The following is a 61,202-nucleotide window of genomic DNA, read 5'->3' as shown; positions in this document are numbered from 1 at the left end:
AACCCTAAACCCTAAACCCTAAACCCTAAACCCTAAACCCTAAACCCTAAACCCTAAACCCTAAACCCTAAACCCTAAACCCTAAACCCTAAACCCTAAACCCTAAACCCTAAACCCTAAACCCTAAACCCTAAACCCTAAACCCTAAACCCTAAACCCTAAACCCTAAACCCTAAACCCTAAACCCTAAACCCTAAACCCTAAACCCTAAACCCTAAACCCTAAACCCTAAACCCTAAACCCTAAACCCTAAACCCTAAACCCTAAACCCTAAACCCTAAACCCTAAACCCTAAACCCTAAACCCTAAACCCTAAACCCTAAACCCTAAACCCTAAACCCTAAACCCTAAACCCTAAACCCTAAACCCTAAACCCTAAACCCTAAACCCTAAACCCTAAACCCTAAACCCTAAACCCTAAACCCTAAACCCTAAACCCTAAACCCTAAACCCTAAACCCTAAACCCTAAACCCTAAACCCTAAACCCTAAACCCTAAACCCTAAACCCTAAACCCTAAACCCTAAACCCTAAACCCTAAACCCTAAACCCTAAACCCTAAACCCTAAACCCTAAACCCTAAACCCTAAACCCTAAACCCTAAACCCTAAACCCTAAACCCTAAACCCTAAACCCTAAACCCTAAACCCTAAACCCTAAACCCTAAACCCTAAACCCTAAACCCTAAACCCTAAACCCTAAACCCTAAACCCTAAACCCTAAACCCTAAACCCTAAACCCTAAACCCTAAACCCTAAACCCTAAACCCTAAACCCTAAACCCTAAACCCTAAACCCTAAACCCTAAACCCTAAACCCTAAACCCTAAACCCTAAACCCTAAACCCTAAACCCTAAACCCTAAACCCTAAACCCTAAACCCTAAACCCTAAACCCTAAACCCTAAACCCTAAACCCTAAACCCTAAACCCTAAACCCTAAACCCTAAACCCTAAACCCTAAACCCTAAACCCTAAACCCTAAACCCTAAACCCTAAACCCTAAACCCTAAACCCTAAACCCTAAACCCTAAACCCTAAACCCTAAACCCTAAACCCTAAACCCTAAACCCTAAACCCTAAACCCTAAACCCTAAACCCTAAACCCTAAACCCTAAACCCTAAACCCTAAACCCTAAACCCTAAACCCTAAACCCTAAACCCTAAACCCTAAACCCTAAACCCTAAACCCTAAACCCTAAACCCTAAACCCTAAACCCTAAACCCTAAACCCTAAACCCTAAACCCTAAACCCTAAACCCTAAACCCTAAACCCTAAACCCTAAACCCTAAACCCTAAACCCTAAACCCTAAACCCTAAACCCTAAACCCTAAACCCTAAACCCTAAACCCTAAACCCTAAACCCTAAACCCTAAACCCTAAACCCTAAACCCTAAACCCTAAACCCTAAACCCTAAACCCTAAACCCTAAACCCTAAACCCTAAACCCTAAACCCTAAACCCTAAACCCTAAACCCTAAACCCTAAACCCTAAACCCTAAACCCTAAACCCTAAACCCTAAACCCTAAACCCTAAACCCTAAACCCTAAACCCTAAACCCTAAACCCTAAACCCTAAACCCTAAACCCTAAACCCTAAACCCTAAACCCTAAACCCTAAACCCTAAACCCTAAACCCTAAACCCTAAACCCTAAACCCTAAACCCTAAACCCTAAACCCTAAACCCTAAACCCTAAACCCTAAACCCTAAACCCTAAACCCTAAACCCTAAACCCTAAACCCTAAACCCTAAACCCTAAACCCTAAACCCTAAACCCTAAACCCTAAACCCTAAACCCTAAACCCTAAACCCTAAACCCTAAACCCTAAACCCTAAACCCTAAACCCTAAACCCTAAACCCTAAACCCTTAACCCTTAACCCTAAACCCTAAACCCTAAACCCTAAATCCCTAAACCCTAAACCATAAAAAGCTAATATTTATAATAAAAAAATATGCAGAATATCAGATAAATTCAATTCATTCGAATTAAGAAAATCAGATGTAGTGTGCTTGATGAATACTTGAACCATGACGTATAAATATCTTCTCTTGTATATAAATGTCTTTAGAAGTGTACATAATATACTCACTAATTTCAAACAACTGATACTTAAGCACGACCAAGAAATATGGAGAAGAAATTCTTTAGGCTGTTGTTGTTGCTTATCTTCTTATTTGCTTTTGGTAATCGATCAGTTCCTCTTTTTTTTACTGTTTGTATGCATTGTACTTCTACTTTTGCAACTTTGCAAGTAAAGGTAGAAAGTTCTATTGACAACTAATTCAGCTTATTCAAGTCATATATTATGTTCACATTATTTTTACTTAAATTTATATCAGAAGAAATAAGTTTAGACTAGTGTTAGTAAGTTAATATAGTTAAGTAAAGATAAGTTAATTTTATGAGACGATTAGATGATGAATTTTGGTTAATTATTAATAGGCATGAGATGATATGATAATTAGAAATTTTGGTTGTAAAATAAGTGAGTTTTACTTCTAAGAGTAGAATTTTGTACCGTATGAAATTAGTTATTGAAATTGAAATTCTCACAAGAATTTACTTCCTTCAATTTACTGTCGGCTAAAAAACACTTACAATTATCCCTGAACTAAAACAAAAAAAAAATTCCGATATCAACCAAATGAGCATAAAAATCCTTATATATATGGCTATAGCCTATAGTACATCCGATCCGTAGAGATTTGAAATTAAAGCCATACGTGTTTTTTAATAATCTTGTGCATAATTGACAAAGATGAACATGGTGGCCGAGGTTGATGGTACCCCATGCGAAAAACTAAGCCAGTTCTTCAAAGGTCCCTGCGGTACTCATGAGGCTTGTAGGCAATCTTGTACTTATGTTCAAATAGAATTGGCCTGTTGGAGTTTGTGACTTTTTCAAATGTAAATGTCAAAGGCCTTGTTAAGCACTAAACAATTTGCTATGTACTTATGTTCGTGTGCTCCTCGTTGCTCTATATTACAAGCATAACTAAAATCATAGCAATACTATCCCTACTAAATATGGAGTAACTGGTTTATTGTTATTACGGAGTATTATTTTTAATTATTAGTGTACTATATTTACGGGTGAATTTTTTTTTTTTTTTTTTTGAATTATAAAAAGAGTTAAGGAAAAGAAATACTATTGAACCAACATTATTTCTCATAGGTCAGTAAGCACCTCTCACCAAGTATTTCTTATTGAATTTTTTTTTTTTTTTTTTTTTTTTTTTTTTACAAAGGGGGATGAACAAAATTGTATACAATGCTTGATTTATGGTTTGAGACTTTGAGCAATAATGCATTCGTGTGTTTAAAACTTATACTACCTCCAGATCGTATTATATGCGACTTTAGGGTATTATTTGTGAGATATAAAAAATTCCAAAGTTGCATTTAATACGATCCAAAGGTAGTAGGTCATTTTGTAAATACTATGAAGTACTCAAGTACAATGACACAATTCAAATAATTAATAGGTCATATAAACTGCTCTTTTAATTTATTCATTGGCTTTCTAGTTGCAACGTTAAGTACTGGAGTATATAAATTGCATTCACAAAGGTTATGACTAAAGTAAGGCTTATAATAAATTCATGCACTAGAATAAAATAAGAATACTAATTAACCCCCAAGGCCTACAACTTTGGTAGCTAAATTTGTAGAAAGCAAAACTCAAACCAGCTATAAATACAATTATGCTTGATAGGAGGGAAAAAAAGTACTTGTATAAACTAATAAGATAGACCATCGTTTGTGTTGAAGCCAAAACCCGACCCAATAAATAAACATGGCTAAGCACAAAATATGTCATAAGTAGTGGAGATTATTTGAATCCAAACTAATTTATTTATCTGATTATGCAAGAGTACCACTATCCAGTTCTTTGGCAAACACGCTGAGGATGTTGGCATATTGCAATTTCATTTCTGTTCTAAATTTTGAATGCGCCAAAATAAACCTAAGACCAAAAAGACATGAGCGTATAATGCAACAACTACCCAATATAAAACCATCCCAAGCAAGGTATAAGGTCAGATATGTAAATAGTCTTACCTGCCCCAAGCAATAAAATCCTTTTTTTATTAAATAAAAATAAATAATTAAATTAATACTTGTTTTAAGGAAATACATTATATTGTTTTATTTTTATTTTTTTAAACAAAAAGCACAAGTCGTCATAGAATCATTACCGGTTTACCACAAACTTGGCTACTGTATTGTTAAAAGAAGGGCAGAAATTTGATAATGTAGCAAGAAAAACACCCAACCCCAACTTGGACAAGAAAACTAAAAGTATACCTCCTAAGCCTGCTCTGGAGATGCAACTTTTCCAATTCCTATAGCCCATATTGGCTCAGAAGCAACTACATTTGTCCAGTCAGTTACTTGATCTGTGGTAATAAAATCATATTGGATCAAAAGTCAGAAATATCATGAAGTAATCTTGATATCTACAATCCAACCATTCTCAAGAAGTAAAACAATACAAACATGAAGGTTCATGCATAACTAAGAACAAATTCCACATAGTGAGATAGGGCTTAACATGAGCACATATAGAGGTCATTAACCAAACAGCTATATTCTGCTAGACAAAGCTATACATGAATATTCATCTTTTACCAACATCCATACACTAACTTTTCACATAAGTGAGGTAATTGCGGATACTGGGGATATTAGGTAGATAGTGGGGATCCATGGCGAACATGCTAAACTTTTTGCAATAGAGTTATGCTTTATGCTAATACATAGATATTTGTTACAGACAGATTTGATTAGTTTGCGCATCTAAAGCATTAATATAACATAATAATAATCCCATCTAGTCTTAAGCTGGACTAGTCACATTCAAGATCAATATAACGTCTATATAGTGCACGACACTTTCAATGATATAATCATATATGAACATCAGAACATGTACCAGCAATTGCTTTTGTTTGTGCAGCAACAACTTCCATAGTGGTGCCAGCTTCACATTGTTCAAGGGTTTCTCCAGTGCCTAAATGAGATATTTTCAATAACTTCTCCAGTGCTCATATTAACACTTCCAATAGGCTCATATTAACACTTCCAATAGCAGTGTTTTTAGAGGGTGTCTGTCAAATTGATGTTCCAGCAGCCAATTACAAAGTTACTGAAGCTAATGAATAAACGATCTTATGTAGTATTTTTTGTGGGTTCTGTTGACCCAAATAATGTAAATTTTATGGGTATTTTGGGTTGAAGGTGGCTGACTAGAAGTGAGGTTAACAAAGGAAGGATTTGTCAGTGTGGAAATTGGAACAAATACTACTAGAAAATTGGTCTTTGGTATCGGAAATTTATTGATACTAAAGGTATAATTTCTAATACCAAAGGTCATTAGTATCGGAAATAACACCAATTTGTCCAACAATGATATAATAGCTCCTCCGCCTAACAAACTATGAAGGTGTTAGTCATCCTCAATACTCCTTAAAACAAAAATAAGAACAAAAATTCAATCAAAGATACATTTGCTATTGAATTCTCTATAAGATCTTACCTCAGATCAAGTGCTCACAACAAAAATCCACTTGGTAATAATCTCTGATGTTTTCCTCCTTGTTTCGAGCATTTCCCTTAGTGAGTGAGTGGATAATCTTCCCATCAAAAAAAGTATACTCACATTGTTCTCTCTGTTGCTGCATAAACCAATTAAATTCATTAATAGACATAAGAAAGTTTACACTATAAAAGATAAAAGTGTATTCACTAGTACTAAACTAAACCATGCTCCACTAGCTATTAAAGTTTGAGCGTACATAACAAGTAAATAGATAACTTAGTAAGCTATCAAGATTGAAATTGAGCTAACATAACAAACAATGTATTATTTGAAGATTAAAAGTTTATATAAAGACAAGACAAAAGAACAGAAAACCTCATGAATTTGTTCTAACATGAACTATAGGGTGATATATAAAATCATATGAATATCCATCATGAAAGTAAATTGTACCTAGAGTGTACCATGTTTCACACCAACGAAGCCAAAGAACAGAACAATTTCTTTGCCATTAAGACAGCAGAGCCGCGGTGGTTGTGGATGAGGGGCTGCGGCGGTGGTTGTAGATGTGGTTGCTTTCATCTTTGAGGAGAGCTTGAGAGAGAGGAGAGAAGAAAGGAGAATGAACAGAGGAGGAGAGATTTGACTATCCGAGGCTTGAGGAGTAAAGAGGGATGGAGAGCAATATTATTAAAAAAAAAAACCTAAAATAAAATAAATTTTGAACTTTCCTGAAATTTTAATGTACCGCCAAATTGCCAACCCTGAAATTTTGTTGTACCGCCAAAGCTGAAATGTGCTAAAATGCTAAGTTGCTAACTGGCTTTAGTATCGGAAAGATTTGTTACAAAAAGTGTCTACTTGTAACAGAATTATTTTTAATAGTAAAAGAACTATTAGTATCGGAATGTATCTGATACTAATATTTCATTTGTATCGGATAAAAAAAATTCCGACACTATAACAAAGTCTAATACTATTGACGTTTTTAGTATCAAAAATATTTTCTGATACTAAAACCCCGTTTTCTAGTAGTGGCAAAACTCTTCTGGTTTATGAACAGAGGACAAAAGGAGAGAGGAATTGTCAATGGTGAACGACTTTTTTTCACCAACCTAGTATTTCTCTCTGCTAGAACCCTTAACCTTCAAATTTTTCACCCAAATTCATACAGTTTTTCGCCCTTCTTCCATATGGCTCGAGCTTGCAACCCCGAAACCACTCGAATTTACCGTCATTATCTTGCTAGAATCATAAGTACCCAGCGAATTACCACCGTCGACGGCATGCGGGTGTTCCGGTACAGGGTAGACCTTTCTTCGCTTCCCTAATTTCGTCGTCAAGCCTTCTCCTCTTCCCGGTGACACCTTCAATTACCGTATATCCGGTATTGTTAGACCGTATACCGTCGTTTATGAGACAAACTCATCTGAAATTTTGGGAGTCGCGGTTCATTGGCGAGCATAGTCTGACCTCGATTTTGAACCAAAACATCACCGTTTTGTCGGACTTAGACGAGGATACTGGCAAATTTCAACCAAAGTTTTAGGGAAAGCTTCGAGGTTTGGATTCCGGCGAAGAGTAGAAAAGGTGGAAGGAGAAATTGCAGAGGTGGGGAGGACAATTAAGAGAGGAATTAGCAATAGTCGTGGAAGAGGAAAGAGAAAATAAATGACGAAGAAAGGGAGGGAAAATGCAGTTAATTAAAAAGAATGAAATCTGATTGGTTGAGAGCACCTCACACGGATCACAGGACAAAATGAGTTGGACATGGAATCAAAAAGAAGGAAAGCTGATTGGTTGAGAGCACCTCACACAAATCACAGACATTTCTTAAAATTTGGAACGTTGGATGAGCATTCATCAACGATGGAAACTATACAACCGTTTTGTGAAAAAATACGGAGTATACTAGTAGGGAAAAAGGGACTAGGGACTTGGGAGTGTGGTGCTAAAGTTTAAAAAATATACTACGTAGACTTTTTTTTTTTGAAGAAGAAGAATAAAAAATTATATTGTACTTGTTAGATTAAGGATCTGTTATGAACTAACTAAACTTAATTTATTGTAACTGAGCTAAATATTTGATGAGAGAAAGAAATTAGAAATTGAACTTAAGTTATTAGAACTGAAGTGAAAATAAGATGAAGTGAACAGGCCCTAATGGTGAATTTAAAAATTGTTGTCAAAATGTTCTATGTTCACCTCATTCCCACTTAGGACCTAATCTGATTTATTGAACGTAGCTGGCTGATTGGAGTTCAACTGAACAGAATAAAGTTGAAATGAATTGTTTATGATAAAAGGAAATTAAGAGTTGAATTGTACAAAATTGAAATTAAGCTGAAGAAAACATGTCCTTACTTCAGGGGAAAAAAAATAGATAAGGGTTATTAAGTTCATAAGTTGTGATAAAAGGTAAATCAGAATTACCCAAGTTCAATTTGTAACTAAAATAAGTTCTAATAAGGACTAATAAGTTGAGATAAGCTCAAATAAGTAAAAATCAAGTAAACAGACTGCACCCTTAGTGAATATATATTGACTAGCGAGTACAGAGTAGGGGTTAGGTGAAGATTAAACCAAGCTATTGGCTTGATTAATTTTGTATGTGCTTGCATGTTTACCTTAGTTTGATGATTGATTGTTAAATAATTAATTTTGTATGTGCTTGCATGTGTTAACTAAACTGAATAGAGTTGAAATGAATATTTTATGAGAGAAGAAAATTAGGAATTGAACTAAACCGAACTGATTGAAGTTGAATTGAACTGAATTGCATTAAACTGAAGAAAACAGGCCCATAGATGACCACTTATTAGTTAATACTCATGTATTCATTATCTTTGCTTGCATTGAAAAAGAGGTTCAATTGACAAGCTTTTCTTGTATGATTAGATGTAATTTCTATCTTGGTTAGAAAATTGAGGTTTAATTGACAAGCTTTTCTTGTATGATTAGATGTAATTTATATCTTGCTTACATTAATTTGTTTCAATAGTACGGTTGCCTTAGTTGTGATAGTTAGGTGAAAATCTCAATTATTATGTTTGTATGCTTTCTCGAAACGATTGATATACAAGCCCAATTTAGTATCTCGTTTCCTATCATCGAGAATTTGTTGCGGCCTACCTTATTAGTTGAGTTTGGCTTAAGAATGACATAATGTCGTGGATTCGAAATAAGGCAATGTTTAGTGCTCTATCACTAATTTGTGTTAGTGTTTGCCTATTTTATTGATCTGTTGGTTTGGTTAGTGTCGAATCTCGATTTCCCCTAGCATTTATTTTAAATTTCCTATAGTATCTTCCTTAGCTTAATTTAACCGTCAAGTAGTCAACTAATCACAACTGCAACTTGTGAGTTGTGACCGAACTAGCTTATACCCCTTTTACATTATTCATGGTGTACTAATAACCATTATTCCCTGCGGATACGATCCTTTATTCCCTGTGGAGAACCCTTTATATATAAGCTTACTATGTACATAAAACAATGCAAGAGTGCAACATTAATGTTTTTATGGCTTGTTAAATATATGTTGCTTTATCTACCTTCTCTTCTCTCAAACGTTCTTCTTTGTCTCTTATATAATTTTTTTTTACTTGTTATACACAACTATTGTTATAACCTTAGGGTTACACTGTTAATTGCCCGAAAGTTGAGTCCAATTGCCAAGATTGGCAAGAGTACAACTTTTTTTTTCCCGTTTTCGAACAACAATAGCATAATAATCAATCCCAGAAATGGTCATATAGTGCTATTGCCTGCTGGGATGTCAAATATTACATTCCTTAAACCACTAATTGTTTGACATAAGTAGAAAAAAAAAAGGTGTTACTTTGGCTCTATTTTTGGTGATAATGATTATCCACCACTGTTGTCAAATGCACTACTATAAGCACTATAAGTGGTGTCTTTCTTTGCTAAGGCATCATAAGGATGCTTGAGGACACCTTTGGTGGCTCCAAAATCCTTGACGGATGAGGACGTGGATGTCGATCCGGTATCTAACCCATCATTTTGTAGTATAATTTCTATCTCCTTCACCACATCACTCATTGTTGGACGATCCGATGCAGTTTCTTCAACACATTGCACTGCTAGTTGAATAAACTTACTAAACCCAATCAAATTTGGATTTTTTTTTATGACAGGATCGATCATGATCTTCAAGCCACAAAACTCTTCATCATTCTTGTCCATCTTTGTTCTGACCTCCCGGACAATGTACTTCCCCTTCTCGATTGGTTGCTTGGCAGTCACTAACTCAAGCATAACTACTCCAAAGCTATATACATCACTCTTCTCAGTCAATTGTTGTGTCAAGTAGTATTCGGGATCAAGATAGCCCTGCAACACACCCAAAACAAATTAATGATTAAAAAAGGGAACAAAAACCACAAATTTCTTCAGGGGATTTTATAATTGTGTTATACTATTGCCGATTGTGGAAGTAATGGTGAGATTTAAACATATGCTAATTGAAAAGGTTAAAAAAAAAAAGCAATCAAGTTTTCCATGGCTTCAAATCTAAATAGAGAGGATATGAGAACATTTCACAAGAAAACAAGTTCTAAATACAATAATCCTACCAGCGTTCCTTTGACTTGGGTAGAAATATGACCCTTTCTGCTATCAGAAACTAGCTTACATAAGCCAAAATCTGCAACCTTGGCTGTTAAATTTTCATCTAAAATTATATTGGTAGACTTGACATCCCTGTGAATTATGGGAGGATTTGCAAGCTCATGAAGATATGCTAATCCTCTAGCAGAGCCTAGAGCAATGCGCAGTCTTCTCTTCCAATCAAGATGAATGCCAGATCTGCCTGCACAATAGGTTAAGTATTATAAGGTTGATATCTCTACAATGTTCACAATCATCAACATTTTAATAATGGATAAAAAATTACCAGACAAACTATCTCTGAGCGATCCATTGGGCATATATTCGTACACCAGCATCTGTTCCCCTTGTTCAAAACAGAAACCCAACAAGCCAACTAAATTCTTATGGTGAACTCTTGAAAGCAATTCAATTTCAGTCTTGAATTCATGCCCACCCTGCATAGATCCTTGCTGAGCTCGCTTGATTGCCACATTTTGACCATCAGGTAGCACTCCTTTGTACACCTGAACATCATTGCGAGAAAATAATGGATAAGAAGCCGCATATAAAATGTTTTCAACTGGGAACAGTAGGAAGCATGAGCTGGTAGGTGATGATGACTCAAACCTTGCCATAACCCCCGGAGCCTATTTCATTACGCTGTGAAAAAGTATTGGTGCACTTCTTTAGTTCATCATATGGAAACCATCTAGCTCCCTTTAACTGTGGAACACTACCACTGTCTTTTCCACTTGAACCCTAAGACACTGCATCAAAATAGCACAACAGAAAATGAGAGTATAAGAATTATTAAAACTACAACCAAACCAGAATTCAAGAGGTTCTATGTGAAAATTGCACGGTCTCAATAGCTTACCAAAAGGTCTACTCAAACCAATTGCTCTCTCAGCAAGTGTTTTCTGCTGTACAGCATAAATGCCTACTCCCAAAACCATTACTACAAGAAAGGTACAAGTTGTAGCAATTCCTGCTATTAAGCCCAAACTAACAGTTCTTCTGTTTGTGGCTGGCAAACATATTCAACATCCATATAATAATCAGTCTATGATTGAAAAAAAAAAACAAAAAAATTGGACATAAGACATAACTGATTGAAGATGTTGATGTTGATGTTGATGGAATAGTATGGTCCAAACTCTGGGGTGGCTAGAAAGTTTGATTACTAAGATCAAAGCCAATCCTCATAATTTCTGATCGATTGAAGTATTTTTTGCCAGATGGAAATATTTCGATATGAACTTGAAGGTAGTCATCTATGTTGAAAAAAGGGTTCTGAAGAGAAACTGAGCCATGAATTAGGCCCAGTTTCACCCATAAGCTCATTTCCAATTTGTGAAAGGAGTTTGCATTAGTCACTTCCCTGAATGAAGGTCCTCGAAAGTACATAGTCCCTTCATATGGATATGCACAATCACAACTCTGGGGACTTAGCTTCTGGTCTGCTGAACATTGCTTACTACCACAATTAGCTACACTGGTTGAATAGGGTTTTTTTGTTTGCTGCTGAATCTGACAGTAGTCAGTACTTGAAAGTGGAGTGATGCAGACTGGGTTTCCGATCAATCTGTTATTAGATAAAGCGAATTGTGAATGTTGGCAATCATGGCATATTGCTCCTCCAGCCAGAAAAGGAGTAGTCAAAACAAAAAAAAAAAAGATTGAAAATGCACAAGAACTTGTTCTCACATCAAGGCATTTGTGTATCTAGAGCTAAGTGTCACTGAGGAAATCTTGTTGTTCTCAAAATCAACAAGCTGGAGCTGTTGGCCAATGCTATCACTCATATCCAATGTTCCATTTGAATGAATTGTTTCTCATTTTCCTGCCATATTTTTTACAAAGAATTCTTTTAGAAAAAAAGGAAATAAAAACAAAATGTATGTTGTCCTAATGACTATTTGCTCTAATGCTCCAACCAAATTACTTACACAAGCTGCATCTGTGGAGCACTGAACAGCTTTTGAGGAACAGGCCCTTAAAGTGAACCATACTCAATGATTATGAAAATTATGTAAATGCCACATCCAAAAAGTTACGGATTCGATAAGTGAACATTTTTGTGGCTCGGAATCTAGCTTAGAAACATACAGCGTAGTGAGAGACAGTAAAGTTGAGAACCATTCTGGTGCTTCTGAGTCGTCAAAGGAGTTGTTGCTCAGGTCCCTATGATGATGAAAAGAACCATCATGAAAAAGGCTATATAAATTTAGAAAATACACTGTATGTATAAATTTAGAATAATATTTCAGCAATAAATTCCAAATATTCCTCCTTACACATAGCTAAGAGAATCCATCCCTATTAAATCTGGCAATGAACCAGTCAGTTTATTGTGCCCTAAATTCCTGAAAGTATGCAAAAGAAAGAAATGGAAGCAAAGGCTCAATTATCAATTATGACTTTTTATAGTTCAAAAAAGCTTATTTTATCTAATTCACAAATCTACCGACAATTCAACAACATTGGTGAGATTGTTGATATTAGATGGCACCTCCCCTGTCAAGGAATTCCGATCAAGCCGTCTGCAGAAAACAAAAATACAAGTTCAAAAATATAACAATCAATAATGAAATAAATATCTCCCTCGATTTTTTTCGGTTTAGCACCTACAATAAGTAAGTCGAACAAAAGAGGAGGGGTATATATATGTGTATAAGATGTTGAGACCAGCTCATGAGATTATCATCAACTCACGGAACTTCAAGAGTCTGAACAAGTCCCAATGTGGATGGAATCGGCCCAGTTAGTTGATTTCCGTCAAAAAGTCTGTTCAAAAACGGAACCATATACAATATAACTTAAGATGTTGTAATGATAATGTACTCATTTCTCACAAACAGAGAAAAAGAAGAAATTTAAGGACCTATGGAGTACTCAAGAGACTTACACATGGATTAAAATCATCTCTGAACGGAATAGCTTAGATGGAACTGAACCAGAAAGCTGATTTTTATTGAAGTGACTGCAAAATTGGATACAGTGAGTTCTACCATTCTTGCATGAATAATTATATGACCTATCTATGAATTGGATGTCAGGACATCATTTGCTCCATATTTGGAACTGCTAACCACCTATTGTAGGAGAGTGAATGAAAGGACATCAACAAAATACTCACAAATGTTTTGCCTTCAGCAAGAGATCCAAGCCTGGTGTGTTAGGTGTTGAGACAGGAATAGATCCTGTCAAGTGGTTGTCTGCCAGATCCAGCCAGTAAAGTTTGGAAAGATTACCGAGAGAGCGGGGTATTTCACCAGTAAAGTTGTTGGAGTTCAGAGCCCTGTATAAGATAATATGGTTACAGGAACTTGAAACTTCCAAGACAGTAGAAATGAGTTGAAACTATCAAAATATGGATGATGACATTGAACAAATCATTAAGGTTGCCTAGCTCTGGAGGAATTTTACCACTAAAACCACAGCCCGCCAAAATCCTGCATTGAACATTAAAATATTAATCCTAATCCCAGGTTGAAACTTCTGCAAGAAGTATGTATACTTTTATATAGTGATCAAATGCTTACACTAAAGCAATCTTGATAAATTTGGAGTTTGAGAAATCTTACAGAATATTTAGTTTGAGCAGATCTCCTAGTCTTGGAGTTAAAGAACCAGTGAGACCCCGATTGAAAGAGAGATCCCTGCCACAAATATATTTGGAAAGGTAACTTAAGTCTTCTGAGCCGGTATACCAGAAAACTCCAACATAACTAATGAGCTATGTGATGCCTTTAAGTTATTGTTTAGAGCCTATGAAAATACTATGATTTGTGCTATTTTTTTGTAAGGCCTTCTGCCTTCTTGGGAATTCAGAACCATGATCCATAAATGTCGGTCCAATTCAATATGAAGCATACATTTCAAACCTTGCAAAGCAGTAACCTTAGAAAAATTTAATCTTAGCAAGGGATGACTGAACTACTTAAGAGTATTTATTATCTTCGCATATTCATGAAGCCTATCATTTGGTTTGTAATTATTTTCAAGTTTTTAAGTTGAGAATCTGATATCCAATACAACAAGATTATTTTTTTTTTTTTTTTTGACACACAATACAACAAGATTATGAAATCAGGCAAGTGATGCGTTTTTGCCTCCAAGATTACTTTGTAAGACACTTTCTCTTTTAAAGGCTTATAAGTTTGTTTCCAACAAAATTCCCAACTTAAATTAACCAGCTCAGAGTATTAGTCCCTTGGGACACTTAGCAAACTCCAAGATTGACTTTCATTTTTAGGCAGGGGACTTACATAATTGTCGGGTCTAGTCAAGCTTTTAAACTAGTAAATAAACCCTAAACCCTAACCCTAAACTAAACCCTAAAACCCTACACCCTAGAAATTTTTATTTTTGGGCGAAATAAGGTCAAAAAATTACGAAATTGAAAGCTATTATCAACGCTTTTTGAAGAATTTTGGAGGTTATGGGGCCCGAATTTGAAAAGTCTTGAGGCTCTAGGGGATACATCTCAGGGTCATGTAATGACGTATGAAGTTTGTAGTATTTAATATTCTCTGTTTTGGAAAAATGTCCTTTGCCTTTGCTTTGGCTATGTTTAGTTCAAATTTAGTTTATTTATTTATTTTTTAAAACTTAATTTTTCTAATTTAAGCCGTTGAATAATCCCATGTAAAGTCACGTTTTATCAATATTCTAAGCAACAAAAGATCATCATCCCCTTAAAATTGTGACCTTAATTCGAAATCTCAACTTTGTGACCCATATAAAGCCCTTAAAAGATTGATATTTTACGATAGTATACTTAAACGATATAAAGCCCCATCTTCTTAGAATACCCAAAAAAAAGGGGGTCATTTTTCCCCTTAAAATTGAGGTCTTGAATCGAATCTAGAATTTGCGACCCCATGACTCTAAACTCGTAAAATATTTTATGGTGTTCTTTCGCAAAAGTTTTTTTGTATTTTCATGATATATAGTCATGTCATCTTATAATTCTGAAACATAAAAGTTCATTTTCCCCTTAAAGTCGAGGTCCTTAATTGAAATCTCAACTTTGCAACATATAGCCTGGTCTTTTTGAAATTTGAAAAAATGAAAGTTGATTATTCCATAAAATGAAGGTTTTAATTCAAAATGATAACTTCACAAATCTATATCTTATACAAGTACTTTGTAAAATAATAAAAAGTGAATATTAATAAAATATAGCCATATCACAAAACAATAGAATGAAAATTGTAGTAGTGGATGAACATAATGACTCCTTTTTAAGTACTTGAAGAGTTGAAGCATCATTGATTTGAAAATGGCTTACTTATGTAAACAAAAGTCATGAATAGACTTGTTAAATTAAGGAAGTATATTGGTGAATGACATTTAATAAATACTTTTCTTATTTTTGAAAGCTGATTATGTGAGTGATACCAATATATTCTGTTATAGTATGGAATTTAAGCTCAAATTATATAGAGCCATTGGCTTATCTTTCTTTAGGATAATGCCCTTGTAACAATTATTTATTGTAAACAGTTGAGCTAACTAAAATTCAGAAAATGGCTGGGCAGATTTCATTCCCTTCTCTAGAACTTTTGCCTAGATTAATCCAACTAACCTTGGTCATATTGATTAGATTTAGTGAAGGGCTCCTACCCCAAGGAAATCTCTTGCTAGACTATCAGGAATTGGCCTAACTTAAGGGGAAGGGTATTATAGATAGTGCAATTTACTGATGCTAATAGTGTTCGTTGTAAGGAGAGAAAGATACTAAGTCAATAGAGGAAAATAGAATCAGATCATTCCATAAGGAAGGGAAAAAAGGAGAGAATTTGGAGACAATCCACACTACTCACAGTCACACTAACCCTACCGACTTCCCCAAAGTAAGCTACCAACTTACAATAGAATTATTTCTTCGTAATGTTTCTAAATGAGTCTAACTAAGCAACCACCTACCTCAAGAATTAATAGAGAAGTTTAAGCATACACTAATAGTAGTTAAATCATACTACAGTACAGGCCTACAGGGTATACTACACAAAGGCAGGCAAGCTTTCTTGGAAATACATTTAGAGCTCATACGGCAATTTGGGGGAGTTCAAAAGTTGGACACCAACTTTTTACTCTCCTCTATCGGCTTTTTATGTTAAGTTGACCAATATATAAACATTTAAAGCAGCCCAAATCCACATAACAATAAAAAACAAAAACTAAAATATAGGACACCGTACTAGAGTAGAGAATAATAACCATGCCTGTGATTACTTGATGAATCCGAATTAAGAGATTAATCAAGCATTACTAGAGTCATTTATGTCATTAAAAAACAAAAGTCCAGGTCTGCTCAAACAGCATAATAGGAAACTGGAAAATCTAGCAGAAAGGCAAATATTGACAATAGGATAATATTTACAAAAATTGCAGGTATTTCAAACAGCTAAAATCCTTTTGATGAGCAGCATTTTAGCCAAAGGTCCAATTATTTTGCAATATATCCATCAAAATTAACAAGCTATAATCGGAAACCTACCTGCAAAACATCAATTTTTGTAAGTTTGCGACTTTAATGTCAGATGATAGAATGTAGTTTGATGTGCGACTTTTACCTCAAGGTACGGGATGATTCAGGGACTTGCTTGGAAATAAGCTTGGCAGTATCTTTCCACCAAGTGACTTCTACCTCTTTTTCCTGAAGCTTTTTCGTCATGCGGTCTAGATGAGCTTCGAGTTCTTTTATCCGTTCTTCTTGTCTTGTTTCAAGTACCTCATGTAATCGTCTCTCAAGTTCAAGAGGAGGGACACCACAAAACTCTGTGTTGTCAACATACTGGGGGTCAATAACTTCTCCAGTGCTCATGTTAACACTTCCAATAGCAGTGTTTTCAGAGGGTATCTGTCAAATTGATGTTCTAGCAGTCAATTACAAAGTTACTGAAGCTAATGAATAAACGATGTTATGTAGTATTTTTTTCAGGTGTTCAGAAGTACAGGCAGCAGAAGACATGACATAAAACTAGAAAATGTTTCAAGGTACAGAGTATGATTTATCTCTCAAGTATAGAACTTCACAAGGCACATAAATGCAAATTTATACACAATAATTGACAAGAAAGACTAGTGCAAACAATTGAATCATCTCAAAAGTGTTTTGGTTTAAGTTTGCAGGCCATGGAATCTTTGACAACAGGGCCACAACTAGCACTATTATCATACAATCTTACGATGCTCTTGATAAATGAGATGTAAATCCAGGTATTCAGTGCTAAAACAACCGTAGACAAATTAATTCCATGACGGCGCAACCTAGGCACCTAGCACACTAGCCTATAGAATACTCGATCTATACATATGTAGGCTGCCAGTAATCAAGATATATACGCATCAGAAGAAATTACAGAACATAGAATGTATTCAAGAGCATAAAAAAAAAGTAAATATTCCGAAACCCCAAGGCACACAAAGAGTCAAAGTTGTATACCTCAGTAACTTCCTCTTGTAATTCTGATGACTCTCCTGTCTCCACATACCCTCCTGAATCTACATCAAGCTGCATTCGATCTAATTCAGCAGCTAATTCTGCCTCAAGGTGATTTATACCTTCCACAAACTCCTCTTTCTGATGGATGTCACAGTGTGGAGCACATGCATAAGTGTTTCCAGATCCTTGTTGGCTAAGTGCATGATCCTCAACGGAGTAATTACTAAGGATGTCCATGGTAGTGCTCACAGCATATGCATTATCAAAATCAGATGGTTTTGGGGTCGTGCCTTTGCTTTGGTTCCCCTCTTTGAAACTTTCTAAAAAGACTTCCATTTGCTTACGCAATTCCATTGTTTTATCGAGCTCAGTTTTGCTAGCAGCAATAAGGGATAGCAAACCAAGTCCTGCGGCCAAATTGAAGCTCATCTCCTGACTTTGAAGTCCTAACAGAAAATTGAAATTTACTTTCAGAACATCACACTATCACTCTATATAACATGCAGCTATTGTTCAATACATACTAATTTATCTAATTATGATAATATGATGTATAACTTTTTTCTAAACAAAACCACCCAAGTCTATAACCCCTTTACTAGCTTGGAAACAGATTGAACATACATTTTAGGAGTAAATATATCAGTTATCTTGACAGTTTAAGTAGTATGAGAATTTAAAGACCGTGGCAGCAGTATAAATTGTGCTTTTATGGGTCTCCATTTCCTCTGTTTTGTGTGATTAAGGCACCCCTTGGACTCAATTAGACAACTTATAATTCAATAAGTCAAAGATCATTGCAACTGTAAGCCTGCATGGTCGCATGTAGGTTCAACTATATACGAGTATGTGCTTTTGCTTCTTCCCTTTTGCGAGTTATGCCTAGGCTTTTGTTCGCCTAAAAGGGCTAAAACCTTACAAAATTTTGCCTAAACTACCACATCAAATATAAATTGCAAGTGTTGTTGCGACTTTAAAATGTAATTTGATTGAACTAAACTAGATTAGAATACAGTTGGTCCGTACATCTTCATAATACAACTATAATTATAGTTTTTGCATAGTAGAAATTTCACCTAATAACATTCACTGGAGAAACTTTTATGTATTATAGTACACATTAAGAACTACTCTGTAACAACAAAGATTATACGGAGTACATATTTTTAATTAAGTTCGATTTTTTTCTTTGTAAAACGGCATATGCATTATGAAGGCTAACTACTCCGTATAAGCAATTGAATACATTTCCTAAAATAATACGTTCTTCAATAAACAGCGTACGAAGTACTAATAATTAGCAGATAATAAAACGTTACTTAGCAAAAAGCCAAGAATAAACGTGATTAACTGAGCTATAATTTTGTACAGGTAAAAAATTAATTCGCCACTCTTTCAATTTAACATGATAAACGTGATTAACAGAGCTATAATTCTACTAATCGAGTAATCGTAAACATTTGAGATCATAATAATTCCATTAGTTAATCATAATACTCGTATCACAATTGAATTATTAGCTCCTAACTAATTTAAATTTAAAAGTCACCTGAAACATTGATTCTCCGGCGATCATCGGACTTCCGCCGTGAAATCTCCGGCGAAAATTCGTCACTGATCTGAACTTTCTCTCTCCTTCCACCGTTACGACATTTTCTGGCGATGGCAAGCAGCCGATAAACCACCACACGTGCGGGAGAGTAACACACTGTTCTACAACCTTCTTCGTCTTCTCCGGCGGCCGTAATTACACCTTCTTCTCGCCGGGATTTCGCCGCCTTCGTACGATTTTCTTCTCCGGCGCTGTTTGTGGTGTTTACCAGCCGCATTTTTGGAGAAAGTTTGCTAGATCAAATTTATTGTGACAGTAGCAGCTACTCCGCTATTTATATGGAAGAGATACAGGGAGATTTTGTAACAAAAGAATTTTGAATAAAAATACTACTCTATACGAAGTTTAAATGAAAAAATAAATAAAAAAAATACACGTGGTGTTACAATATTCGGGTTATTAAGAGGTAAGTGAGGTAGTCCGGTGAGTTTTTGTGATTTAGCCTTTTATCACAATTTGAGTTATTACTCGAGTGGTTAGAGTTTTCCTTCCGGTTCCAAGACATTTTGGGATCGATTCTCATCCTTGTCTTTGTGGCTCTCTAAACACCAAAAAAAAAAAAAAACAATTTTGAGTTATTAATATCATTAATGAAAGAAAAATACGTAAACAAATATTTATATGGTATAAATGTTTGCATATCTATTAATTATTACTAAAACAAAACATCATCAATCCTTATACTACGTGATTCTAACAATAAAAATTTTCACTCCAATTTCTACGTGTGATGTCATCATTCATTTTATTTTTTTTAACCTACACTATACATTTTTCTACAAAAAAAAATTACTACTCTTTTATACACAAATGATAAAACTTTATTTTATGCATAATAATTAATACAAATTAATTAAAGCGGCGTGCAACGCACAGGTCTAATCTAGTTATTCTTATACTAGGGTGGTCTACGCGCACGATGCGCGTAAAGGGTTAGCTCTTGCAGAGAAGTTGTATTGACGTGTATTTATACCTTTGGTTTTGCTGATAGACCTGGTAGTTTTAATACGTACTACGGAGTATTTGATTTATGTGCCTATGTGGTGGCTATGTAGAAATATAAGAAAGCCACAAAAATCTTTTATGACAACTATTTTTTAAAACCCTCAAAATTTTGATAGTGTTTTTTCCAAATTATTATTAAATAGTGTTTAATTTATTTGCATCTGATTCCTTCAAAATTTAAGCGGCAATTGTCAGTTTAGAACTCTTAATTGATTTACATGTTTCAATAATACCTAGTGTGTTTTTCTTCAAATGAATTCTTTGTGAACTTTGGTCATACGAAGTTTTAAAATGTGAAATGTTTGTTGTAGCTAAAAACTTAATAATGTAAGTTCTTCACTTAGTGATACTTTTCCTCTTAAATTCTCTCCATAATTAATTAATACCATTTTTTTCCTATCACCGATTTCCCTTGATTTTCGGATTTTTAAGTTCTTTATACCTCTTCATAACATTTGCTCAAATATCACTTTTTAATATGAATTCCATTCAAATTCCATAATGTTGATCATGTGCCATCAAACAATGTAGATTTCAAAGCTAATAAACCTTAATAATAGTTGCAATTAAATGACGACAAAGATTGTAAATAAGAAGAGTAACCACGAAGGAGTAAAAATAGACAGTCTTTTCGTACATACAGTTTTTTTTTCTTTTTAAATAATAATAATAATAACATATGAAGTATAAAGCATTAGAATTTTTTTTATTTTAAAAAAAAAAATTACAAGTTTTTGTTAAAAAAAAATAAAAAAAATAAAAAAACTTTAAATAAATTGTTGATAGGTTTAATGAAAAAAAAAACATTAAATATACTAATGAGTAAACATATTAATGAGGGTAAAAAAAGTAAATACACATTTTTGTATTCTTACCATCTTAGCCAATAGTAACTCATGTCATTTATACACACAAAAATTACTATATGTTTAAGTAAACACATAAATAATTATATAATTATATAGCATAGAGAAAAGTTAATAACCAATTGGTTGTTGGTGTAGTGGTGATTGGGACTACACTTGGTAGGGAGGACTCGTGTTCGATCCCCCGCAACAACAATCGGGAGGGGACTGGAACCTAACCACCCAGAACTGATCCCCGAATCCGGATTAGCCCAAAGGGTGAACTGGGTAGAACACCAAAAAAAATAGAGAAAAGTTAATAAAAACGAATAGATTCAACAAAATTAAAACAATGTTAAGTCTTTTTTTTACCAACATTATATCATTAATTATATATATTTAAAAGTAGTAATTCGGTGCAACACCCAGGCTACAAGTTAATTATGAATAAAAATCAAGTGGGGTTTTATTTGAATTATGAATAAAAAAGATATGATGGAATTCAAAATTTAATTTGTTGTATTAGAATGTTTATTGGATCTGTAAATCAAGTGGGTTTGGTTATTTGGGCTGAAGTTTATTATTGTAAGATAATCAGATTGTTTGCAACTAGCTCATATAATCCCCCTATGTCTTAGGCTTTTAGCCAATGCAATTATTGTATTCCAAAAATTATTGTATATTAATTTTTCGGACAATGATCATACCAATACAATTATCCAAGTCTCAAACCACTCCATTCTTGGCATACAAACTAACCCCCCCACCCCCCCCCCCCAAAAAAAAAAAAAAAAAAAAATATTTTTTACCATCATATTTTAATTACTTTCTCTCTACTTTTTTGCTACTTTTTATTCATGTTTATTAATTCCCGTAAAAATTGCCCAAAAGTGACTATCAAATAGGGACGAAGGGAGTACTACGTAGGAAATTTGATACTCGTATTATGAAAATGTACACAATAAAAAAAAACAACAAAAAAAAAAGTATCAAGTCAAAATCATCGTGTGAATATTGAAAAAGTCAAATTGTAACACTAAAAAAACACAAAGGTAGTATAAAAATTATTAAATATAGAAGTGTTACATTAAAAAAAAAAAAAATAAATAAAAATATGAGTTTTGATGATTCAATATCCTGACTTGTGTTAATCTAAACTTTTGATAGCATAAATTTGGTTATGGTTTCTGTCCAAAAAAAAAAAAACAAAAACTTATGGTTAAGTTTTGGCGGGAGCTGAGAAAGAGAGTTGAGGAGGTGATATAGATTTGGCTCGTACCAACTTAATTTTGCAAAACTTGCCAGTGTTGCCACAGCTCAGCAAAATCTACTAGTATATGAAATATGATTTCTAACAGACTTATACCATTTTGTAATGGGGCCATTTTTCCATACATTCCCTCCTGACAAAGCAAGAAAATATGGCTGCATGCATTCTAACCAATTTGTACTTATAAATATGAATGAAGCTAACATATTATAAGGTTCATTGCTTCTTCGTGATTCTAATAAATTATGAGGGATGTTCTACTGTATTTAATCTATTTATTTTGTTTTGCCAGAGAAAACAGGTATGCTGGAGTAGTTGCTTTATCATATTCTAGGGTATGAAACCTATATATTAGAGCTCAAACTTTAAATTATTTTATGAGCAATGATAAATCTATGCTTGAGATTTAAAAATAAGTTACGGTCGTAATAGATGTCGAAACTCTATTGATATACGTAATAAATGATTCAATATCTTATATATTTGTTAACGTCGAAACTCTATTGTAGATGTCATATGACTTTTAATTCATGAAATATTTTTGTTATTTAAAAAAAAAAAAAAAAACTTCAACATGTATAAAAAAAACAGTATGCAAGAATGAAATAACATGTACTTACTTAAAAATAACATATATATAATTTGAAATAATAAGAAGTTCATATCAAAATAAATGATCGATGTTGAATATAAAAAACAAAAAAAAAAAAAAGCATGCAAGTATAAAATAGCATGGCTTATTTCAAAATAACATATACAACCCTGTCCCATAATGTAATTCCCGTTTTCCTATTTTGGAGATCCAAAATGTTGTTCTTGTTTCTATTTTTGGATAGTATGTAAAGACTATTAAACCATTAATGTACTTCATCCACTTTATCCTCCTACTAATAAGAAGTTAACATCAAAATAACATCAATTTTGTATAAATAACTTGAAAAAATACAAACAAGAACTATAACGGATGGAGTATATAAATTAAAATAATACTTCGTAAGAAGTTAACATCAAAATAACATAAAATTTTATAAATCTGGAGTACCTTGTGCATAGTACTCCGATCTAGGAGTAACATAGAAATTTCACGGGGCAACGCCTGGACTAGCTATTCACTAGTTTTTTTTTAAAAAAAATGTGTCTTTAAAAACTTGGCAATTACATTTTGTTATTGTAATTCACACAATTTACATTTATTACATTAGTTTTTTTTTTTTTAAAAAAATGTGTCTTCAAGCACCTTGGTTTACGTAATTAGGTTAGGGTAAAGTTTTGGGTGAGACGGACTCACGGTGAGTCCGCCGCCAACACTCACAACACCATTCATTCACCAACTCTCGCTAAAATCCAAATCCAACCATCATCACCTCGTTACCCACTTCCACCTTCTTCCTCCACCACCGCTGCTTTCCCCCACAACAAGAAACTGCCGGCAATGATCTGGTAATGAGATTCTCTCTCCTCCGCCATAACCATCACCTTGTTCAACTTCCAAAGCTCTCATTCATGGCTACTCTAACCACATGCTACCACCACAGAGCGGGCTTGGGCCCATTGGAAGAAGTTGGGTCGGCCTAGATTGATAGTTGCTCCCATGGTTGATTGCTCTGACCTTCCGTTTAGGGTGCTTTGCCGCAAGTATGGAGCTCGGGCTGCTTATACTCTTATGTTTCATTATAGAATCTTCTATGAGACTGAGAAGTATCCTCGTTACCCACTTCCAATTTGATTTAATGTGGGAAATCCCAATTTGGAGGGGTTTCCAATGATGTAATGAGGAGAGAAAAATATTGCACCCATGGAAGAAGAGGGTCAGTGGTGAAGGAGAAAATAATGTCAGGTATTAGATGTTTATTGTTTGGTATTAAATGTTTATTGTCGGGTATTAGATTAGTATTGTAGTATTAGATTAAAATTAATATTGTTTATATTTGTCAGGAATTAGAAAATTTTAGTCAAGAATAAGATTATTTTAGTTAAGAATAAGATAATTTTAGTAAGGAATAAGATAATTTTTATCAGGAATAAGACCAATTTAGTCAGGAATTAGAATATTATTGTCAGGTATAAGAATATTAGTGTCATGTATTAGAATATTATTGTCATGTATTAGAATATTATTGTCAAATATTAAAATATTAGTGTCATGTATAAGAATATTATTGTCAGGTATTAAAATATTACTGTCATGTATTAGAATATTATTGTCAGATATTAAAATATTAGTGTCATGTATAAGAATATTATTGTCAGGTATTAGAATATTACTGTCATGTATTAGAATATTATTGTCGGATATTAAAATATTAGTGTTATGTATAAGAATATTATAGTCAAGTATTAGAATATTACTGTCATGTATGGTATTTGGTGTTGCGGGCCTCGTGATCGGGTTTAGTTAGCCCGCGCCTTTTTGTTGGACCTTTGTTATTGAGCCCGGTCTCACGTGAGTCCAGTCTCACACAAAACCTTTTGGTTAGAGGGTATATGTACGACATATCACATATTACACCAATTGGTTGTTGGTGTAGTGGTTATTTGGACTACACTTGGTAGGGAGGACTCGTGTTCAATCCCCCGCAACAACAATCGGGAGGGGATTGGAACCTAACCACCCAAAACTGATCCCCGAATCCGGATTAGCCCAAAGGGTGAACCGGGTGGAACACCAAAAAAAACATATCACATATTACACTACATTTGGTGCAAATTGTTTTACTATTGTTTAAAGGCATTTTTCACCATATCTATGAAATACATAAATTGATTAACTATTTTTATAATTATACTAGTTTTTTTTTTTTTTTTTTTTTTTGAAAAATTATAATTATACTAGTTTTAGAAGTACCTCATCTCCCGTCAAAAAAAAAGAAGTACCTCATCAAGCACCTTGGTTTACGTAATTAAGTTAGAGGGTATATGTACGACATATCACATATTACACTAAAAGTACTACACATGAAAATTTTATATTACCTTCGTAATAAACTTGGTATGTTTGGCTTTTTCATGATTCATGGCCACATTTCACAATCAACCCAATGACCCATATTATTAAGTCCTTTGCTCTACTTTTAATTATTTGTAGAAACTACAAAGCCTCATTCATTATTTTTTTCCACTAACTTTAAACCAAAGTGACATCTCCTAGGATAAGAAGAAGACTATTTGCCTATTTGGATATAGTATGATTAGTGTCAAATCTTAATCATACAGAGTAGCTTAATCTAGAAAATCATGAATTAGGTTGAACACCTAAACGTGCAATATACTATTATTTTCATTCTAAGTGAATAAAAAAGGTATAATGCCAACAAAAGCATAACATCAACTTAAAATTCTCCCAAAAGCAATGCAAAAATAAAATAAAATAAAATAAAATAAAAATTAATTGGACCTTTAGTCCTTTACAACATAATTGAACCTTTTGATTTGATATCTAAGTGCATAAAGCAAAATTTTATTGGTCAAAGCTAATAACCTAATCAAATCTATATTTATACTCTATACTTAGTATTTAAAAACACAAACCATCATTCCCATCATGTCATAGGCGGATCTAGCGGGGATTCACGGGGTTCAACTGAAAAATGGTAATATTATTTAAAAATGGTAATATTATTTAAAAAAAAAACAGAAAAACATTATACAAATAATATTTGAATCATAGATATATAAAATTAAGCGCACAGCTCAGTTAGAATTATCTTTTTTTTTTGTTTCTTGGACTAATGAAATTGTGACATGTGGCATTTAAGAAAAAAAATTAAAAAAGATACATTTTAATAAGGTTACCAGTCATTTGACCTGGTAAAAGAAAATATCCCCTAAAGTTGGGATTATTAGAAAATAATCGATAGTTGGGATTAATGAAAGTAAATGGCTCAAAGTTGGGATTAATAATAACAATTTTTCCTTTATAATATGTTGCATTACGTTGTATAAGAAGATTAGAATTAGATTTAAAAATAATTTACATTTAAGGGAAGTTAAAAAAAAAAAAAAAAAATTGAAACCATGATCAAACATTAAACAAATTAGACGAAACTATAGATTAGTTTGGAAACTTGGTTAATTGAATTTTGGATAGACACTTATGCATTGAGGTCAAAAGTGTAGATTTAAAAATAAAAATAAAATTAGTTATTGATAATTGATAACATCATGCATAGAATTGGAGGGAAAATTTTTAATGTGAGAATGACACGTAGGATAATTTAAGTGTTAATGATGTCAACAATGTTTTGTTTTAGTACTCGTATTAGTTAATAGATTTCTTAATTGTTAATATCTTGATTTTTTTTGTTGTATTGTTAAATGTTAAATGGGCTGTAGAGTAGTGTAATACTGATTATTTTTTTATTATTATTATTGTAGTGCGTGACCATGAAAAGTATAAAAAAAAAATAAAAAAATGAAAAGTTTGAAGCATTTTTGGAACAAATCTCAAAAATCATCAAACTTTTCCTCTCCATACTCTCAACCTATTGGTAAAGACATTGAGGATGAACAAGACATCGAGTCATTTTTTTTGCATTTTTATTGGAATTTGGACTTATTTTGTCGTGTGTATTGGTATTTATTTGAACACTCTATTTTATATTTGAATACCAATACCCTATTTATATCCGTGCATTCAGACAACATGTGTTTAATGAAGTTCGAACCCCCTAGGTACAATTCCTGGATCCGCCACTCCTTTTCATTAATTAATTTCCTTTCTCATATTAAAAAAAAAAAGCACTAGCTTTAATTGAATATATATATGTATGAAAGTTATTTGATTCACTTTCTTCTAACTTACACTAGTAGAAAATATGTGATGGGAAGCCCCAAAACTTGTAATATTAAATGGCAAGCGGTTTTGGCGCGAACCGCTTGCCATTAGATATAATGGCAAGCGGTTCAACCCCAAACCCTTCCCAAAAACTTGTAATATTAAATGGCAAGCGGTTTTGGCGCGAACCGCTTGCCATTAGATATAATGGCAAGCGGTTCAACCCCAAACCGCTTGCCATTTAAAAAAAAACCCTAAACCGCGCGACCCCTTCTTTTATTTCTCTTCTCCTCTTTCTTTACCCCAGCTCTCTCTCTCTCCTCTTTCATTTCGCTGCTCTCTCTCTCTCTCCTCTTTCTACTCTCGTTTTCCCTCTCTCTCCTCTTCCCTCTAATTCGCCCCTTTCTTCTTTCATTTTCTCTTTTTCTTTGTTCTTTCTCATCTCATCAAATTCGAACATAACTGGGTAATTTCGAGCAAATTTCGAGGATAATTTCAACCAAATTTCGAGCAAATTCGTGGCAGCTTGTGGGTGTATATGTTTTTTAGGTCAAATTCGACCATGAAAACTCTAGATCTAGAGTTTTTATGGTCGAATTTGACCTTTAAAACCATAATTTGAAGCCAAAATCGGAGGATTAGATGGTCGTGGTGGGTTAGATCGATGGTTTTTTTTTATTTTTATTTCGATTTTAGTTTTATTTTTGATTTTAATTTGATTTTTGGTGGGGGGTCGTGGTGGGTGGGGGTCATGGTTTGGGCTAGGGTCGTGGTTTGGGTTTGGGTAGGAATCTGGTTTGGTGGGTGGAGGTCGTTGTTTGGGTGGGAATCTAGTTTGGTCGTGGTTTCGGTGAGGGGTTTTGTGTTGGGTGAGGATCTGGTTTTGGGTGGGGGGTCGTGGTGGGTGGGTGGCTAGGGGTTGTAGTTTCGGTGAGGGGTTTTTTTGGTGGGTGGGGTCGTGGTTTGGGTAGGGGGGTCGTGGTGGTTGAGTGGCTGGTGCTCGTGGTGTGGGGGGGTCGTGGTGGTTGAGTGGGCGGTGCTCATGGTGTGGGGTGGTGGATGGTGGTTGTTGGTTGGTGGTGTAGGGTGGTGGCTGGTGGTGTGTGGTGGTGGTGGCTGGTGGTGTTTGGTGGTTGATAACCAAAATTGTAATTATTATTAATTTTTTTGTTAATTGATTTTTTTTTGTGATTGAAAGTCAGAAATTGTAATTTTTTTTTGAAGAAAAATCAGCAATTGTAATATTATAACAATTAATTAATAAAAATATTAATGTTTTTACATATGGTTTGATTATATATCAATTTAATAGAAAAAAACCAAATTTTTTTTTTTAATTTTTTTATTTTTAATACCCCTAATGGGCAGCGGTTTGGCGCCAAAACCGCTGCCCCTTCACTACAATTGGCAAGCGGTTCTGAACCGCTTGCCATTTTAAAGACCAATTGGCAAGCCCCCTAAAGGCATGCGGTTCAGAACCGCTTCCCATTAGGGGGTTTGAACCGCTTGCCATCACTTATTTTCTACTAGTGTTAATATCCTATACAACAACATTCAATTGTCACCCTTTCTTCTTTTATATAAAGATTATAAACTATTCATTTTTCAATTTAAATATATTATAAAATAAAAATTTATACCCCTATATACATACCGTGCATTGCACGGGCCTTCGCCCAGAAGGCTAGTTACTTTTAAAATTAGGGCTACTAATGTATCAAACTGTTAACCTTCTTAGGTATGAAATCAAATTTACAACCACTATTACATTTAATTTGTTTATTATAACAAAAATGAAATATTACAAAATTTGACACATTATTATTACCAAAATACTTTTTAACACTCATAAATCTAAAAAATAAAAAACTAGTGTTCGGCCTGGGCGTTGCTCCGGGTGTTATTTTGAGAGTATTTTTATCATCATTATTATTAAAGAGCTTGAAAGAAATTTTTTTATTGTCGAAAATTATAATATTACAATAACAATAATAAATAGTTTTGAATAATTTTTGCTTTTATTTCTAATATGTATTTATATATTTAAATGCATGGATAGAACAACATTAGCTTATAGCTTGGATGGTAACAATTAAGTTGGTTTTTATTTAATGAGGTCGTGTGTTCAAACCTAATTGTATGCATTTTTAATTCTCATAGATAGTATAGATCATGATTCGAAAATGCGGTTCCGGTTACGATCACGGGAACGGTTACGATGTCGCAGGAACGCTTATGATGCGTTGATTGCGGACCATGTCACGGTTGTCTCGATGCAAATTTGATTTCAAGATAGTAGAGGATTAGAGCCATTAGTGAGGTGATATGGGGGCATAATAAAAGATTTGAGCCATTTGTGGGGAGATATGGGGGAATCTTTCACTATATTTTTGAATAGAAAGTAACTTTTGTGTGAAATAATAGATGTAACTTTCAATGCGGGGTGATTTAGGGTTGAAACTTAAAATGTTTGTTTCGGACAAAATCGCGGGGTTTTTTTAATACCCATTGTTTATGCAGATAATATCGGTTTGATCAATTGAATTTCCTTTACAAAACGGCCCAACCAAGACGTCGCGGCTTTGTTTTTATACCATGGATGTAAAATCGTTACAAATAACTCAGAGAAACGGTAGTAATAGAAAACTCCAGGACAAAGCTCAGATCTCCCCAGTTTTCGACATTTTATCTATAATCCAAAATTCTAAAATTCTTTCTCTCTCATAGCCCACCACGTTGTGTTCCTCTCTTTGAAAGCGAAGTCATCTGCAGTTGTTGCAAGTGTGAAGGAGAAGAAAATAATAATTTTTTTTTAAAGAATACCCTAGTAAATTGGAGCTTTCTTAGTTCTGCAGCAATTTTTTAAATGATCTGTTAAGTTGTGCGTATATATAACGATCTGGGTAACATCAGATGAAATGGGTTGACATTATTTCTTGAAATTAGTTGTTGGATTTTTTATTTCAATTGCGAAAAATGGCGCTTTTTAGGAAGTTCTTCTACAAGAAACCACCTGATGGGTTGTTGGAGATTGCTGAAAGGGTTTATGGTACGTCTTTATTATTGGTTTAAATTTGCAATTTTATGATTTTTTTTTTTCCCAGCAATTTTTAGAATGATTTGATACGGGGTTTGATATTTTGTGTTGAATTTGATGTGATTGTACTCTAGTATGCTTTTATGGATTTGATGATTTAAACTTAGAATTGAGGCCTAGAAATTGATAGGGTTTGTTGGAAATTGCATCAACTTTTTGATTGGTGATTATGGTTTTTACGAGTGTGATTAAGATTAAGGGTTGCAATTATTAGATAAATGCGAATGGAGGAAGAGGACATTTTTAGACAACCAAGGGAGATAAAAGACTTGGTTCGTGCAACCGACTTCATACTTTGGCCTTTTCGATTACCGCTTTGGTGTTGTTGTATGGTCTGACTAATCACCTTTTGGACCTGCATTTGTTTCTTTTGAGCTTTGGTTTAGTTGATTTAAGTGAGGGTGATTTGGAATAACTCAGATATGGATCTTCTTCTGACTCGTATATTACACAAGTATGATGCTAGGGAGGAGTTTGTGTTGTGGTATCATTGGATTATAATTGGTTGGATTGTTGCTCATGAATGCGGAATCGATTTAGCTAATGGCTGGAATTGTGGGAAACTATCTCTAGTCTTTGGTTTATCGTAGCAAGGCTATAAATTATTGGGAATTAGGTGGGTATATATCAGGTTTCAGTAGCTTACTTGCTGGGTAATATCTTAGCTAATTTTATCTTCAATGCTTTTTCTGTCATTATTACTGGGGTATTTGTAAGTATTGTCTGGTTTAGTCATATATAATTCTCAACTGATGCTGCTCAGTTTTGGCTGAGTCTTTTCCTTGCTAGTTATTTTCAAATGGCTGGTGATTATATATTTGTCTGTTGCGTAGTCTGGTTTTCTTAGATTAATTAATCAATGTTGCGTAGTCTGGTTTTCTTAGAATAATAAATCAATGTGGATTGGTTTTGGATAATACTTAATCTCTATGTCAATCTCTATGTCTGTGCTTTAATGTATGTTTTGTGATATTTTGTATCTTCCATATGGGGTCATGTGGATAAAGAAGTTTCATTGCATTAAATAGAGTAAGGGTACGAGCTATTGATTCTAGATTTCTAGGTGCTAGAGCCTAAACATCAGATACTAACTAACCTTCATGAGTAGCTGTCTACTTGTATAATGTGGAATAGAGTGTAATTAAATCATGATTGTTACATTCTTGATAAGAGGCTATGAGCTTTGAGGACCTTGTATTTAGCCCCTTTTGGCTCACTTGTAAGTTGTGAAGTTAAGACAACTTATGCTACTCGTCCTCTTCACCTTATTCAGGAACTTATTACTTATTCTTATTAGAATTAGACTAAATTGACCAAGGCTAGAAAAGTTTAGACCTCACCGGTGTGGTCTAAATTTAGTCAAGTCAAGATATTGGGTCTGTATCTTCTTCTTATATTAGTGTGCAAAAATGGTCTAGATCTGTTTCTTTCTTCTTATATTAGTGTGCAATTGCTGATATGGTCAAATTTTAGTCAAATCAAGTTATCAGGTCTGTTGAAACTTTAGGAAAGCATTTCAGGGGAAGAGAACATAGTCTTAAACTAGTGTAGTTAGTTGTCATCTTGGAAATTGTGGAATGGTTAAAACTGATGTTCAATATTGGTTATAAGTAACTTTACTCTTCATGATGTCAATGTTTTGGAAACTAGTCAGAAACAAAGAAGATTTTGTTTTGTTACTAAAAGAAGTATAATTAGAGATGCAGATTGTGCCCAATTACTGAGCATGGACATCTATTAGGCTTTCTTGTTATTCACTGAACAAACTAATCTGTAGTCGAGGACCTTAATGTACGGATATATTTTACCGATTTTCTCCCCTCTTGTATGCTTTGTTTGTCTTTTTGTATCACTGTACCCCTCATGGTTTTTCTCTTATCTGTGGTTTCATTCTATCTTTTCCTCTTTTGGTAGTATGGTACAATTTTTATCAATAGTCACATTTATTTTACTATTAGGCTTGATATTTAAAAATAATATTCTCATTGGTATCCTGGAAAATCGGGTAAAATTGTTTTATGGAAGAAATATAAACTGTCAAAAGAAATTATACGGAGTAAATAGCTGTGAAGGGAGTAGCATTTGCTATTTGTTTATTTGAAAAGTTGTTCATGATTAATTTGGGTGGGGAAATAAGGTTTGTGGAGTGGTTTTAAATTACTTTTTATTATTGTAAGGAAAGAAGAAGATGGAAACTTATGTAAGACTTATGAATAGTTTTTGCTACATGTGGGTTTTTTCTTTGATCTTGAGATCTGATTTGTCAATCTGTGCCACACAGTTTTAGGCATCATGTCTTTCTTTTTCATTATTGGACTTGAACATGTTACTAGACTTGGTTGTATTGATCAAGTTTCCTTGTGAATTTGTTTTGAATTCGTGAATTTTTGTGTTTGCTTAAGTAATTGTTTTGATCCTTGCCTGTTCTCTCTAAATAATTTTATCTGTAATTGTTAGAATTCTGTTATTCACCTGTTTGATAAAATGCTTTTGTGATATTTGTGACACATGTTTGATTCTTCTAGTTGAGATAGCTGTTAAAGCTTACTGTCCTGATAATGAGATTTTTTTGTTGCTTAGTCTTGGTGTTTGATTCTTCTAGTTGAGATAGCTGTTAAAGCTTACTGTCCTGATAATGAGATTTTTTTGTTGCTTAGTCTTTGATTGCTGCTTTACAACGGATGTGGTGGAGGATGATAATTATCAAGGCTACATTGATGGAATAGTTAGTCAACTCCATGGTCATCTACCTGATGCTTCGTTCATGGTTTTCAACTTTCGTGAGGGAGAAAAGCAGAGCCAGATTGCGAATATGCTGTCGGAGTATGACATGACTGTAATAGATTATCCTCGGCAGCATGAAGGTTGTCCTTTGCTCACATTGGAGATGATTCATCACTGTCTGAGATCTGGTGATAGCTGGCTCTTGCTTGGTCAACGCAATGTTCTTTTAATGCATTGCGAACGAGGTGGTTGGCCTATTTTGGCATTCATGCTAGCCGCACTCTTAATCTACAGAAAGCTATATAATGGGGAACAGAAGACACTGGATATGATCTACAGACAAGCACCTCGCGAGCTTTTGCAGTTGATGTGCCCGTTAAATCCAATTCCCTCTCAGTTGAGGTATCTTCAGTATGTATCAAGGAGACACTTGGACTCAGAGTGGCCTCCCCAGGACAGGTGCTTGACTGTGGACTGCATAATGCTTAGGCTCATCCCTAATATTGATGGGGTGGGTGGTTGCCGACCTATTCTTAGAATCTATGGACGAGACTCTACACCTGCTGCTGACCGAACTCCTATAATGCTATTTTCAACTCCAAAAAAAAGTAAAATTGTTCGGCAATACAAGCAGGTAAAAAATGGCTAACAATTTATCTGTTTGTCCTTGTGATATGTTGTCCCTTGTTGTCAATCTTTCACTGGCCTGTGCTTCGACTGGGTTGTAAGGTGTACTTTATTTTCTTATCTTCTTCTGGTTGGTGATGTTTTCTGTATATGCGGCATGAGATATTTCTATCTTTGATATTATGTCTCATGAGATTGCTAGTCCTTCTTTCTATGTTGTCAAATACTAATAATTTTATTTTAATTTTAATTTTTAAAATGTTATGCTTGACGCCCTTCACTGAATGGCTTCTTCTTCTGAGTATATTCCAGGCAGAAAGTGAATTGGTGAAGATTGACGTTAATTGTCATGTTCAAGGGGATGTAGTGCTTGAGTGCATAAGCTTGGATGATGATTTGGAACGTGAGCAGATGATTTTCAGGGTTATGTTTAGCACAGCATTTATCAGATCCAATATTTTGATGCTTAATCGTGATGAAATTGATACCTTGTGGGATGACAAGGATAAATTTCCGAAGGACTTCAGAGCTGAGGTACCCACGTTCCCACCCCTTTTGTTTTTGCTTACTCCACGTGTGTGTGTGTGGTTTTTTTTTTCTTTTTTTGTTGTTGTTGTTGTTGTTGTGAGATTCAATGATTAATATGAGTATATAAGATAAAACTTGAATTTTGTTTTGGTTTTTTTCTTTTCCTGAAGGTTCTTTTCTCAGAGATGGACTCTGCAACTTCTGGCACTTCTATTGATATGCCTGTTACTGAGGAGAAAGAAGGCCTTCCTATTGAAGCATTTGCAAAGGTGCAAGAGATTTTCAGCAACGTGGATTGGATAGATTCAAAGTCTGATGTCGCACTAAATGTTCTTCAGAAAATTACTTCATCAAAAGAACTCAAAGAGAAATTGGATATAGCTTCTCATGAGAGTAAAGAAAGTCTAGTGGGTAATTTGAAATCACTTGTCCAGGAAGACAGCATCATGGGATCCTCAAAAGGGACTCTTGAGAGGCAATCCCATTTCTCTTCTGAAACAACAGTAGACACCCATATAGGCTATATAGTTGGACAGAAGTCTGATGCTCAGAAAGAAGGTGTTTCAAATATTGTCCTAGAAAATTTGGAAAATGCTAGTCTGCCCGAGAAATCTAGCATTATTGCTGTATCACATCCTCAACAAATTGATGAAAAGCTCTCAAAACAGTCCTCTGGTCCTTCTCCAGATGATATTGTGGTTCCAAAGAAGGGTCTACCAGAGGACTTGCTTCCTGTTCTTCAAAAAACTACTCAAACAAAGATAATATCCCCTCGTATACTTCAATCTTCCCGTTCAAGTTCTGCCATATATAGCAATTCCATGCAAGGTTCTCCAAAACCTATGCAAAGATTTCATAGTTCACCGTCTTCACTTGGGATTACAGCGCTGTTGCATGATAATGATGCATACAAGAGTGATGCGGTTGCTCATCAGGGGGTAATATCTCCACAATCAACGGCTACTTTGGTCGCTTTTGTACCCGAAGTATCTAAACCTGGACAAAACGTTCTCTCATCATCTGCATTATCTCAACCACCAGCCCCTCCGCCATCTTCTCCTCCTTTACTTCCTATTCATTCAGTATCACAACATAAAGATCCTCCACCAGCATTACAACCCCTTCCACCTGTAGAATTAGAAAATGATATTGTTTGTCGTACAAATCCATCGTCAATCCCTCTGCCCCCACCCTTGCCTCCTATTAGATCTTCAACTGTCCAGAACACATCATTTCCTCCTCCTACTCCTCCTCCTACTCCTCCTCCTCCTCCTCTTCCTTTTGTGAATGCAGGAGGCGCATTATCAGCACCACCTCCTCTCCCCCCTCTGCCAACATCTTTTGGACAATCTCTTTCTTCAAATACTAGGGTTCCCTTGTCAACATCACCACCTCCACCTCCTCCTCCACCTGTATTGCAGTCCCCATGTTCTAGTGCTAGGGGCACATCGTCAATCCCTCCTCCTCCTCCTCTGCCTCCTCCACGTCTTCCTGAGAATGTTTCGTCAGCTATAGATTCAGATTCATCTATTAGCAGCACACGTGGACCAGTCAAAGCTCCTCCACCTCCACCTCCATCTCCATGTCTCCCTGAGAATGTTTCTTCAGCTATAGGTTCAGATTCGTCTAATACCAACGCACGTGGACCAGTCAAAGCTCCTCCCCCACCTCCGCCTCCTCCACGTTTCCCTGAGAATGTTTCTTCAGCTATCGGTTCAGATTCGTCTAATACCAACAGACGTGGACCAGTCAAAGCTCCTCCTCCTCTTCCTCCAAAATTGCCTGTTTCTGTTGCTAGTCCTAAAATGTCTTCTCTAGTGCCTCCACCACCTCCACCTCCTAAAGGTGCCTCTTCTAATGTTGGGTCCACAACTTCAATTAAAACTCCACCAGTGCCACCTCCACCGGGTCCTCTTGGAAAAGGATTGGCAAGAGCTAATAGTTCTGCTCAAGATTCTCAAGTGGCTGGTAGCAAAGGACCAGTTCCTCCACCCCCTGGACCCACTGGTTTAAAGGGTAGGGTCCCTCCTCGTGTTACCTCGAGGAATCAGGGTCAACCAAAAAAGAATGTAAAGCCATTTCATTGGTTGAAATTAACAAGGGTAATGCAAGGAAGCTTATGGGCTGACGCTCAAAAACCTGATGAGGCTTCCAAGTAAGTGTTTGATCCTTGCTTGATAATTTTTTTCAACTGCACAGTTTAGTCCAAAGCTTACTGCTGAACCCTTGTAATAATTTCAATATTTGACAGAGCTCCAGAGTTTGATATGTCAGAACTTGAGACCCTCTTTGCAGCATCTGTTCCAAATGCAGACAAGGGTGTCACTGGAGGGCAATCGGGTCGTCGTACTTCAGGGTCTAAACCTGAAAAAATTCAGCTGGTAATTTGTGTTTGACTTTCAATGTTGGCTAGTAATAAAAAAATCATTTTTTTGCTTGCTATTCATTAGTTTTCTTAGAATCACCTATTCTCAAATCCAACATCAGGCAGTATTTGGTGGGAAATTTAACGAATAAATAATTAGTATAGTAATTAATCTTTGGCTTGTGCTCTTCATTATAACGTAGCATGTATTAGCTACTGAAAGGTTAATGAAAACAGACTAGAAGCATGCAATTGGTAAGTTGTCAATTAGATACTTAATAGCCTCCATCATAGTATTTGACTTCTTTGGGGCAAGGCTTGGACATCTGAGCCTCTTGAGACCCTACCTCAGTGTGAGTCATACTTGATGAATTTGTTGAAGAAGAAAGTGGACAAGTGGTGCACTATATTGAATCAAAACAATCCCAGTCAGCAAATTTGTTCGGGCTAACCTTGTCTCCTCTTATCTAGTGGCTTAATTTCTTGGCTGTGCTTTATTTATTATCTACTCTGAGTCTTGACATTATTTTATGTGCCTCTGCTGCCCTAGCAAACTAATGTATTTCGTTTTTTTTTTTTATTTTTTATTTTTATTATATATATATATCTTTGTTCATGGCTTTTCTACAGATTGAGCTTAGAAGGGCTTATAATTGTGAAATTATGCTTACAAAAGTGAAAATTCCTCTGCCTGATTTAATGGTAAGGTCATAACTGTCGGTGTGCAAATAAAGCCTAGTGTTTGATGATAATTTCTATTGTAGAGAATTAACAGATAACTGAGCTTGCTGATTATTGTCACTCAGTAGTAATTAGGGAATTAAATCTTGGCTGTGGTTATGATCACATTAATAGTTGTGGAACCACTTTGGCAGGCAATACGGATGGTTTGAAACTGTCACGGCATATTATGATGGTTGTGTTTAGCTGAAAAACCTATAGTATGTGGTGGCACATGGCACTGCAGCCAAGATTTATTTTCCTAGTAGAACATTAAAAACAGAATGGGTTTGAGAGGGTTTTTCATTATTTTTTCTTTTTTGGTATCAACTTTATTGCAGAATTCAGTGCTTGCTTTGGATGATTCAGCTTTGGATGTTGATCAAGTGGAAAACCTTATAAAATTTTGTCCAACAAAGGAAGAAATGGAGCAACTGAAGGTAAGTTATTAGACAGAGGCAATTTTGATTTGGAATGATCCATTAATTTTTTATCTTTTGGATATATGTTTAAATTTTATTGTCTGTATTATGTTTAAATTTTATTGTCTGTATTATGTTTAAATTATATTTTGTCTTTTTTAAGTCTTATGTAAACAATTCTCTGGTTCAGGGATACAAGGGTGATAAAAATAATTTAGGGAAATGTGAACAGGTTAGTCAATTCTTTTTCTTCTTCTATATTTAATCTTTTAACTTTGCACATCAATGTTTTTAAACATTATGGGAGACCAAGATCAGTGAAGCTCAAGATGGCATAGTACCAATTAAATTAATCCGATGCTTAATATATGGTTATGTTGGGGATTGATTTAATTTGGTTGCTGCTATATAATGTTAAAATAGGTCGTTTTGATTTATGTATATTCTTTTTAATTCTGAAACAGTTCTTCTTAGAGTTGATGAAGGTGCCTCGAGTGGAGTCGAAACTAAGAGTTTTTTCATTTAAGATACAATTTATCTCTCAGGTTTGTTGATTAATTTTCATTTTGATCTAGTTCTGCAAACTTTATCTAGATTGTTAATCTGTGTATTTACAATACTTTCAGGTGTCTGATCTTAGAAAGAATTTACAGATAGTGAGTTCTGCTTCTGAAGAGGCAAGTATTCTCCATTAGCTCTTTGCTTTTTCCATCGCCTTGTTGGTGGTTGGATTTTTTTCTTTAATTTCTTTCCCGAAGTGTCTAATACATATGTGATTATGCAATGACATGCCTTACCATTTTCAGATCAGAACATCAGTAAAGTTGAAAAGAGTCATGCAAACAATTTTGTCTTTGGGCAATGCATTGAATCAAGGGACTGCTCGAGGTGGGCTGAGGTTTTTTTGATTCATTTGAATCTCTTTCTTATATTTTTGCCTTTGAATATCCGTGATCATGCCTGCAGGTTCTGCTGTTGGGTTTCGACTGGATAGCCTCCTTAAACTCACTGATACGCGTTCTCGGAATAGCAAGATGACACTTATGCATTACCTGTGCAAGGTAAATCAACTTTCCTAAGTAATTTTGCATAATCTTCATATGGCATTAGACATAGTGTGGACAATTGACTCTTATGACTTGTGCCTGTAAGCGCAATATCCTTTTTTTTTTTTTTTTTATTCTACTGGCTCTACTCAATTTGTTTATCTTGTACATCTTTGCTATGAATTGTAGTCTTTAGATGGCAGTAGAAGTAATATGGAAGATATAGCTTGTGTGCATGTTAACACACTAATCTTTCCCCCTTTATTTTGAACAAGGATTTTCGTAAAGTGCTTTAGTATGTATATGAAAATGTGGTTGTTGGAATTTATATCAGCATGAGTTAGGTATTTATTTCTTTATTACATGAGAAAAAGAATAGTTCGTGAAGCAAAAGAGCTTTAGGCTAGTTAGCTTTCGCTTATGTGTATGCTCCCTCTGTCCCAAAATATTCTTGAAACTTATCATGAATTCATGATATGTAGTTTTAGGAGGTTATCTGTTGTTTGGTATCAATTTCTCCCTTTGTCTTTGAAGAAACACAACTTTATTCTCATAGACATTACTTTTGGTCAAAGTAGAAAAATGGAGAGAGGGAGAGAGAGAGAGAGAGAGAGAGAACACTTACTTTTTGTAGTGGGTAAAAGGAATTGTTAGCACATGACACTGGCTGTTTTCAGCCTCTCTTTTGATATTACTCCGTACCTTACTGGTAGTGAAAGGTTCATTAAAACTATGTGAAATCACTTCCTTGATGAGTTGTTTATTTTTCTTGGGATTCAGTGAGTCTGCATGAGATTTGATACCTAGTTACTTCCCATGACATGAGCCAAACAGATATTTTCGTGGGGGCGTTCCCTACTCAGCGACGCGCTGCACTTCCTAGACCCGGGTGTAGTGATAAGTATGCAAGGGTTGCTAGGTCGTCGCCCAGAAGCGACGCGCCACATTGCCCGAGTGTGGTGTCAAATGAGCAAGGGCGTGCCATTGGGGCGTTCCCTACTGAGCGACGCGCTGCACTTCCCAGACCCGGGTGCAGTGATAAGTATGTAAGGGTTGCTAGGTCGTCGCCCAGAAGCGACGCGCCATATTGCCCAATTGTGGTGTCAAATAATCAAGGACTTGGAGTTGGGATCAGGAGGGAGCGTGGGAGAAAAGAATTTAGTTTGCGGATTGGTTCTTGGAATGTGGGGTCTCTTACGGGAAAATCAGCAGAATTGGTAGAAGTAATGAAAAGACGACGCGTGAACATCATGTGCCTCCAAGAGACAAGATGGACAGGAGAAGGAGCTCGAGGCTTGGTTTTGGGGTATAAGGTATGGTATGTTGGGCAAGAAACGAGCCACAGAACAAGGAATGGTGGAGCTAGGAACGGAGTTGGTGTGGTTCTCGATGAGAGGTTGGCAAAAGAGGTGACCGAGGTCTATCGGAAGAACGATAGGTTGATAAGGCTGAAGTTGCTATGTGGCAAGGAGATTGTGAATGTTATCAGTGCTTATGCTCCCCAAGTGGGTTTAGATGCAGAAGAGAAACGACAATTTTGGGAGGACCTAGACGAGGTGGTGCAGGGTGTCCACCACTCAGAGAAGTTATATATTGGAGGGGATCTAAATGGGCACGTTGGGGCGAGCCGAGATGGCTATGAGAGTGTCCATGGAGGCTTTGGGTATGGGCAGAGGGACGCCGGTGGTGAAGCTATTATGGATTTTGCCCAATCATATGATTTAATTTTGGCTAATACTTGGTTTAAGAAGAGGGATTCACACTTGATAACTTTTCGGAATGGAGCAAATGCAACTCAAATAGACTTCCTGCTCACAAGGAGCATAGATAGACAAAGTTGCATAAACTGTAAGGTTATCCCAGGGGAGAGTGTGGTCACCCAACACCGGCTATTGGTAATGACTATTCGTCTGAAAGAGAAGGCGAAGAAAAAAGTTAGACAAGAAGAACCAAGGATAAGATGGTGGACCCTAAGGGATGCAAAAGCTAAGGTTTTTACAGAAAAGGTAATTGAAGAAGCGGATTGGGATGGAGAGGTGGATCCGGACATGACCTGGTTACGAATGAAGAACTGTTTCCTAAGAGTGGCCAAAGAGGTCTTAGGGGAAGTAAGGGGAAGAACTTCGGTACAGAGAGATACTTCGTGGTGGAATGAAGAGGTGAAAGCAGTAATTAAGCAAAAAAGGGAATGCTATCAAGCCTTAGGAAAATGTAGGAGTGATGAAACCTTTGCAGCGTATAAGGAGGCTAAGAGTAAGGCAAAGGCAGCTGTTCGCCAAGCAAAAGAAAAGGCATATCAGGAGGTTTATGAAAAGCTTGATTCCAAGGAGGGAGAAAGGATCATTTATAAGATGGCAAAGAGAAGACAAGAGGCAAGGAAGGATATTGGCATGGTGAAGTGTGTCAAAGATAAGAACCAAATGGTCCTAGTGCAAGAGGAGGGCATCAAGGACAGGTGGAAGGGGTACTTCGATGAATTATTTAATGGAAGTAATGGAGTTGTGATAGGAGATACCTCTATGAGTGATGAAGAAATCAACATGGAGTATGTGCGAAGGATTAGGAGAGTAGAGGTGGAGATTGCACTGAGGAAGATGAAACCTAAGAAGGCGGTTGGCCCTGATGGGGTACCGATAGAGGTGTGGAGGTGTTTGGGTAAGATTGGTATTGATTGGTTAACAAACCTTTTCAACAAGATATGGACGGCTACAAGGATCCCACAAGATTGGAGGAAGAGCACCTTGGTCCCGGTTTATAAAAACAAAGGAGACGCTCAAGATTGTTCTAACTATCGAGGAATTAAGCTTATGAGCCATACTATGAAGTTGTGGGAAAGGGTGATTGAACAAAGGTTGAGGGCATGCACAAGCATTTCAGATAACCAATTTGGTTTTATGCCTGGGAGATCTACTATGGAGGCAATCCATTTGATAAGACAAATGATGGAGTTTTATAGGGTAAAGAAGAAAGATCTTCATATGGTCTTTATTGATTTAGAGAAGGCATATGACAAGGTGCCAAGAGAGATACTTTGGTGGGCAATGTTGAAGAAAGGTATCCCACGAAGGTATGTAGACCTAGTTAAGGATATGTATCGGGATGTGTCAACAAATGTGAGGACATGCGGAGGGTTGACAAAAGATTTCCCTATTACAATCGGATTGCATCAAGGGTCTGCATTAAGCCCTTTTCTTTTTGCAACGGTTCTAGACGAATTAACTAGACCAATTCAAGATGAGGTTCCATGGTGTATGCTGTTCGCAGATGATATCGTTTTGGTGGATGAGACTAAGGATGGGGTTAATGTCAAGTTGGAGCAATGGAGGCAAAGGTTGGAATCTAGAGGGTTTAAGCTAAGTCGGAGTAAGACTGAATATTTGGTATGTCGTTTTGGCACTCAGAGGGGGACAAGCAATGAAGTGGTGAGTTTGGATGGAAAGGATTTGACCATGAGTGAATGTTTTAAGTACCTAGGGTCGATCATCCAGAAGAATGGTGACATTGATCAAGACGTGACCCACAGGATTAAGTCAGGGTGGCTTAAATGGAGAGCGGCCACGGGAGTGCTATGCGACCGCAGCATTCCCTTAAAGTTGAAGGGAAAATTCTACAGGACTGCCATAAGACCAGTGTTGCTCTATGGTACAGAATGTTGGGCTTCTAAGAAAGAGCATATTAAAAAGATGGAGGTTACGGAAATGCGCATGTTAAGGTGGATGTGTGGAAACACTTTAAGAGATAGAATCAGAAATGAGGTTATTCGCAAGAAAGTAGGTGTGGCGGGCATTGTAGATAAATTAAGGGAAAATCGTCTGCGTTGGTTTGGACATGTAAGACGGAGACCCGAGGGTGCACCGGTGCGAAGAGTGGAAGAGTGGGACCATGGAGGGATTAAACGAGGAAGAGGGAGACCAAAGATGACTTGGTTGGAAGGAGTGAGGAAGGATATGAAGTGCATGGATTTACGTGAGGATGAAGTTTTGGATCGTAAGGGATGGAGGAGAAAGATTTATGTTGATGACTACACGGAATAATCAAATTTGGTTCATGTTAGCCGACCCCACTTTTGGGATTAAGGCTTTGATTGATTGATTGATTGATTGATTGATTACTTCAGATGCTCTATCATTATTACTTCTTATTTTTCCATTTAGTATACTCTTGTGTTTTCGATTTTCCATCTTCTTTCGAATTCCCTTCTGAAACAATCATGGGAGATGTTCTTTTTTCACGGATGAGGGGAAGAGTCCGTTTGCGAGCTATGAAGGATGGATGGTTATGCTATTGGTAGAATGTTTTAAATGGAATCATATTTACACTCTTTATGGAATATGTCACGGGCTTCTTTTTTCTTTATGGATTTAGGATTGAAAGGATATGTGGAATAGAAAATTAGAGAGGAAGCCCCATGTCTCCTCCTTACTTTTGCACTCAACAGGCAGCACTAGGGGTGAGTGTAACAGCTAACAAGGTACCTTGTCAAAATCCAAGGAACAGAAACCGATATCGGATTTTGTTGAACAAGTTCCTGAAAAAATGAGAGCTGGCGGGTTCCGGTTCAGGTATCCTGTGTTTTATTAGTACTAGGGATTCTTACATGCGCATTGCGCCTAGTGGCTAGCCCTTTGAGAAGAATTATTACTATTGGTCTTTTTGTCTTGTAAATATTTGCATGATATTTTATTATATCTATTTCTATATCCCTATTAAACAAGTCATCATACAATTATATACTCCCAAAAAAAAATATGGAGAGACTAAATGATGCTTTAAATATTGAAATAAACACAAATAATTAATCTATTTAGGGAATTCAAGAGACAATTTTAATCATACAATTATAAACTCTAAAACAAAATATATGGATAGACTAAAAGATACTTAAAATATTGAAGTAAACATAAATAATTAATCTACTTAGGGTATTCAAAAGACAATTTTAAGGTTTTTGAATTCAACAAGGACAAATATGTAAAAGAAACATTTTTAGGGATATAAATGTCCATGCACTATTCATAAAAGATTTCTTAAACTTTTTATAAGGTAGGGATACTTAATAAATTGGTGCAAAAATACAAATTTATTTTGGATACTCACGAGTCACAAAGTCACTAGCTTAAAATTCTTACAAATCACAAACACAACTAGTTGTTTAGGGTTTATTTAATACTGGGCTCATATGAATCAGGCTTTATTGATCGGTTCCGATTTTGGTTTAGGGTACTTGGAACTGGAACTTGTGTTTACAGGATACCTTACAAGTTCTTGTTCCAAAAACTTGAGAACTAGTTGCAACAAGCTCCCAATTTTAGTACTCGGAATCGGAACATGTGTTTCAGGATTTTGCGTACTCGGAATCGGAACATGTGTTTCAGGATTTTGCTCACCCCTAGACTCATCACTATACATGATGCCTAAGAGAGTAAGAAGTTCAATAACAAATTCCCTCTTTACAAGTACTAAAAAGTAGTTATTATCATGTTGACTAATTTGCAATTACTTCAAACAATTATGATTCCCTTAATTGGTAAGTGTAGATGAGGGACTGATTTCGTTTAACTTGTAAGGCTTTTTATTCTTTTCATGAATTATGTTTATTTGTATATGTGGAGTTATGAGGGGAGTAATTATCTATTATTATTATTATTATTATTTTTTTTTTTTTTTTTTTTTTTTTTTTTTTTTTTTTTTACTTTTTACGAAAATATGATTTATGAGGTGGTTACATATCTTAGGATTAGGTTTTTTTTGTTTTTTTTTTTTTTTTTTTTTAACAAAAATGTTTATCACGACCTCATGGGTGTCTTGTGACTTTGGGAGGAATATTGTGGTTTTTTTGAGACCTCTTTGCCAAGTTTTTTAGATTTTATTGGTAGAGAATAATGATAAAATCTTTTGGAGTAAGTGTCAGATAGGGTTGTTTACTATGCATTTCTTTGGTGGTGTTTTATGGAATGGGTTTTTGCCTAGTTTGTAAAAAATAAAAAGTTGCATTAGATTGTAGGAGGTATTTTGGAATTATATCCTCCTATTTTTTTAGATGATTGATAGGGCTCGGTACACTTTTTAAGAAAGAGGAGAGAAAATGTATAGAGATTCTTTAATTAAGCTTTGTTTAAGAGTAATCAATTGATTAATTAAACCTGCCAGCTCACCACTAATCACCACACCAACCAGTCACCACAACAATCAAGACTTCATCGTCAACTTCTTCTCCGTTGTCTTATCCGAATTCTCCGCCGCCGTCCATTTCTTCCTCATTTTCAACCCATCCTCTCTCCCTGCCCAAAGTCCAGACCACATGCTCTTCCGCTGACTTTGATTTCTTCATCTTCAACCCCTCTTATCTTTCTTTCTCTCTCTCTCTTCCTTCTCTCTTTGATTCTCTTTCTTTCTTCTCTCTCCAAAATACCAAAAAAGTGGTGGTGGGTTATATATGTACATTTCCGATTGGCGGTGAGTGATTTCAGTGGAGGTGGCAGTTTGGTGGAGGGCAGTAATTTCGGCAAGGAGAGAGAATAGATCGAGCTCAGGGGTGAGGGTGGTTTTCAGCTAGTTAGGTTGTCTGTTCGGTGAGGAGGATGGTGAATTTACTGCCTGTGTGTTTCAGCTGGAAGGTGGTTCATTAGATTGGGATGGTGTTTTGTTAGACTGAGGTGGTTGATAGTTGATGCGGTGGACTAGGTGGTGGTAAAAACTATATAAAGGACTGGGGTGGTGGCTCGATAGGATGATTGATGGTGGTTGTGGGAAAGTATGTGTAATTATCAAAATTACTTTAATATGTGTGAAAAAACTTTCCATTTATGGTAAAGGTCAAGTATTGGTTACATTTTCATTTTAAGAAGGTTAAGTAAAGAACGAAAGAACTATAATCATAATTTATACTCCCTCGTCCCAAGTTATTTGCCCTGTTTGACTTTTAGTGGTCTTCAAGACTTGTTCTTAAACCTGATTTATCTCCATTTTCATATGTGTAAAAATTTGGCTGCTTCTTTGTTATGCATTATGAAGTGGAAAATTGTTTATTGTGTTAAATTCAGACATCCAGTGAAATTTGTTAGGACAACTTTTCAAGAGTGGCCTCTAAATTAGGCTTTGTAATACAATATTGTATTAAATTTGGCGCACTGTGGAATTCTTCTTGTTAATCTGCAGATTCTTGCTGATCAACTACCTGAGGTATTGGATTTTCCAAAAGATTTGGCCAATTTGGAGGGGTCAACAAAGGTATATAATCTTTATTTCGTTGTTATTCTCGTTATCATACATTTTTATTGCTTAATCTAGTTTGTAAGAAGGGATAATAATATGCCAAATGGTTGAAATTATGTTATAACTATGTGCAAATCCTATTTTCTCAAGGTAAGTGGTACCATCATCCTGTTATTATGTGAATATTATTAGGTTGGATAGGTTCCTATATGAAGTAATGAACTGTGTTTTTTTGTTTACAATTAAATAATTGCCATTTTCTCAAGGTAAGTCTCTCTTGTAAATCAGATACAAGCAGGGGAGGTAGAATCATTAGAGAAGCTACATTTCTCTTTGCTGAACATGTCAAGTGTTTTTCTGGATTGGAATTCAAGTTCAGTTTTAAGTTTTAATGGAACTCACAGAGGGAACTATGCCTCCTATTCAATCGTAACTACAGACTTGTTCATATTCTCACCAGCGACTTTGCGACATTAAAATCATCAGTTTCTCGAATTTTTCTCAAGGCTGACCTTATGGTTGTTCCATCTATCACTCCTAACAAAAAACGCTGTGATATTTTCCTGATATGCCCAATATTGTGCCCCAGCTATATATTGATGGTATGATAACTGTAGCATTTAGTGCACTAAAGTGTACCCGACTACCTGTGCAAAATGCACAGGATATATAGTACATAGAAAGATATTAGAAAATATAATAAAAAATTATATTTCAATTACAAAAAGTTGATTTTGATGTAGTATTATATTTTTTTTGTTCCGACGATTATTAACTTAGTTATGAATGATTTTGAAAAATATATATATTATAAAAAAAACAATGATGGAAGTTTTTTTCAGGAATATTTAAGTATATTTTTCATCGCATGGAATAAATTTCGTGAATCAGCACGGGTACGTTTTAGTAAAGTAAAATGGATAGTATGTGTGCTAGAAAAAATAATAAAAAGTAGTAGAAATGAAAGTCACATAATTATTTCTTCTACTCATGTTTTGCACTGGAATTGTACTAGCACTGAGACTGCCGCTGCTGTAATTGTTAGCTGCATTGCTGTTAGCATGCCACATCATTGCTGCTTGACTGGGAGTTTGAACAACTATTCTCATTTATAAGGAAACTACTTGATTCATTTGAAAGTAACTTGTTGCTGTAGAATCCACTGAAGAAGTCCCCTGGACACCTTATTATATGGAGGATAACTTCCCTTGAGCGAATTGAAATTTAGGATTCTATTGCAAGACAATCAAACTAAGATGCTGACAAAATATTTTGTTAAGAATCTAATGGCCTTCAGGCCATGAAGTTAAACCTGCACCCTGTCCATAGAATTCCCTTCGGTAGCATAAGTTGAGAGGATCTGACGTGTAAGAGAAATATATATATAACTTTGGAGCATTTCCACTGTATACATGACTATGTGTGTTCTTTTAAAGCTTATTCTGAAATCAGAGCATGACCTCTGCTTTATTTGAAGTTTTGAATTATATTTATGTCATCCTTCAGCGTGGTGCTTGATTACTAACCAACTAGGTGGTTAGTAGATCTGATCTTGCGCTGTTGCAGTAAAAGAATTGTATTGTATGCATGCATATATTGTCAGATACCTTTATTTCAACCCAATATTTTTTCATGATTTTTCATCCTGTATTATAGGAGGAGCTGTATATTCTCACATCCTATATAATAGAGGCTATATATGCTCTCGTCCTTCATAATAGAAGCTATAATTTACTTCTCCTTTATCAACTAATGTGTATGCATGAGATTTATCGACATTTACTTTGCAGATACAACTTAAAATCTTGGCAGAGGAAATGCAAGCTATTAGCAAAGGGTTAGAAAAGGTTGTTCAAGAGCTGACTGCCTCAGGAAATGATGGCAATATTTCAGAATGCTTTTGCACGGTTAGTGTTTAGTTCTTACTTTGTATTCCTTTGTGCTCATTTCTGTTATTAAAGATCATATGGCTCCCTAGGTGATCTTTGGTTCATCAGCTTAGATCAAAGCACCATGAAATATTGAATTTCCACTCTGATCTTTCATATGGACATTTCTTAAATTGTCATTTATTTTGATGTTCGATTATTGTTTAACCTGTGTTGAGACTTTTACTGTGCCAATATTTTGTTTGTTATTGAATCATAAATGTGCCATTTTTAAGGCTAAAACTATTTCATGAATTGAAAGTCATACTACAACATATGTATCTTCTTGGATCAAGTAAATTATCCCTTCTGTAAAATTATGATCGTTGTATATCAGATCTGTTTGTTCTTCATGCCCTCTTTCACGTCACTGCTTCATACAGCCTTAATAATAAATGTGCGTAAGTCGCAGTAAATAAGTGTTTATTATGGCTGAATGACCTTTGCGCTCCTTGGTTTGCCTTAGAAATGAAGAATTTGTGATGCATGTGGCCATTGCTTCTTGAAACTGCCTCATTTGTGAATACTGCTAATAATCTGCTAGGGCAGTCTCAACAAGAAAATTGAATTGCTGAAATAAGGAAAGAATAAATAGGCAATTTGTTATTTGTGTGTTGATAATCAAGCCGAATTACACCAAATACAGGCTAACCACTCATTTGAGAGGAATGACACTCCCACTCGACAAACCTGTTATCAAATTTCAGAATACTTTCTCCGTCAACTGCTTGCTTATTTATAACATTAGTGACTTGCACAAAACTCAGATACGTTCATGCGTAACTAATTTCTTTACTGAACATTTACAAATACCCCCGTAACTAACTCAGAATTTATTCCTCTCTCATTCTCTCACTATCTTATAGAATATGTTTGTATGTTCAGGGGTCTGTATAGACTGTATTGATTTCCTGCATTATCTTTGCAGATTTGTATCCTCCTGTGCAGATTAGTCTATTGTGATTTTTTTTGGTGTTTAAAGAGCCACAGGAGCGGGTGATGAGAATCGATACCTATAATTTAGTGATTGATCTCTTTTGAAGATAGTTTGTTTGTTTCCGATACATCGTGCTTAAGCTACAGTTCACCAAAAACTATATACCCTGTTTCACTGTTTTAGTGTGGGAACATGAACATCAAATGCTGTAAAGATCACATTAAAAACATAGTTACGTCGCACTCATCATGCTCTTAATTTGCCACTATACCCTAATGACAAATTTAAATTTAATTTGCTGTCCTGATATCCTGGATTATGTTCTAGTCTGTTCTAGAAAGTTTATCTTTGTCACTTTATTTGCATTCTATAGATATTCAATAGTCCTTTGTTTTTAGTGAAAATGTGAATAAATCCTCTAGTGCCAGCCAAAGTTGACCTGCTTGGTTTTATTAGTGTGCAAATGAGCTAAAATGTTATATGTTCTCAAAATCTCAAGACATCTCAAGATTCTCAACTGCTGATTTGCTGAACATAGTGATTTACGAAGTTTTTTATTATTTAATTATCTTTCTCAAGTTCTTTTTAACTTCTTGTTGAACAGATCTTGAAGGGGTTTCTTTCTTACGCGGAGGGTGAAGTGAGGTCCTTAGCGTCGCTTTATTCTATCGTGGTATGTTTATGTTGTTCCTTGAGGCTTCATTCTTTTGAACTTATTGGAGCTTATATGGATTTATTGATCGATCGATCTCATTTTTAGTTTTGAATTGAACTTGAGTAGCTCTTATGTGAACGTATACAACAACAATAACAACAGCAACAACAACATCAAAGCCTTAGTCAAAAAATGAGTTGGGGTCGGCGAACATGAATCACCATAAGGAAATGTCCGAGAAGGAAAAGAGTATAGCAAATAATCGATTGATTAAAAGCTGGAAAAAGTGTGTAAAGTAACGAGAAAGAGTTTGCAAATAAAATTTACGAGAGTTTTAAAAGAGTAGTAAGGGGATAAAAAGGAGAGGAAAAACATCGTCTTATGTGAACTTGTTTCCGTGGTAAAAGGACTAGCAATTTGTTTTTTCATGTTAATAGAACGAGATTTATGTGAATAGATGTTTCGAACTAAGGTTTTTGGCTATTAAGGGAATAGATCTCTGCTTTCTTGCTAGAATGCTATGAAGTATATTGTAGCTACCTCCATTAGCTGATACAAACATGTAATGAAATTGCTGCTCTTTTTTTAAGGGTCAATTGGTGTTCTTTTAACTAGTGGTGACTTATTAAGGGAACAATCACTCCATTTGGCTACACTTTTTCATACCGAAGGCTTTAGCTAAAATTCTCTGGTTTAATTACAGGTTTAATTTATGACGTTGTAATTAAACCCTTATGATATATGTTTTCAGGGTAGAAATGCTGATGCTTTGGCTATGTATTTTGGTGAAGATCCAGCAAAGGTTCCATTTGAACAAGGTACATATCCATACTTGCCAATAATGTGTCTTTGAAGATGTGATTTTTTTTTTTTTTTGTTTTTTTTGGCCACTTTATCTGCAATACTAAGAGCCACTCAAGTATTTTGTTATTGATGTTTTGGCTGCAGTTGTGTCAACCTTACAGAACTTTGTTAGGATGTTCCATCGAGCACATGATGAGAACTGCAAACAGCTTGAGTTTGAGAAGAAAAAGGCAGAGAAGGAAGCTGAGAATGAAAAGTCGAAGATAAATGCTCGTGAGAAGGACCCTGACCACCATGTGCAGCAGTCCCCTCGGAAATTTGGCACCGTGAAATGAGCAATCTACTCATAGCCTAACCCAAGGGCCATCAATTACAAATCTCTTGGTGATTCTGCCAGAGGAGAGCAGTAGAAGCTAGTATGCTCAATGTTGTGACTTGTGAGGAAATACACAAAACTCAAACAGGGAGCTAGTGAGGTATTTGATTGGCTTTTTGACACATAGATTATTGTTAATGTACAGCGTAATTCATTTAATTGTAGTTAGAAAGGTTAGATTATATGGCTAGTGATTTGATTATTATGGGTTCTTTTAGAGCTTTAGCTGTAAATTTACCCATCTTTGTTGGGTACCATTCTTTGAAGAATATGTATATCAGGGACGTCAGTTTTTCATAGTCCCCTATACGACCGAGGTGATTGTAACAGATGAACAACACTATTGGTGTAAAAACATTTACCATCTGAATATTTTTGTGTTATTTTACAGCATATCTATTTTCAACTAAAGTCTCATATTGTAATTTTTGTCTTTGAATTCTATTTTAGCTAACTGCTGAGTCAACTGACTTTTGTGATACTTAGAACGAAACTGATAAAAAGAACAGAAAGAAGAGCAAGTCTTACATGTGCAACTAGATAATGGTAAGAAAAAACTTATATGAACTTAAGGTGCATTTAAGGATATTTTCTGCTTATTTTTTTAATTACACTTTGTTATTTCTCTGCTTTATTTTAATTGCAACATACTACAAGTGCATATTAAGAAAATAGGGTATAAATAAGTAGATAGTTTTGTCAGTCAAATAACTTTCCATTCTTTTACTTTTTAGAGGTTTCATTTCCCATTTATTTATATGTTTACCAAAAAGAGCATTACTATAATCACAAAAAATTAAACATGACTCGGATTTTAACTAATATAGAAAGGGGCATGCTTAGCATTGTAATGCATCTACTACCTCCGTTACATATTATTTGCAACGATTAGACATTTTTCCTCTCTATTTTATGTCAAATCGTTGTAAATAATATGTAACGGAGGTAGTATATAAGACACTAGAGAGAGTGACGCATGGTCGCACCTCGCACGCAGTATATTCCACCAAGTCTTTCAATTCATACTGGACTAGGTACTAGTCTAGTCTCTCACTGTAAGTAACTAATGAGATTTGTCCTACTTTAACTTCCTATAACATATTTAGTTATTTACTGTTTTATTTGCTTGTCTTTAACACTTAAAAAAAATATACATACATAGTAAGTGAAACACTTAAAATACATAGAAAGTAATACTCTCTTCATTTTAATTTAAATGATATTCTATTAAAGTTACTTCATCCCAAATAAATAGGAGAGTATATAATTATCTTATAACATGCATCTACATAATTGTCAATTGTGTTTCACAAAAATGATTTTTTATTTTTTATTTTTTTTTTCATTTAGTTTTAGAAGTCTCAGCCGTCTTCACAACTGAAGCATTTTCTCTATTTCATACTAAAGATGATATTTTGGTTCATATCCCATCCTACTATTATGATCTAGACAAAAGTTGATATTGATTGACTTTTTTTTTTTTTTTTTGAAAAATTTCTCCCATCACCTCAATACTTATATTTATACGTATCTTTTGTGTAGGTTGTCATTCTTGTAATTAGTTAGTGGTTGGGTCAATTGGTTTGCCATCAACTTTATAAAATATTGTCCTATTTGGGCCAAAAAAGTCAGAAGTCAACTATAGGTTGAAGTCTTTGTTTAGGCATACAAAACAAACCCAATGTGTGAACATTATGGATATATATGCTCGGTTAATTTACTTGTTTATCTCATCTATTACCTCCGTTAATTATTATGTGCAAAAAAGGGATATTATTTGTGAGTATGTGGCGAACATAATATTTTATAAAATATTCCTTTGTTGCACATAATAATTAACGGAGGTAGTAACTCTTATCTAAGTATGTGGCGAACATGTGTTCAGATAATTATTCGGATAATTGTGATATTGAACATTGCAATTGTTTTCTTCCTTTCTCCTTTTCTTCTTTAGGGGATTAGTAAAATATGTTGTTTCGTTGTTGAAACGGGTTCAGGGGTTCACAAAGACTCAGGATATAGGTGCTCGTGCAGCTGCTCACATCTTTAGAAGGATCGGGTTCGCTATAGCTAGAGGAATGGAGGCCAGGTTGTATATTAACTTCCCACTAATTTCTTGTAAATTTATTGACTTTGTAGGTTTTTTGTTAATAATAATAATAATAATAATAATAATAATAATAATAATAATGAATGCTACTCATCAAGTCAGATCATCATTGGTTTTTTTTATTATGTGGGACAACTCAAATGTGTGATTTCCTTTCAACTCCTTACTATACAATTAATCACATTGTTTTCCTGTTCATATAACTCTTAAGTCATCTTGATGGAAGGATATAATAAAATATATTAAAATATACAGAGGTTTTTTAGTGTGGCAGACCACATGGTGCGGCAACCGGCAGGGGTTTCTTGTAGGTGTTACTGGTTTTGTTCAGGGGTTACTTGTAGGTGTTACTTGTATTTTGGGTTACTTGTATGAGTTACTTGTAGGTGATACTTGTATTTTGGGGTTACTTGTAGGGGTTACTCAGAATACAAGTAACACCTACAAGTAACCCCAGACCAAACCCCCATACCAAACAAGTAAGAGCCTACAAGTAACCCCTGATCAAAACCAGTAACACCCTACAACTCTACAAGTAACCCCAGAATACAAGTAACACCCTAACCAAAACCAGTAACACCCTATAAATAACCCCAGAATACAAATAACCCCCTACAAGTAACCTCTGCCGCACCATGTGGTTATCCACATACAAAAATTAGTATATAAAACATAATAAGTTGATAAATTAAGGAGAAAATTAAGCTACTAGCTAGCTACCTTATATTCCTTCCTCAAATTAATTAGCTATTAATCAATGAATACCCGATGATCAATCTCAGCTCCTAAAAATAAAATTAATCAATCATGATCATTTTTAGTAAAATCTATAATGTATGTGAAATTGTGAATGGTTAATTATTAAAGGCTGAGACAATAATGTATGATTACTAAGTAATAAATTAATTATTAGGGGTTGGATAAAGTGGTTGGACGAATTATTCTTAACTAGCCTTTTGACCCGTTCAATGTACGGGTTGTTACTTAGGTTATTTTTTCTTGAAAAGTGTCGGTGTTGTGTGGAATTTAGTTAGGTATATATACATAGATATTGTAGGGCATGAAATGACATTGGTTTAAGTTATATTTAAGTTTAGGAGATGAAAATACTATTTTATTGTTAATGTAATGAACACTAATTAGTTTAGCTTTAATTTATTATATTGAATATGAAACACTTAATATTCTTACTTAAATTTGTAAGTTTTAGAATACATAAAGATTAAAGACTCAAACATTATTTATATATTTTGTTTTTATATTAAAATGGGAATTTAAAAAGAAAGGATTAAGAGAGGTGACATGTGGGATATGAGTGATTATCCATGGTGACATGTGGCTTAGTATAGATTTGTGGTTTGTGTTTTTAAATGATTGTCAATTGTCATTTAAAAATATACAGAGGTTTTTTAGTGTGGCAGACCACATGGTGCGGCAACCGGCAGGGGTTTCTTGTAGGTGTTACTGGTTTTGTTCAGGGGTTACTTGTAGGTGTTACTTGTATTTTGGGTTACTTGTATGAGTTACTTGTAGGTGATACTTGTATTTTGGGGTTACTTGTAGGGGTTACTCAGAATACAAGTAACACCTACAAGTAACCCCAGACCAAACCCCCATACCAAACAAGTAAGAGCCTACAAGTAACCCCTGATCAAAACCAGTAACACCCTACAACTCTACAAGTAACCCCAGAATACAAGTAACACCCTAACCAAAACCAGTAACACCCTATAAATAACCCCAGAATACAAATAACCCCCTACAAGTAACCTCTGCCGCACCATGTGGTTATCCACATACAAAAATTAGTATATAAAACATAATAAGTTGATAAATTAAGGAGAAAATTAAGCTACTAGCTAGCTACCTTATATTCCTTCCTCAAATTAATTAGCTATTAATCAATGAATACCCGATGATCAATCTCAGCTCCTAAAAATAAAATTAATCAATCATGATCATTTTTAGTAAAATCTATAATGTATGTGAAATTGTGAATGGTTAATTATTAAAGGCTGAGACAATAATGTATGATTACTAAGTAATAAATTAATTATTAGGGGTTGGATAAAGTGGTTGGACGAATTATTCTTAACTAGCCTTTTGACCCGTTCAATGTACGGGTTGTTACTTAGGTTATTTTTTCTTGAAAAGTGTCGGTGTTGTGTGGAATTTAGTTAGGTATATATACATAGATATTGTAGGGCATGAAATGACATTGGTTTAAGTTATATTTAAGTTTAGGAGATGAAAATACTATTTTATTGTTAATGTAATGAACACTAATTAGTTTAGCTTTAATTTATTATATTGAATATGAAACACTTAATATTCTTACTTAAATTTGTAAGTTTTAGAATACATAAAGATTAAAGACTCAAACATTATTTATATATTTTGTTTTTATATTAAAATGGGAATTTAAAAAGAAAGGATTAAGAGAGGTGACATGTGGGATATGAGTGATTATCCATGGTGACATGTGGCTTAGTATAGATTTGTGGTTTGTGTTTTTAAATGATTGTCAATTGTCATTTAAAAATATACAGAGGTTTTTTAGTGTGGCAGACCACATGGTGCGGCAACCGGCAGGGGTTTCTTGTAGGTGTTACTGGTTTTGTTCAGGGGTTACTTGTAGGTGTTACTTGTATTTTGGGTTACTTGTATGAGTTACTTGTAGGTGATACTTGTATTTTGGGGTTACTTGTAGGGGTTACTCAGAATACAAGTAACACCTACAAGTAACCCCAGACCAAACCCCCATACCAAACAAGTAAGAGCCTACAAGTAACCCCTGATCAAAACCAGTAACACCCTACAACTCTACAAGTAACCCCAGAATACAAGTAACACCCTAACCAAAACCAGTAACACCCTATAAATAACCCCAGAATACAAATAACCCCCTACAAGTAACCTCTGCCGCACCATGTGGTTATCCACATACAAAAATTAGTATATAAAACATAATAAGTTGATAAATTAAGGAGAAAATTAAGCTACTAGCTAGCTACCTTATATTCCTTCCTCAAATTAATTAGCTATTAATCAATGAATACCCGATGATCAATCTCAGCTCCTAAAAATAAAATTAATCAATCATGATCATTTTTAGTAAAATCTATAATGTATGTGAAATTGTGAATGGTTAATTATTAAAGGCTGAGACAATAATGTATGATTACTAAGTAATAAATTAATTATTAGGGGTTGGATAAAGTGGTTGGACGAATTATTCTTAACTAGCCTTTTGACCCGTTCAATGTACGGGTTGTTACTTAGGTTATTTTTTCTTGAAAAGTGTCGGTGTTGTGTGGAATTTAGTTAGGTATATATACATAGATATTGTAGGGCATGAAATGACATTGGTTTAAGTTATATTTAAGTTTAGGAGATGAAAATACTATTTTATTGTTAATGTAATGAACACTAATTAGTTTAGCTTTAATTTATTATATTGAATATGAAACACTTAATATTCTTACTTAAATTTGTAAGTTTTAGAATACATAAAGATTAAAGACTCAAACATTATTTATATATTTTGTTTTTATATTAAAATGGGAATTTAAAAAGAAAGGATTAAGAGAGGTGACATGTGGGATATGAGTGATTATCCATGGTGACATGTGGCTTAGTATAGATTTGTGGTTTGTGTTTTTAAATACTAAAGTATAGATTTAAATGTTGTAGGACTATTGACTAATTAATATTCATATTTGCCATACCAGCTTAATTAATAATACTAAATATTACTTGTGAAAGCCAAAAAATTATTACTCCGTAATATTAAAACCAAACAACTAAGATTTCCTTTGAATCTCTCTCATACAAACTTGTTGCTAACCAATAAATTCGTCACTCTTGACTTCAAATAATGTATGAAGAATCCATGGAACTAAATTTGAATCCAAAAGATGAAATAATAGTCCGTATTAAATATAATTATGATGTCACGAATGATGAAATGCACCAATTTATTGTGGGGAAGAATGGGAAGAAGACTTAAGACTGAATTTGAAGACAATAGACCTTGAAATTTTAGAGAACTTAAGTTGTTATTATGAAATATTTGATTTTTTTTTAGTCAAGGGATTCGGCTACTCCGTGTATGAACCATCACGAGTATAGATAATGTTTATTAGTTCATCATTGAATTCAATTTTATGAAGTATTAAAAGTCTTTTCGACATTTTATATACCAATAGTATCGATGGGCTTTCAATATTTATAACAATACATTAAAAGTTTTATCACGACTCGTTTGATAAGTGGCAACAAACGGTGAAATGAGCATGAATTACGGAGTAGTACATAAGATCTCTGTAACTAATACAACTATTAGCTAGCTGATGTTCATTTCAATGATGTTGAAACTGAAATTGTACAATAATTTGTATGGAATTAATTCTAATGCACATGATGTGTTAACTACATTAAGAACAACCAATACAATTTGCTAAATTGTACAAGTACTCTATAAATTTCCTTTCATTAATTAATATCCATAACTTCTTGTCCACCTTTTAAATTATGTCAAAGGTGTACCTGGATTGGATAGAGTGTTCGTTACTCCAAATCGATCAATTTCAAGGGTTATCCACTTCTAGAAAGAAAAACCATGAATTTTTTTAGAAAGCTACAATCACCAACTTTAAATGAAATACATACCATATTAAACGATGTCTCTATTTTTAATTTTTTATGGGGTAGATGGATAAGAAATGCAAAGATCTTAGAAACCCTAGTACGATACGAGCAGTGTCGATCAAATGAGCTCCGTGAATGTTCCTCTCATTTATTTCTTCCCCACCAACACATTAAGTTAATCATTTGACTATTGTGATCTTTATTTTTTTTTTTTTTTTTTTGACAATAGAAAATGAATTACGTACAAACTAGAGGTCTAAGTTAGAAGTAGAACAACGACATGATTTGGCTATATCATTAGCACGCTGCACTTCTTATCTTTAAACCTTGATAATAGCACATTTCCTAAACCGATTTCCTACCTTTCTGATTTCGTCCACCATCCAAGCAATGGAGATGTCCTTACCTCGAGAGTCCTTCAAATTTTCCAGCAAAAGGAACGAGTCCGAAAGTATTAGGACTTCCTCCAATCCTTGAGATTTACTCCACTTAAGAGCCTCTATGCAGGCCCATGCTTCACATTGTAAAGCTGAGGAAGCAGTCCCGTGTTTGCCTCCACCATCGAAGGTGTAGGATTGGTCTGGACCCGTGATAGCCCATCCTATACCTGCCTTTAGAGACGCCTTCTCCCAGGAGCCATCAATCTGCAGAATAAATTTAGCAAACCCAGATTTATCTTCTCCTAGATGGACATGGTTAAAACCTAGTGGCAAACCAGTCATATTTCCATTTTCTTCAAAACCATTTGTGTCTTGCCCCCTAGTCTCTTTAGAGAAGATCTCATGTTCTTGGGTAGCAATATTAACCATTTATGTAACCGTTGTGATGGTTACATCGATTCCCTTGAAGACTCTTGCATTCCTAGTCTTCCAAAGACCCCACAAAACAGCAATAAATGTGGTGATCCGGTTGCTATGCCTACCATCCTTGCTGTAAAAGAGCAGGATACAGTGTTGGATCCAATTTCTTAAAGATTGGACACCAGTGAAATCAGAGCAAATAACAGTAGGGTAGGTCTCCCAAACTGCTTTTGCTAGAGAACAGAATCGGAACAAATGTTGGCTATCCTCCAAGTCCGTGCTACACAACTCACACATTGCATTAATTTGTATGCCCCGGTTGGCCAAGTTTACCTTTACCGCTATACCATTATGAAGGAGTTTCCACATGAAGATTTTCCATTTTGGTTGAATGTTCAACCTCCAAATTAGCTTTGCAAACTCTTCATCTTTGGTGGAGAAAGAGAAATTGTTGATCTCTTGGTTTCTCGAGAGAAAGTAGTAGCCAGTTTTGACACTGTATTTGCCAGAGAGGTGGTATTTCCAGTACAGGTAGTCATCTTTTGGCTCAGACGGGAGTTCCATAGAGAGGATATCTTTGGCACTATTCCAATCAAAACATTGTCTAATCTTACCCGGATTCCAAGAAGCATGATTCCTGTCAATAAAGTCACTTACCATCCACCCCATGGAGGCTCCAAGCGTTTGGTTAGAGTTTGCAATTGGAATTCGCCCTTTCACCCAAGGAGTGCTAATGGCCTTTATATTTTCCCCGTTGCCAACCTTCCAAGCGAAACCTTCCTTGAAAGAAGAAACCACCTTTTGTAACCCTGATCTTCCCATAGATGGATTCCCTGTCCTCCTTAACGGTGTCATGATGTTACAAATACCGCAAGGTTGGAAACTAGTATGCACCTTTGATATAAGAAGCTGAGGGTTGAGGTGCATTCTAGAGGCTTGTTTGAACAGCAGGGCATCATTGAGATTTGAAATGCCTCGGACACCTAAGCCCCCTATACTTTTTGGGAGTTGGATTACCTCCCTTTTCACCCAATGCATACCCTTATTCCCGTTATTCGACCACCAAAATTTTGTAATGACGGAATCAATTTTATTGACAATGCTTTGGGGGAGTTTTAGGCACTTCATGACATGAGCTGAGATACTCACCAGGACCGTGTTGATAAGAATTAATTTTGCCGCCTGTGAAAGACGTAAGGAAGCCCAGGAGACAATTTTCTCCGTTACTTTGTCTACCAGATATTGGAAAGATAGTTTTTTCTTTCCCTGTATATCAATTGGAGCACCCAAGTGCACGCCCACATTTGTGGTTTCAGACATAGACAGAATTCTTTTCAGAGAAACTTTAACATCTTCTGGCATACCTGTGGAAAATTTCACAAAAGACTTATGAAGGTTTAACCTCTGTCCTGAAGCCTTCCCAAACCGATGGAGAATATCTCGAACACACTGACAAAAGTCCTCAGTTTCCCTGAAAAAGAGCATAGCATCATCTGCAAAGAAAAGGTGGGAGATAGCAGGTGATCTCCTGGAGACCTTTAAACCCTTTATCTGGTTTATATCTTCAGCCAGAGTCAGCATTCTTGATAGGATATCCATACAGAAGAGAAAAAGATAAGGGGATAGAGGATCCCCTTGCCTCAATCCGCACTTTGGGGCAAAGGGCCTAGAGGTGTGCCTGTTGATGACAGTTTTATAGCTAACTGTAGATACACACTGTGATATCATCCTTATCCAGTGATTAGAGAATCCATATTTGTGAAGAATCTTGGTGAGGAAGAGCCAATCTACCCTGTCATAGGCCTTAGACATATCTATTTTTACTGCAGCGAGGTTCGAGTTCTTTTTTGAGTTGATAAGATGCATAAGCTCATGACTCATGAGGATATTGTCTTCCATAAATCTACCAGTGATGAAGGCGTGTTGATAATCCGAAATTATACCAGGGATCACCAACTTCATCCTATTTACCAGACACTTAGAGATGCATTTATAAATAGTATTGCAGAGGCTAATAGGTCTGAAATGGTTAGTACTTTCCGGTACCTTCACTTTTGGGATGAGAACAAGGAGTGATTGATTCCATTCCTTTAGCATATTGCCAGACCTGAGAAATTGTTGCACGCTATCAATAACAAGTTGACCTACCTCCTTCCAGTACAGGTGGAAGAAGTCCGCAGTGAAACCATCCGGGCCCGGTGATTTAGACCCGTGCATATCGAACATTGCTTTCTTTATCTCCTGATGAGAGAAGGGCCTATCAAGCCATTCTCGATCCTCCATACTGATAGAAGGAATGTGCAGCTGTCGAAGAAGTAAGTCGATGTCTTCCTCATGGTTATTATCAAGAGTTGGGCTAAAGATTTCCTTAACCGAATTGAGGACCAATTACTCCACTTCATCATGCCCTTCTACCCATGTATCTTCATCATTTTTAAGGGTAAGAATTTCCTTTTGTAGTTGTTTTTGCTTCACCCTCCTGTACATCAAAGTGGTTGGGCAGTCTCCATATTTAATCCAATTGGATTTCATTCGTTGTCTCCAGTACTCAAAATTAAGCTTGCATTCCGGAATAATTGAATTTATTTGATTGATGTAGTGTTCCCCTTTCTGGATCGAATCAATATTATCCCCCACACTACCTAGCTCTTTCGAAATATTCCTCCAATTAACACCCCAGCTCTTCTTATTCATCAAACACCAATTTTGAAGATTATATCTCACAATACTTAATTTTTTCGAGAGCCTAAACATACAAGATCCATTCATATCAATTTTCCAAGAATCATGTCCAGAATTTGAAGGCACCAATTTTCAATTTGGTAAGGACGGTTCGACTTTCTTGTGATCGGATTGGAGTAATAAGTGATAACTGCATGATCCGAACATATAAACGGCTCATGAACTATTCTTCCCTCCGGAGTATGATTGAACCATTCTCCGGTAATGTACGCTCTATCCAGTCTTTCTAGAATGAGTTCGTGTTGTTCCCGTTTATTACTCCAAGTAAAACGCGGCCCCGAGAACGGAACCTCCGTGACATCACTGCTTAGTCTCCAATCTAAGAAGGCATCACTTCCC

At 35.2% G+C, this 61,202-nt stretch overlaps 2 protein-coding genes and 1 pseudogene across 3 annotated transcripts; 1 reads left to right on the top strand and 2 right to left on the bottom strand.

Moving 5' to 3' along the window:
* Positions 1-9,204: 9,204 nt before the first annotated feature.
* Positions 9,205-15,757, bottom strand: LOC145555546 (leucine-rich repeat receptor protein kinase HPCA1-like; annotated as a pseudogene). The gene is made up of 17 exons (XR_014091505.1): positions 15,749-15,757; positions 13,743-13,817; positions 13,585-13,656; positions 13,295-13,518; positions 13,064-13,138; positions 12,871-12,942; positions 12,627-12,698; positions 12,453-12,521; positions 12,266-12,339; positions 12,105-12,177; positions 11,863-11,998; positions 11,253-11,740; positions 11,033-11,172; positions 10,783-10,922; positions 10,460-10,679; positions 10,140-10,375; positions 9,205-9,897 (listed from the first exon to the last, which is right to left on the bottom strand). The product of XR_014091505.1 is annotated as a leucine-rich repeat receptor protein kinase HPCA1-like (transcript).
* Positions 15,758-16,474: 717 nt separating this feature from the next.
* LOC145556832 (protein POLAR LOCALIZATION DURING ASYMMETRIC DIVISION AND REDISTRIBUTION-like) lies at positions 16,475-19,521 on the bottom strand. Its single transcript, XM_081618479.1, has 4 exons — positions 19,161-19,521; positions 17,612-18,057; positions 16,740-17,026; positions 16,475-16,663 (listed from the first exon to the last, which is right to left on the bottom strand). Exons 1-4 carry the CDS (start codon positions 19,438-19,440, stop codon positions 16,660-16,662), a joined length of 1,017 nt encoding a protein of 338 aa, XP_081474605.1. The 5' UTR covers positions 19,441-19,521; the 3' UTR covers positions 16,475-16,659.
* A 10,261-nt stretch (positions 19,522-29,782) lies between these two features.
* Positions 29,783-51,082, top strand: LOC145642511 (formin-like protein 18). The gene is made up of 17 exons (XM_081693719.1): positions 29,783-30,166; positions 32,872-33,572; positions 33,878-34,099; positions 34,264-36,248; positions 36,345-36,474; positions 37,089-37,160; positions 37,520-37,618; positions 37,791-37,832; positions 38,065-38,145; positions 38,227-38,277; positions 38,407-38,488; positions 38,567-38,661; positions 45,805-45,876; positions 47,652-47,768; positions 49,331-49,399; positions 50,133-50,199; positions 50,330-51,082. Exons 1-17 carry the CDS (start codon positions 30,094-30,096, stop codon positions 50,518-50,520), a joined length of 4,149 nt encoding a protein of 1,382 aa, XP_081549845.1. The 5' UTR covers positions 29,783-30,093; the 3' UTR covers positions 50,521-51,082.
* The last annotated feature ends 10,120 nt before the right edge of the window (positions 51,083-61,202 follow it).

Source organism: Chenopodium album, chromosome 8 (genome assembly GCF_948465745.1).
Source record: "Chenopodium album chromosome 8, dcCheAlbu1.1, whole genome shotgun sequence".
NCBI classification, from domain to species: domain Eukaryota; kingdom Viridiplantae; phylum Streptophyta; class Magnoliopsida; order Caryophyllales; family Amaranthaceae; genus Chenopodium; species Chenopodium album.
This window is presented reverse-complemented; position numbering and strand designations above follow the sequence as displayed.

Bases quoted from the DNA above. Each gene is read 5' to 3' on its own strand.
- LOC145556832 (XM_081618479.1), bottom strand. From the start codon at position 19,440: ATGCGGCTGGTAAACACCACAAACAGCGCCGGAGAAGAAAATCGTACG. The intron at 18,058-19,160 runs GTGACTTTTAAA...ATTTTCTGTTAG, and splicing joins CCGGAGAATCAATGTTTCAG to GACTTCAAAGTCAGGAGATG. The intron at 17,027-17,611 runs GTATACAACTTT...TCAATTTGACAG, and splicing joins TACAAGAGGAAGTTACTGAG to ATACCCTCTGAAAACACTGC.
- LOC145642511 (XM_081693719.1), top strand. From the start codon at position 30,094: ATGGCGCTTTTTAGGAAGTTCTTCTACAAGAAACCACCTGATGGGTTG. The intron at 30,167-32,871 runs GTACGTCTTTAT...TTTGTTGCTTAG, and splicing joins GATTGCTGAAAGGGTTTATG to TCTTTGATTGCTGCTTTACA. The intron at 38,662-45,804 runs GTAAATCAACTT...GTTAATCTGCAG, and splicing joins TTATGCATTACCTGTGCAAG to ATTCTTGCTGATCAACTACC.